The following is a 72,089-nucleotide window of genomic DNA, read 5'->3' as shown; positions in this document are numbered from 1 at the left end:
ACACACATCATCATTTCCAACAACACGAGCACATCTGATGGACGCCCTTGCAGTGTAGACCTGAGCTTCTTCTGTCCAACTATTTGGAACGGGGACAATGGACACAGTTGAAGATACTGAATCAGCTACTCGGATTTCCAAGATGACAATGGAGGGGTCTCGGAATCCTTCCAGGTGTTGGCCATTCGAGGATATCGGTCACCCTGGACATCACCTGCAGCAGCGCACGACTCTAGTTCGGCCATCTCATCTGGTGTGAGCTTCACAGACAGCGATCCCACATTCTGGTTGAAATTCTCAATTTTTGTTGTGCCAGGTATGGGGCAAACATCGCTTCCTTGATGGTGAACCCAAGCCAATGCAAGCTGTGATGGTGTGCATCCTTTTCTTGTCGCCACTGCATTGACACGCTCAAATATCTGGGCGTTCTTCTCAATATTCTCTGGTTGAAATCTAGGGAAAATCTGGAAAACAACGACGTTCTCATTAAAAAATGGCAATTTATCATTTCTTCGAATATATGGATGACTCCATTATATACAGCAAATGGATAAGCCTAATCCAAAAAGGTCTATACGATCAATACAAAGGGCAAAATCCATATCAAGGATGAGTCCCACATGTAGCAATGAAGATTCAGGCCATGTTTTTTTCTCGAGAATAATTCAGGCCATGTTTGGGATGCAGGGATTTTGCAGGGTTGCTCCTCCAAAACTTTTATAAAATATCTTAAGTCCTAGGAAATTTTAGAACAAAAGGATAATGATGAAAATTAACTTGCTACACAAACAAAGTTCCATAGTAGCAATCATAGGAACTCACCTTCCGGGAGTCCTGCTCTGATAGTGAGTCAATCAGTTTTGCCCCACTAGACAAGAACCCTCTGCCTAAAGGACTGTAAGCCACGATTCCAATTCCAAGTTCCCTGAAATCATCACCGCGAAGAGATAATTCAGAAAATAAACCTTCCTACTTTCTGACTGGAAAAATGTTGTGTTCGTAAAATACCTGCAAGCAGGAATTATATCTTCTTCCACATCTCTAGACCATATTGACCACTCCAGCTGAACTGCGGTGATGGGATGAACTGCATGAGCTCTTCTAATTGTTGATCCAGATGCTTCGGATAATCCGATGTACTTTATCTTTCCTTCTCCAACTAGCTTCTTAAGTTCACCAATCTAGCAGTGCAAAAGTAAACTAAGTAATCTAAAAAAATGAGAAGTTTTCAGTTTCCAAGGTGCAGTGCAGATTCTAGAAAAAACACTATGAACAAGAATTCATTTGCAAATACAGTAACATGCAGTAGTTTAAAAGTGCCAAAGTCCGAAGGGAGTGTTCAAAAATCCAAATAATGTGTCAGATTTACAACTACAAGATATAAGTTGCCACAAGGCGATTTTTTGGATGCAAAGTAGAAAACAGACCAAACAACCCTCACTGAACTGTTCTTTTAACAACGAGATAGTTTGATAGTACAGAATCAATGGTTAATATAAAGGGCAGCTCTGCACATAGAGATAATCATTCTTGATACAAACCGGCATCCCTCTATTTCTCCAACAATCCGAAGTCATCACACATCAAGCACCAAGCACTCTCACAGAAGAGTGGCCACTCACTGTGACTTCGATGGGCACCCTGGTGTCGATGCGGTGCTGGTAGTAGAGGTCGATGCAGTCGACGCCCAGCCGCTTGAGGCTGCCCTCGCAAGCCGCCCGCACGTACGCCGGGTCCCCGTGTACCTCCCGCTTGCCGTCGGACGAGATGCCGAACTTGGTGGCCAGCTGAACCTTCTCCCTCACCCCGCCTTGCAGCGCCTGCTCACATCACAGGCATTACATCGAGCACCTCGGTGCGTATTCAAAGAAACCGACCAAGATTCGATATTTCGCTCGTATTGACCTTGCCGAGGAGGAGCTCGTTGGTGTGCGGACCGTAGAAGTCAGAGGTATCGAAAAAGGTGACGCCGGAGGCGATGGCGTGGTGGACGAGCGCGATCATGTCTGGCTCGGGCTTGGGCGGGCCGTAGAAGGCGGACATGCCCATGCAGCCGAGGCCCTGCGCGGAGACCTCCAGCCCCTGCGAGCCCAGCTTCATACGGGGAACAGACACCGGAGCGGCAGTCATGGCCACGGGCCGCGGCAAGACGCTCGCCGCTGTTGTTGGGTGGTGACCGAGCTGGTGGTGTGGCCTCTCGGAGAGTGCAAGCCTTATGGAGTCCGAGTGCTGAGAGCGCAGTGGGGTGAGACGTCACTGCATATGTTACTAGATTGCGTCAGAGCTTACGACGGTAGCAGAAGAATGCATGTCGTCTTCTTTTTTTACTTCGGACAATGATGCGCATATCTCTCCTACTTTAAAAATTTAGTAATCCATATATCATCAGCTTTTTTTCTACCCGCATCCATCGCATCGTCCGTTTGCCTCCATCCGCACTCACGTGACATTCGTACAATCGCGCGTCCTCCCATCTGTAAGCATCGTCAACACCCATCCAACGGAGCTCGATCCACGCCACCACAACACCTCCTCCTTGCTGCTGCAAATCTCACCGCATCTCGGTGCCCGCATCGCCCGTGTTGTTTCCTCCTCAACCTCCTCAACGCCCTTCGTTGCAACGGGATCCGCCCCTCGCTAGGTCGCCGTGCCGCCATCAGGGGCTGCCTTAGGCCGACGTAGGGATCTACCTTGGACCATCGCCTGTGTTCGTGGACCTCCTCGGTGTCGCCCTCTTTGTTGCCCTGCTATACCTCCGACGATCTCGCCCCGCCTTACGGCAGGAACGGCAGCGACTGGACGGATGTTGTGGATTTTGTCAACAACATTGGCCAGGGTAGCTTTTCCAATATCTGCATACCACCGCGGGTCCACAAACTCCACCTCCATAGCTGCTTGGATTCTGAGATTAACATGTGCCTAGCCCCTCTTGCCCTAATTACTTCAGTGTGATTAATTAAGTAATTTCTGCTTGAGTTTAAGGCAGATTGTTGGGGACACATTAGGATGATATGAACTTGCATGTTGATTGTTGGGGACGGATCGAGTACCTGATGACTCTATTTTGATTGGCTCCTGGTTTTTGGAAGGGAACAGGATGCCGGCGCCTATCTATTTGGTTTATTTCATTTTGCTCCATGAGCTTGGTTTCTTGTTTGGTTGAGGTTTTTCTCAGATGCATTGATTGTTTAGCAGATACACCAGTAGCATTTAAATGGTTGCTTAGATTTTGAAAACCAATGCATATTGGTGACAAAGATTTTGTCAAAATGGTAGAACATACTGAAGCAGCATTGTTTTATCAGAAATGAACAAGCACCTTTGATCTTTTTTTGACAAAAAAAAATCACATTTGATCTTTTTTATAGGAAAACAAAATTCACATTTGATTAAGTGAAACACTCTGCATGTTATACTCACTCGAAATTCCATCTTCTAATTACGAATGCAGGAGCTGGGCAAACCGATTGGTCAAATGATTTGTTCTGTGATGTCCTTTCAGCAACGTCGACACCACTCTCCAACTGACTGTATTCTATTCTCTATGCGTATACGTCAGGAATCTCTACTCCCTCTCTACCTTTCTCACGCAGAGATGCACCACTCTTCCTTGCATCCAAAGATCCATGGCCCTGATATGAATTTTGTTAGAAATAAAGCACGACAGGATCAAATACGAGACACGATTTTTACGTGAAAAACCACTGACGCCAATCGGCGATCTTCACTATATCAGGGATGTGTATAATGCAGGGGATTTCAATGAGCGTCTTAGCTCTCCTTGCAGCTTACAAGATATATTTATAGGGGTGGACACATACGACTCTAGTCTAATACGGACTGTTTCGGAATATGGGTCGAAGGCGTCCCTTGTCTGGCCCAACAAGAATTCGGATCACAATCCAACAAACTCCACCTTGAGACGAATTCCATCTTGTAACAAATAAAGAATCATCAATAAACTCCCTTCAATAATAAATATCACCGACGCCAAAAGTCTCTAGAACTCAAACTGTAACACCAACTAAACTTGAGCATAGCTCAAATTTAGTAGCAGGAACTGGCTTTGTCATCATATCAGCAAGATTATCATGAGTGCTTATCTTGCATATTTTAATATCACCTTGAGCAATGACATCTCGAATATAATGATACCTCACATCAATGTGCTTTGTTCTTTCATGAAACATCTGATCCTTTGTAAGGCAAATAGCACTCTGACTATCACAGAATATATTAATGCAAGAATTATTTCCACAAAGCTCAGTGTACAAACCTCTTAGCCAAACAGCTTCTTTGCATGCTTCAGAAATAGCCATATATTCAGCTTCAGTAGTTGATAAAGCAACAGTAGCCTGCAAACATGCTTTCCAACTAACAGCACAATCACCAACGGTGAAAACATAACCTGTGAGAGATCTCCTCTTATCCAAATCACCAGCATAATCTGAGTCAACATAACCAACAAGTCCATCTCCAGATTTTCCAAACTGCAAATAAGCATTAGAACTACCACGTAGATATCTGAAAATCCACTGAACAGTTTTCCAATGCTCTTTGCCAGGATTAGCCATGAATCTACTAACAACACTCAGTGCATGAGATAAATCAGGACGAGAGCAGACCATGGCATACATAAGTGAACCAACTGCACTAGAATATGGAACTCTAAACATGTACTCAATATCATACTCTGACTCAGGACATAAAGCTGAAGATAATTTGAAATGAGTAGCTAATGGAGTACTCACTGGTTTTGCATCATGCATATTAAAACGACGAAGGACCTTCTCAATATAACCTTGCTGACTAAGATATAACTTGCCAGCTTTCCTGTCTCTAATGATCTCCATGCCAAGAATTTTCTTTGCTGCACCTAAATCCTTCATCTCAAATTCATTACTCAACTGTGATTTCAATTTGGCTATTTCTGATTTATCCTTTGCAGCAATCAACATATCATCGACATAGAGAAGCAAATAAATAGCTGAACTATTAACAGTCTTCAAATAGACACAGCTATCATAATTAGAACGCTTAAAACCATTAGAGAGCATAAATGAGTCAAACCTCTTGTACCACTGTCTAGGAGACTGCTTCAAACCATAAAGAGATTTCTTTAATTTACAGACAAAGTCTTCTTTTCCAGGAATAACAAAACCTTCAGGTTGATCCATATAAATATCTTCATCTAACTCGCCATGTAAGAATGCAGTTTTAACATCTAATTGCTCAAGTTCATAATCACGCATAGCAACAATACTGAGTAAAGTGCGAATAGAACTATGCTTCACAACAGGGGAGAAGACGTCATTATAATCAATACCTGGAATCTGGCTATAGCATTTAGCAACCAATCTTGCTTTATACCTTGCTGCTTCATTAGGAGAAATACCCTCCTTTCTTTTGAAAATCCATTTGCAACGAACAGGCTTCTTCTCTTTTGGTAATTTGACTAAATCCCAAGTACCATTCTTTTCAAGTGACTCCATCTCATCTTGCATTGCAGTCATCCAATTATTGCAATCAGCAGAAGTAATAGCCTCATTGTAATTAGAAGGTTCTGCATTACCTTCAACTTCTTCTGCACAACTCAGAGCATAAGCAGCAATATTACACTCCTCAATTAACCTCTTGGGTGGATTAATTTGCCTTCTAGGCCTATCAACTGCAATAGAATGTTGTGTAGGCTGCACAATGGATGAAGGAGGTGGAGCACTAGATGCATCATGATGAATAAATAAATTTTCAGCAATAGATGTATCTTGGACAACGGTATCTGGTGTACTTTCTGCATTAATAAAATGCTCCACCTGCACGTTAGAACTCTGCTGACTCTGAACAGGAGCATTTGGCAACATAGCAGATTCATTAAAGACAACATTCCTGCTAATCACCACCTTTTGTGTTGCAGGATTCCACAATTTATAACCTTTAACACCAGATTTATAACCCAGAAAGATGCATTTAACAGCTCTAGGCTCCAATTTACCATTATCAACATGAGCATAAGCAGGACAACCAAAAACTCTCAATTCTGAATAATTAGCTGGAGAACCAGACCATACCTCAATTGGAGTTTTCTTATCAATAGCAATATTGGGTGATCGATTAATAAAATAGCAAGCAGTGGAAGCGGCTTCAGCCCAAAAACGTCTATGCATACCTGCATTAGACAACATGCAACGGGCCCTCGAGATGATAGTTCTGTTCATACGCTCAGCTACACCGTTTTGTTGTGGAGTACCAGGAACAGTGTAGTGTCTCACAATACCTTCAGACTTACAATATGAATCAAACTCATCAGAACAGAATTCCATCCCATTATCAGTGCGAAGCTTCTTTACCTTCTTTTCAGTTTGCCTTTCAACCATAACCTTCCACTCTTTAAATGCTTTAAATGCTTCTGATTTATGCTTCAAGAAATAAGGCCAAACTCTTCTCGAGTAATCATCAATAATAGTTAACATATAACGAGAACCACCTAGTGAAGACCTACGAGATGGTCCCCATAAATCAGAATGCACATAATCAAGAATACCTTCTGTTGTATGAACTGAAGTGTTGAATTTCACCCTCTTATGCTTGCCAAAAATACAATGCTCACAAAATTTCAGCTTGCCAATACTATGTCCATCAAGAAGACCTCTCTTTCTCAATTCTGCCAAACCAAGTTCACTCATATGCCCAAGACGCATATGCCAAAGATTAGTAGCATCAGAATCTGATAATGAATGTGAACTTACAGCGGCATCACCTGTGATTGTAGTGCCTCGGAGATGATATAAATTGGCAGATTTCAAATCACCTTTCATTACAATAAGAGAACCTTTTTTCACCTTCAAAATACCATCTCCACCTGACCAATCATACCCTTTATTATCAAGAGTACTCAAAGAAACAAGGTTCCTTTTCATACCTGGAACGTGCCTCACATCTGTCAAGGTTCTAACAATGCCATCATGCATCTTTATCATAATTGATCCAATTCCAACAATTGGATATGGGTTGTCATCACCCATCCTAACAGAACCAGCATTTTGAACAGAATTATAAGTGGTGAACCAATCTCTATGTATGCATATATGAAAAGACGCAGCAGAGTCAATAATCCATTCATCACCACTACTAGCACATCCAGCAAAAGCAACGAGAGTCTCTCCATCAGAACTATTATCGGAAGCAGCAACAGATGCTTTACCTTCTTCATTAGATTTACCTTTTCTCTTTTCTTTATTCTTCAACTTGTAACATTCAGATATATCATGATTATTTTTTTTGCAATACCTGCAGAATTTTTCTTTTCCTCTGGACTTTGAACGACCCCTGTAACCGTTCGAACTTTTATCTCTTTGGCTATTATGCGAATTCTTCTCCTTTGTCCTGCCACGCACAATCAGACCTTCTCCATTGGAAGTAGAGCCATCAGTAGACACCATCTGTTTCATCTTTTTCTTGGCATGCAAGGCCTCATAAACTTCTTTCAAAGTTAGTGTATCATGACTGTATAATATGATATCTCTGAAGTTTGCAAAAGAAGTAGGTAATGAGCACAAAAGAATAAGACTCAAATCCTCATCATCATATTTTACCTCCATAGACTGTAGGTCAGCAACGATCTCCTTAAAGACCGAAAGATGATTCAACACAGAACCACCCTCCTGTAATTTGTGCGTGAACAACTTCATCTTCATATGCATTTTACTGGTCAGATCCTTAGACATGCAGATCGATTCCAGCTTTAGCCATAAAGCAGCAGCGGTTTTCTCCTGCAAAACCTCCTGCAAAATATTGTTTGATAAATGAAGATGAATTTGTGACAAAGGCTTACGATCCTTTCTCTTTTCTTCATCGGACCAAGACTTTTGATCTTTGTTTCCAAAACTATCAAGCGTATCATCCAGATCAGTGTGCGCAAGTGTGCGCAAGAATAGCTCGCATCTTTACTTGCCATAGAGAAAATCTTGTATCATGATCTAGCAGCGGAATATCATATTTCATAGAAGCCATGGTGAAGAATAATCAGCACAAAATAATCTGCAGCGCTTCTGGTACAGCCTGTGTGTAGCAAGCAATAAACTGAACAAGTCCTGGTACGCTTCGTGTACGCTTAGCAATGAAGCCAAAACCAATCTCCTGGTAGAAATTCTGGTGTGCACGAAGCAGGAACCAATTGGAAAGAGAATCTCCTTGGGAATTGATGTGTAGTTTTGCTTTTCTTCTCCACAGGCAACGGGACACGCACCTTTTTCTTCACGTGAGAGAGCACAGGATCAGCTTCCTTCTCTCCACGTGAGAGAGCGTGGGCCCTGGCTGATGATGATCTGGTTTTGTGACAGATCTGTGGCACGCTGCACGAAGTACGGCGTAGCTCCCAAAGCTTGAGTGCAGAAAATCCGGTGATATGCAGTAGGGGAGGAGGAGACCGGCCTAGACGAAGTCGTATGGCGCGATAGAGACCGGCAACGGCTGGATCCTGGCGGCTCACGAACGAGCGCACGCAACGGAGCCGCAGAAGAACCGAGCGAGGAGTGCGGCGTGAAATCTGCAGGACCTGGTGGTGCGCTACGACGACAGATCTCGACGCAGCGACGAAGAGCGGCGGATTCAGCGAGACGAAGGCGATGTAGATCGGACCGAGACGATGAACCCGAAGGAGACGAAAACCGATCTATTTTTCTTGTGCTCGTGTGTTTTTTGATCCGGCTCTGGTATCACTTGTTAGAAATAAAGCACGACAGGATCAAATACGAGACACGATTTTTACGTGAAAAATTCTTTCGGGAAAAAACCACGGACGCCAATCGGCGATCTTCACTATATCAGGGATGTGTATAATGCAGGGGATTTCAATGAGCGTCTTAGCTCTCCTTGCAGCTTATAAGATATATTTATAGGGGTGAACACATACGACTCTAGTCTAATACGGATTGTTCCGGAATATGGACCGAATGCGTCCCTTGTCTGGCCCAACAAGAATTCGGATCACAATCCAACAAATTTATTTTATTTCATCAGGTGTTTTAGGAATAAATCAATTGACGTTTCAGTTACAAGTGAGCCAGCGTGCAAATCAAAATCATGACAGGCATTTCCAATTAGCATATAGGTAAACTATGATATGGACCAATTTATTTCTTACAGTTCTCGGTTGCAGCGCAGTTCTTCATCCTAGAGGCCTAGATTTAGGTACTGATTTTTTTAAGTATGAGAGATTTAGGTTCTAGCAGCGCACTTTCGATCTTTTCCGTTTGCTTTTGTTATATATATAAAGTATACCTGAAAAATTAGTGTAAAGAAGAATACAAGATTAAGCTATAGTGCCCTGCTCAGTTTTTGCAGGTTCAAGTTGCATGCAATTTGGTGATGCATTAGTTCTTTGGTGGAAGAAAGAAGTACCTCGGACTTTCTCAACCAAAAAAAAAAGAAATCAATTGAACCATGTTTTCTAATTAAGGTACTTTTTCCCTAAGCTAACCATTTTTACGTGTTAACTAGCTGATGCGGCTGTTAAAGTTACATTGTCCATAACTCCTACTTTGACATCAAAGTTTCAGTCTTGGTAATGGGTGGAGAGAGCTCATTAGTGATGGATGACCTCAAAGCTCGTCACTAATTATAGAGTCATTAGTGACGGGTAGAGAGAGCACACTCATTAGTGACGGGTTACCTAAAGGCCCATCACTAATGAGTCAGTCATTACTGATGGGTAGAGATGACACGTTTATTAGTGACAGGTAATAAAGACACCCATCACTAATGAGTCACTCATTAGTGATGAGCTTTTAGGTAACCTGTCACTAATGACTAGTCGGATCCTGACTCGTACCTGATAGGGTAAAAAATTCATAATTTTTTATACTAACTCAGATGGGAAAATACTTTATATGAAGATTACAGCTCTTGACAAGATCTATAACTTTGTAGTTGATCACTTTTTTATTTGAAGTCATATAGATGCACAAATACATATATAAAAGACTGTCGAAGAAACCACACATAAGACCACAAACTAAAGTGTTGGATCTAGTGTAAAACTAGTATAAATCATTGGAAAAGACACGAATAGGGTCACAAAGTTAAAAATTGCAAATTTAAATATTTTTATCGTGAGTTGGTAACTCGAATTGATAAAACATATGTGCAGTACTAACTTTCAGATGTAGCACTATATCTCCAAACATTTCTAGGCAGGGTTTGTCAATTTTCGACGAAAAACTTTAGAGGTCCCCAATGAAAAACTTTAGAGGTCCTATCATAGGTCTTCTAAGCTTTTTTTGGGTCAAGAAAGGTACAGATCTTGTCTAAAGACTTATATTTTTTTCAGATACGCCTCCTCGTTAGCTTCGAGAGTAGAGGTCAAACGTCGAAATCGGACTCCGTATACAAAACTTATGGTTGTTTTACTGAACACTGCATGAGTTGGACACAAATTTTTTCATACGGAGTCAAATGGAGACAAACTTTATATGAACATTATAGAACTTGGTGAGATATACAACTTTGTAGTTGACAAAATTTTCATTCAAGATCATTTAGATGTTCAAATATCCATTCAAACGTTCAATCAGAAGATGTCAAAAAAATTGATTTTGCTATTATACTCAACAACGAATGAGATGTGAGATGGTTAGAGAGGTCACATGCGCAGAGCTCACTTCTGAAGTCGTGAGTTCGAGTCTTAGAATCGTGTGACTTATGAATGATCGGGTGCGATCGGATGAGCAGTGACTTATCGGGTGTCTGGTCGCATGTCAAAAAAAGTTTTAGACCAAAATTATTTCCCTTATTTTTTGTTTTTTAAAACACATATTAGTGACGGGTCAAAACCAGACCTGTCATTAATGCAAAGTCATCAATGACGGGTCAGATCTAGACCCATCACTAATGTTTGTCACAGGTCAGGTTCAGACCCGTCACAATGTGTAGTCATTAGTGACGGATCGAATCCAGACCTGTTACTAATGTGTATCATTAGTGACAGGTCTAATCTTGTCACTGATAAGTCCATATTAATAACGTGTTAAGAGGGACGGATAAAATACACATCACTAATGAGGATTATCACTCATCACTTGTGGATTTTTCAGTAGTGAGACTTGAGACATATGAATCATATAAATAATGAAAGAAAGATTTATGATAAATTATTGATGGGAAGTAATTAACGGTACAATTTATCTATGAAGATGACACTGATTATACTATGAGAATACATCCAAATGTATGGGTGATGGGCAGCTGGTAAGAGAAAACGGTATAAAAGTGAAAAACGATCGGAAATGATCAGAAATTGCTCAAACCAATTCTAGTTTTCTCCTCAAAATCGGAATAGAAAATGATAAGGTTGGAAAATATTGGAAAATGCCAGAAACGGATGTGAATTACCGTTTTACAGTTTAGACGGAAACATCTCTAATCGAACGAGAATTTTCGTTACCATTTTCACTCCTATATGCAGCCCCATGCATCGAGGTGCTAAGGGAAGAAGAGAGAGGGTACAGCCTTCTCCGAAAGATCATATATTGACGCAAGAACTATTTACGATCTAACTCTGCGAAGCTGTACTCTCTCTCTTCTCCCGTTAGCCTTGATGGTCTCCCTTTCTCTCAATATGCAATGCTACTGTGTTTCTTGAGCTCATGATGTTCTTGGATGGCCTCCCCCGCTTTATATAGTACTCTAGGTCGCAGTAGCAAAGCGACACGAGAAGCAGCTACTCACCAAAAGCATGTCGAAGCTGAGTGTAGCTAGACTGGTAGCTGCTAACTTAGGCCATACTATTTTTAGCCTCTCGCTCAACTGCAGCCGTCCAACATGGCCGGCCTGCTTTATCCAGCGTCTGCAGACGCCGCCGATTGATCAAAGTTTACAGTACGTTGCGCCGTAGAATTTTGACCCTGCCACCCCCTCCACTCCACTCGTGCAGATGAGACCTAACCGACCATTGCGTCCAGATGCATGAGCCGCTTTTGCCTCTTGCGGCTGTAGGACCCATCATCCACCTATAATTCCAATTCAATTCCATTAGGCACCAGGACCAAGCTAGAACTTAAGTGATGGTGGTGCTAAATATATAATTCAAAATAACATTGGTCATAAGTTTCAGCTTATCCTAAGGTATATATGATCAAAATAAAACAATTACTACTAAAATTTTGATTTACATGAATGTCCCTGCACCACCCTACCTCTACCTACTTTTGCTCCAGATTAGGTAGGTTCCATCTCTGTTAATGATATCTAGAGTGGTTTCAACAGTACAACAGAATCAGTCATCTGGGTTGTCCTATTAGTGTCGGTTAGTATATAACCAGAACTGATGAAGTATCGGTGCCGGTTCATAACTTTCCGCGCTCGATCTACAATCGAGCCGGGTTGAACCGGAGTATCAGTGCTGGCTCATGGAACAAACCGGCACTGATACTTCAGTGTTGGCTGGTAACCATGAACCGGTACTGATACTGAATATCAGTGCCAATTCGTATTACGGGCCGACACTAATAACTCTACAGTCTATAAAAGGCGTCTTCTTCTCCCCCTAACACCGACGCCCCTTTCCACCACCTCACTGTCACGCCATCACCTCTGACCTTCTCCTTCATGACCAAGCCCGTGGTGAGCTTCCTCGAGTCGCTCTCTTCCTTTAGCGTGCGTCACTTTCACGTTTGTCTAGTGTCGGTGCGGGTCTCCGCGTTGGCTGAGCCGCCACTACCCGTGTGTGTTCACCGCCGGCCGAGCTGCAGCTAGGCCTGTCGGCCATTAGGCATGCCATTGAGACCGCATGCTCGTGTAGATGCTTTAGGTGTTCTCGGTAGGGCCGTTTTTGTCATCGCTCACCGTTTGCGTGTTTCTCCCCACCTGTCGAGCCACCGTCACCTTTGTTAACCACCGTTGGCGGCCTTCCAGTCATCATCGTTGATCACCTATACCTCAGGCTACTTTGAGGGAGTGCACTGGTGCCGATGGTGTTGCTCGCTGGTCAAGCCGTTCGTCAAGCACTGTGCACCTCCGGTTCGTAAAGCACTGTGCACCTCCGTTCGTCAAGCACTGTGCACCTCCAGGCGCGGGTCGATTTTGACCCGGATAAGCGCAGTCTGGCCCCACAGTTAGTGAAGATGGTTAGCCAGCCTCTGGTGAAAAAGGAATTATGGCCTTTTTAATAATCAATTAATTAAGAAATTGCCAAACAGAAATATTGTTTAACCATTAAATTGGCTAAAATTTGCAAAATACATAAGAAATTAAATATAGCTCCAAAAAAAGTGAAACCAATTTTTTTAGCTTTGTTTTATCATTCTCTACATAGAAAAAAATACTAGGAGCCAATATATGTACTGAAATCCATTTAATTATTTAAATATGTTTATGCTCAGGTAATTCAGAATTAATTATTGGTAAGTCCAAAATTGGTGAAACCAATTTTGTTAATCTCATTAGTTTATGCCCTGTTCATTAAAAAATACTCACCATCATGTGAAATATAATTAATTTACTTTTTAGTACTAAGCTTCATTGTAAGCTTAATTAATCCTAAGATTTATTAAATGATTAATAATAATCAAAATTAAGGAAAAATCTTTGATGCTTTCAAACTCATGCCATAATGCATTGCATCTCCACTGTCGTCATGCATTGTGGGGCATCTTTCCTTGCATGTCATCATACTCATTGCGATGCATTGTTATTTGTATTTAGCAAATGACGTTTCAGGGAAATGATGAAATGAATATCTTTTGTACTGTTTAATCAACTGAAAGATTATAAAATGTCTAGAAAAATAATTAGAGCTCAAAAAAGGTGAAACTAATTTTTTTTGTGTTCACATTGATGTAATATACATGTTAAAAATATATGCACTCCTGAAAAGTGTACTGGAATTCTTTTATTCCATTAATCGTGCTGTAAATTATTAATTCCATAACTAATTGAGGAAAAATCCAAAAAAGATTAAAATCACCTCTAAATAAATCAACACATTGGATATGAATATTGTGATGTAGGGATGGTAAATTCACTCGCTAGTCGCAAGCAGACGTGGCAGTATTTAGAAGGTGTTTCGCAAGGGTTTCAAGCCTGGCTATATCTACTGGACCGAGCACAGTGAACATGAGGAGGTTATGCATGAACAGCAGCCCATAGTCGAGGAAGACAGAGGCAACCATATGATGGCTGATGAATACATTAATATGTCGGCGTTAGAAGATACTTTTATCGGCAACGATGATGATGACCTAGACGAAATGTTGCGCAATGCAAAGGGAGACTACGCCAGTGATAGGCAACACGAAAAGTTCTAGTACATGATAGAGGACTATAAAACACTGGTGTTCTTGGGCTGTAAGAAAGAGTATAATAAGCTGCATGTTGTGCGGACGTTGCTGCAAATGAATTCTAGCATTGGGTTGGTCTGATAAGGGCTTTAACGAGTTGTTACGATTCTTGAGGTACTTGCTTCCAGAGGGCAACGAGTTGCCTAAAAACATGTACCACGCCAAGCATATAATATGCTCATTGGGGTTAGAAATGGACAAAATACATGCACGACGAAATGACTACATGTTATTTCGCAATGGGGATGCAAACTTGAAAGTGTGTCATGTTTGCGGTGCATCACAGTACAAGCGCAACGTTGACGATATCGATAGCGATGATGTAGGGGAGAAGAGTAAGGATAAAAGACCCCCCCCCCCCCCGGTAAGATGGTTTGGTATTTCCCTATAATCTCCCGTCTCAAGTGACTGTTTGCCAACAAAGCGAATGTCGAGTTGATGCGATGACATGCCGAAGGGCGCAAGAAAGATGGAATGCTTAGACACCCTGCTGATGAAATGTAATGGAGGAACTTCGATACAAAATACAGGGAATTCAAAGCTAAAATGAGGAATATAAGGTTCAGGTTGAGTACGGATGGAATGAATCCTTTCGGTAACATGAGCAATAGTCATAGCACTTGGCTCGCAACTCTTTGTATCTACAACCTTCCATCATGTATATGTATGAAGAGGACGTTTCTTATGATGCCTTTGCTGATCGGTGGGTCGAGCCAACCTGGCAACGTTATCGATGTGTATCTCTAACCATTGCTTGAAGATATCCTTGTACTATGGAAAGATGGTGTACAGGTGTGGGATAAATACAAATGCGAACATTTCACCATACGTGCAATTATGTTCGTAACGATCCAAGACTGATATGCTCCTGCTAACCTATCGGGAAAGACTTTAAAAGGCTACAATGGATGTGTATGGTGCTTAGATGAAACATGAGGGTTGTGGCTAAAGAACTATAAGAAAATGATCTACATGGGTCACCGTAGGTTTTTGCGTCCGGATCACCAGTCCGCAGGAATAAAAGAGATTTTGATGGGACAGTGGAGACTCGTCGAGCTCCAAAGATTCACACTAGGGAGCATGTATATAAGATGGTTAAGAATCTTAGAGTTGTCCTTGGAAAGAGGAAAATTAGTATAAAATTTTCAACTCGAAAACTCGCTCCTATGTTTAAGAAGAGATCAATTTTTTGGAACCTATCTTATTTGAAGCACTTGATGATCTGACACGTAATCGACATCATGCATGTGGAAAAGAATGTGTTCGATAGCTTGATTGGTATCTTACTAGACATACCTGACAAAACAAAAGATACACTCAATGCACAGTTGGACCTAGAAGATATGAAGCTAAGGAAAATTATGCATCCTAAAATCCTAGGCAACGGGGAAAATGAACTTCCCATGGCTTGCTACACCTTGAGCAAGGAAGAGAAGATCAGCTTATGTAGTTGCTTCCATGGAATCAAAGTTCTGAACGGTTACTCCTCCAACGTAAAAATATTAGTGAACATGAAAACTTTGAAGTTAGTTGGAATGAAGTCACATCATTGTCACATGATGATGATACAATTGCTTACTGTTGCAATTAGAGGTATTCTGCCAGATAAGGTTCGAGACCCAAGCAAACTAAAAAGCTGCAGGAAGACGTGGTCCATGCTATATGCCAATTTGAGAGTATTTTCCCTCCATCAATTTTTGACATAATGCCACATCTCATTGTTCACATCGTGCATGAGATAAAGTACCTAGGCCTCATATTTCTGCATCAGATGTATCCTTGAATAAATATGTTCATAACTGAGGTCGACTGGAAGGTTGCATGGCCCAAGGCTGGGGAACGGAGGAGGTTGTTGAGTTCACCGTCAACTACATGGATCTGAAAGTAATTGGTAAGCTTATATCTCACCATGAGGGAATGCTAAAGGGGAAAGGAACGCTAGGTCATAGTACAGTCCGTTCCAATAATTATGTTTCATTCACCCAAGCATATTTTGTAGTTTTGCAACAATCAATTGTAGCAGACCCGTATATCAATATGCACGTGCAAATGCTATGGTCCACAAATCCAACAAAGTCAGAGGATTGGGTCGCAAGAGAGCACAGAGATAATTTCAGCAGTTGGTTATGTAAACACATGATGGATAAAAATACAGATGATGCACTATTGGAAATACTAGCTAATGGGCCATCAACTATGATTCATACATACAAACATATGACATAACGGCTATACATTTTATACAAGAGCACTAACCAATATAGTGGTGTTCGTATTGATGCATACGACCACGGTGGCAACAGGGAGACCTACTATGAATTCATAGTGGAGATTTGGGAGCTTCAATATAGAGAATAGTTTAAGATCCCCCCTGTTCTGGTGCCAATGGGTCAGACTCCCAGGTGGAGTGAATCCGACAAGTACAGTATGCCTACCGTCAACCTCAAACTCGTCGAATACAGAGAACAATCATTCGTGCTTGCCAAAGATGTTACTCAAGTCTTCTATGTAAAGAGCACGGACCCAGTTAACAAGGAGGAACGCCATGTGGTTCTACAAGGAAAAAGAAAAATTGTCAGTGTTAAGGATGTCATCGATGAGGAAGACTACAATCAATTCGATGACATGCCTCCTTTTGGAGAGAATGTTGACCTACCTCTCATTGACGATACTAAGGAACCTAACTACTAAAGGGATCGGTGATGCCCTAAGAAAGGGGGTGAATTAGGACACTTAGACTATTTCGGCTCCAAAAACTACACAAGATAAACCTATATCAAATTCTATCTAGATGTGCTCTAGGTTTATCTAGTGTGTCTACTCTACCGATGAAAACACTTGCAACCTATCTAATAAGGTAAATTGCAAGAATACAAATGTGGAAACGTAAATAAGGTAGAGAGAGCAAACTCAGCACAAGGATTTTTTTTCCTGTGGTATCGATGGTATGAATGCCACCCCTAATCCACGTTGGAGCTCCACAAAGGATATGATTCCGGTCGGCACCCGATCACGACTCTTGAGCCACCAAGTCGCAAAGACAAGGCCTCTACCCAGATGAGCTTGAGCCACGAAGTCAAGGGTCTCCACGTCCTCGGATAATCACCTTGTCGCCGCTCCACACCAAGTCGGAGGGTCAACAAACTTGTCGGTGAGTCACCAAGACTCTAAGGTGCCAGCGTACCACTTGGTACAAGGTTGGATCACTCCTTGATCCACTATCTAGGCAGCAATCACCTAGCAACACTCTCTATAGGCCTACAAGCACTAATCACTCTCTAATGGTGTGCTTAATCACCTTGAATGATCACTTTTAGCACTTTGGTGGTTTGGATGTCTTCTCTAGTGTACATGGACTTCTCTGGACTCCAGTACCTTCAAATGGCTAAGTGGGTGGGTATTTATAGCCTCAAACTAGCGCACTAGCCATTAACCCAACAATTCTAAAAAGTTTTTAACAACGGATGATCCGGTGAGAACAATAGTACTAACACCGGATCATCCGATGAGTACACTCTCACAAACTAGTCGTTGGAACCCCACTCAAACCTCTGTGAACATCAAACAATCCGGTGTATACTTCATCTTCATCACCAGACTATCCGGTGAGTTATCCTGAGCCATCCAAATATTTCCTTATTCTCTATGTAAATTGCTTCGGTGTATTCATCTGGTGCACATCACTCCATCACCGGACTATCCGTTGAGTTGTCTTCAGCCAACCGAGCCAATGCAACCCTCTCTGGAAATAATGCGCTGGTGTTTCACAGCCTTCATCATTGGACCATCCATTGGGTTGAACTTCGTTCTGCTTCTTTGCACTGTTCATTGTCTGTGTATTGTCCGGTGTTCATTCCATTCACACCGAATCATTTGATGGGTTGAACCTTTGATCTTTAGCGGTTGCATCCTTCTCTAATAATAATGCTCCGGTGCATTCATCCTTCTCAACACCGGACCATCCAGTGGATTGAGCATTCTCTTCTTTTCTCTAGAAATGCTCCGATGCAACTCCCACTGATCACCGGACTATCCGGTAAGACTTAGCTTTCATTCTTCAGCACAGCACCTTCTCTGGAAGCATTGCTCCACTGAGCACTCTACTCAAACACCAGACCTTCCGGTGAGGTCTTCAGACCTCTCTCCCATTTGACAAATATACTCCGATGAGTTCAACACCCAAAGCACCAGAATATACTCCCATTTTACAAGCCTAAATATATAACAAATAAGTTTCTGGAAAAAAATAATGATTAAGTAATACCCAAATTATAGATCTAATATAAACCCTAATATTAAGTAAATTATAGACCTAGATATACAACAAAATATTTTTTTCAAAAAAAGTAAAACAATATCAGTGCCGACTGTGGTCTACAACTGGCACTAATAGTCCAAGTATCAATGTCGGTTGTGGTCTACAACCAGCTTTGATACTATTATTAGTGTCGATTACATAACACAACCGCCACTAATACTCTATCCCTATATATGACGGACTTAACCGTAACCTCTACATTCCTCCTTTGCGCGCCCGCCGATTCCTACTATCTCCCTAACGCCGTTGTTCCTAAAGCCCCGTCATCCCCGTCGCCGACGCCGCATCCCCACTATCCCTGTCCCTATCGCTAATGCCACCTCCCCGTCGTCCCCATCCACATCACCGACTCCGCCTCCCCACTGTCCCCATCGCCAACATCACCTCCCCACCATCCTCGTCCCCGTCTCACTAGCAGCTTCAACCTGACCACCCATCTCACCCTATTCCTAGAGAGGGACGTCGTCATCATCAGTGCCCAGGTTGTCCACCACGTTGTGCATCTGATCAACATTTGTAATGCTATTGCTTGGATGGGTATGAGAGATAGTATTCTGCGATCTTAATAGGCGATGTAAATAGCTAAATAGTTAAACGTGAACACATCTTTATATGTACTAACATGGAGATAGATCATTGACTTTAAATATAATACTAATAATCCAAATGTATTTAATTGTCCTACTTATAATGCTTTACATTTTTGGAAAGGTGTTATGTGGGCAGCCCAAGCTATAAAGGTTGGATATAGTTGGCATATAGGTAATGGTAGGAAAGTAAGGTTTTGGGAGGACAATTGAATAGGTGTTGCTAGTCTAGCTACAGTTTTTTTTGGGAATTTTATATACTTGAGAATGAGGAAACTAGATCAGTAGCTGATGTGTGGGATGGTAGTACTTTAAAATGTACTTTTAGGAGATATTTATTGATAGTCTTACGAATAAGTGGGATAAGATATGCCAGATAGCATCTACAGTAGTTTTTTCTGATGAGGACTCCAAAAATTCTCAAATATGGATTGAAGTTTTGCTATGCCATGTAGATCCTGTGCACATGATTGAATCCGAGCTGGTCATTGACGAATTGTGTGATCAAGGCAAGCATCTCTGCATACTTAAACTATTATACTTATGTGTCTTTCAAATTGGAGAGCTATATGGAATTGTGTGATTCTTTCATTCTCAATCCTTGTTAATTATTATCATATCCTTGTTAACTGAAAAAACTGTTGTTTTCCTATAAGATTCAGACAAAACATGCTTCTTTTGGATGGTTGTAGAACAATGATTGATGGATGGGCGTGGACCATCGAAAAGATCGATGATATAGTTGTATACCTAAGAAAGAGCAGCCTTCAGAAGTTGGCCGTTCAATTGTCCGAGTTGCTAGATCGTCAAGATGTTGGCCGCCTTGAGCCCGAGTGAATCTGATGCATAATTTGAACGTATAATGCTTGTATGGACCTGGTGAATATGTGTTTTGTACTCTGTTAGGATATGTTTAATTAAATACTTTGCTTTCATGCTCCCATTTCTGTTCCTTATATGAATTGGTTGTGACATTGTTATGTAGCTATCGTAAACATGCTACATGACATGGATGTCAATTAATTGCTGTTCATTTCTCTTTTCATTGCTAATTCAGCAGTGTTTTCTCCGGTCTATTAATTAAATAACAAAAGAAACTGTTGCAATGCTGTTTCAGAAGTAATGTTTTGTTATCCCTTAATGTGACTAAACATAACCTTTTAGTTTTGCTTCATCTATTTCGGTGGTGGACCATTTTGTCTGTGTTTTGTCAAAAGTAGGTGATGTAGACTTAAGATACGAGCACTTATGGTGAACGTAACTTGTTGTTGATTCATGAACAATGGGTACAATACATATATTTAGAGGCATGATGAACATGTTATAGAAGATTTGGACATGTTGCCTTTTCTGCTAGTTGCTATTTCTTGATTTACCCGCTAGCTATCATATATGCTAATGTCGATATTGTAGCAAATTTTAATAGATGGAATTTTTATGTAGAAATGGTACGTACAAAATAAAGTCACTACCCATGGACGTGCCCCCCAATACAAGACCCCTCCTCTGGCCAGGATCTAGTCTCGGATGATGCTCAGGAGCGAAGCCCAAGTGCATACCTCAACATGAATCAACCTCATGTTGATGCTACACAGGGTCTGATCACTAATGATGTGCTCTCATCTCCAACCACTAATGCTGTGTCGGATGGTCAGTTGTCCAAAGGACCGAGGCATGGTTGAGGACCCAACAAGATGCCTAAGGGAAGTTTTGTCATCACGAAGGTCGATTCAGCTAGGGAGCCCACAAAACCTCTACACGTACTCGGGCCGTTCAAGACAGCATGCGGGTATCTCGTAAGGGACCACATCATAATCACTTACATAACTTGGAGATGCAAACAAGGTGACAAGTGGGCGGTTCCCGATAGCATGAAGGATTTCATGTGAGGCAAGTTTTCGCAGAAGTTTGAGTACCCTAAAGGATGAAATATGGCCACATCGAAGCATCAGGCACTAGTCACCAGGCACTAGCCCCGACGGATAAGGTTGTGGGCGGTGCAGGGGGCGTAGTCCCATCCCGTAGCATTAAAGGCTATGGAGTAAGACACTACATGCTGGTGCAGCGCCACACGATAGATGGCATGTTGTTAGCCATCCGACAAGGCAAGTGGACGGAGATGGCACAGAGAGGCAAGTGGACGGGGACAGCACAAAAGGCAAGTGGACGGGAACAGCGCAGAGGCAAGTGGATGGGGACATTGTGGAGAGGCAAGCCGACGGGGATGGTGCAGAAGGGCATCGTTCTGTCCCATCGCATTAAATGCAAAGAGATAAGGCTCTACGGGCTAAGCAATGACGACACGTGGTAGCACGATATACAAAGCCATCAGAGAAAGTTGGCATGTCTGGTACTCCGTAATGATGAGTTGAGTTAGATATTAGAATGAGCAGAGATCATCTGTGCAGGGTCCTCTTGTAAGTTCTCCCTCTCTCTACTATATAAAGGGATGAGGACCTTGTCTGTAACGAAGATAGATCAATTCTGGCAAACTGCTAGAACACCGTTGTAACCAAGTGAGATCTACTATAACACAAAACATAGGACGTATGGTTGTTATCCTTCGGGAGACCCAAACCTGTATAAACCCTGGTGTCCCCGAATCCTTCATCTACACACAGACACACTCAGTCCCTGAAATGCCATTCACGCACTCACTATCTGACATACTCTGGAATCATTGTCAGGGATTTACCCTCGACATTTGGCTCGCCAGGTAGGGGGGGCGTGTTTTTGTTGTTTTAGAAAGTTTGAAAAAACTTGATCAGGCTACCCATGGCCGAATCCATGGCAACCGTTGAGTCCCGTTCTGAGGACCTCGGCCACCGTGACATATTCGTCATAGGGTACCATCTGGACGAACCAGGTGTACTCCAGGCCTGGGACACCGAACTATAATCAGGGAGCTCAGAGACCCAACACGAGGTCTGCATGGCGGCCCATTCCACAGAAGGCACTGGAGGGCCCCACACCTCAAACACCGGTGGTGAACCCCCGGCTTTTCGCCCACAGGGAAACCAGCCTGGTGCCGAATAGGCAAGAGCTTCAAGACAGCCCCAGCATTCCCAGCACCATCCCGAGGAGCCCCTGCACAGGGCGTTTTCTATGGTGGCTTCTTCACCTAGGCCATCACGCCGCCCCAACACTGGGGGCTCCCCACCTCACGACCTATCATTGCTCCACGCCCAGCGTCTCGACTACGAGACCATGACGCCAACACAGAACCTCCAGACCCTACGGGTTCTCCTCAGCCACCCACCGATGCCTATACCAGAAGGCTCACCGGTGGCACCATGGACACGTGATCTCACCCTCCTGGTTGAGACCACCCGGCACCAGACCACGTTGACATGCATCGCGCATGTCACAAGGTTCGGTGAGGGTCGTGGTCGGCATGGGTCACAGCCGGGCCCGCGACGAAATAGGTCTCATGCTCCCTAACGATGGGGAGTACCTGTGGGCCACCACCAAGTCGGGGTGGCCAACCCTCCGGTCTACACGACTCCCTGCGCCAATGTGACCTTCGTGGCATAATCCAGAGCCAGGTGGCCACTAGAAAGGAGGAGAACAGGGCCCGACGGGTGCTAGAAAAGGGCAAACAACCCTACCGTACGCCTTCCCCCTGCAGGGAGGCATCGGACGGCTCCACCCCATCGCCAAGGACCAGAGACCGCCGTCTCTCCCCCAGGATACGCACCGCTGCCAAGCAATGAGCAGCACCCCATTACGGGATGGGGTGTAACGCCCTGTCCACTAGGCTACGGGAGGTGTGATGGTCGGACACATTCCAGACGGTCCTAGCCGAAAAGTATGACGACTCGACCAACCCGAAAGAGTTCCTACAGATCTACACCACCATGGTGCAGGCCGCCGGAGGACATGGGAAGGTTATGGCCAACTACTTCCCTATGCCCTGACCAGTTCCACCCGGTCTTGGTTGATGAATCTCCCCCGTGGGTCGGTTCACTCCTGGGAAGACCTGTGCGACCAGTTCATCACCAACTTCCAGGGAACCTACGCCCAACCAAGGGTCGAGGACGACCTGTATCAGGTTTGATAGCAACAAGGCGAGTCGCTATGAGACTACATCCAGCGCTTCACTAAGTGCTGGAACACCATTCCAAGGATCACGGGAGAATCCGTGGTCATAGCATTCAAGAGGGGGGTCGAGGACCAAAAAATGGTTGAGAAGCTAGCCACCCAGGTGACTCAAAACACCACTGAGCTCTTCGAGCTCGCGAATAAATGCGCATAGGCCACCGAGGCTCGGGAGCGGCAGATCAACTCCAGGTCGCGCCCGGCAACCGACCTGCCCGCCTATTCCAAAGGAGCCGACCGGAAAGACAAGAAGAGCAAGCAAAATGCTGGACCCCCTGAGGTCTTGGCAGTCGAACAAGCCAGCCTTACATGCCGATGCATCAAAAAGAAGGATGGGAAAAAAAGGTCGGGGCTACTGCCCGATCCACCACACGGACGCCCACGACCTAACCGAATGCAAGGTCGTACGAGGTATCATCGACCAGGAGCTCGGAGAGCACAAACACAAACGTGACGACATTGATGAAGACCAGGCTGCCCCAGACCAGTCAGCGCAGCGGTACCAACAGGCCAACCACATGGTCCATCGCATCTTCGGAGGGGCCGCGACATATTCCTCTAATAGGAAAAACAATTCGGTGGTCCAGGAAGTGTGGGTAATCGCATCAGACCCGAGCCCGCGCCTCAAGTGGTCGGAGGTCCTGGTCACCTTAAGCCAGGCCGACCATCCGGTATGCGTGAGACGCCCTGGTTGCTACCCCATCGTGGTTGAACCAACGGTACAGAACATCCGGCTAGGCTGCGTGCTCATCGACGGTGGGAGCTCGATCAACCTTCTCTTTACCAATGAACTGGACGCCCTGCAAATTTTGAGAAGCTCATTAAAGCCATCCCCACCTTTCTTCGGAATCACCTCGGGCTCCTCGGCCCAACCGCTAGGACGAATTGAGCTACCGGTCACCTTCGGCTCGCCGAACAACTTCAAGACCGAAAGGATCCTCTTTGATGTGGCCAACTTCGGGACTGCGTATAACGCGATCCTCGGGCGACCGATAATGGCCTAGTTCATGGCCGTTGCTCACTACGTGTACCAGGCAATCAAGATTCCTGGGCCAAAAGGGGCCATCACCAATGCTGGCAATGCCAAGATGGCCCTGCACTGCGGCAAGAGGAGCCTCAACATGGTCGAGCTAACTATCGGGTCGCAGCCCAAGACCGCCGAACCCAGCGGATGGCTAATAAAAGTCCAGGTCGTCGCCAGCCCAGACGATCGACTCAAAGCAGTAAGCCTAGATGACACCAACCTAACTAAGACAGCCCAGATGGGGCCTCAGTGGACCCTAAATAGGAACTCGCGCTCATCACCTTCCTCCGGGCGAATGCGGATGTCTTTTCATGGGGTCCATCTGATATGCCCGAAGTCCCCAGGGATGTGATCGAGCACAAGCTATCTGTACGGCCGGACGCATGACCAGTCAGGAAGAAGGCGCGTCGATTCGCTATCGACCGGAAGAAAACACTTCGACAGGAGATCGACAAGCTCCTAGAGGCAGGCTTCATCCGGGAGGTACAATACCCAAAATGGCTGGCTAACCCAGTCATGGTCCGGAAGCACAATGGTAAGTGGAGGATGTGCGTCGACTTCACCAACCTAAACAAGGCATGCTCGAAAGATCTTTTTCCCTTTCCCTGAATCGACCAGCTAGTTGACTTAACTGCCGACAACGACTTATTATGCTTCTTAGATGCCCAGTCGGGGTACCATCAAATTAGCATGTATAGGAGGGATGAAGAAAAAATGGCTTTTGTTACACCCTTCGGGGTCTTTTGTTATGTAAAAATGTCTTTTGGCCTGAAAAGCGTTGGCGCCACTTACCAATAGTGCATTCAACTCATTCTTCGACCACATCTCAGGAGAAACATCGAGGCATACGTGGACGAGGTGATCGTCAAGAGTCAGATCAAGACGGACCTGGTCGCCAATCTCCAAGAAACATTTGATAATCTCCGGAAGTACCACATCAAGCTGAACCCGGAGAAGTGTATGTTCGGGGTTCCGTCTGGAAAGCTACTAGGGTTCCTCGTATCTCATCAGGGGATTGAGGCAAACCCTGACAAGATCAGAGCCATCGACCTATTGCGGTCGCCGACCAGGTTAAAGGAAGTTCAGATACTAACGGGATGCATTACTACTCTGAGCAGGTTCATCTCAAGGCTGGAGGAAAAGGGACTGCCACTATTCAAACTCCTGAAGAAAAATGACCACTTCCTGTGGACACCGAAGGCGGAAACAGCATTCCAAGAACTCAAAAGGTACCTCACCACCCCTCCCGTACTAACCGGGGCCTCGGCCCAAGGAGGAGCTCTTGCTCTATGTTGCCGCAACACCACAAGTCGCAAGCGCGGTCCTGATCGCCGAGAGAGAGGGCCACCAGCGACCTGTATACTACATCAGCGACGTCTTACACGATGCCAAGGCTCAGTACCCACAGGCTTAGAAACTGTTGTACGTCATCATGATAGCCTCTCACAAGCTCAGACACTACTTCCAGTCTCACAAGATCAAGGTAATCTCCTAATTCCCAATTAAGGAAATTCTCCATAATAGAGATGCAACAGGGAGAACAACAAAGTGGGCAATAGAGCTCAGGGGATTCGACCTCCAGTTCATCCCCTAGACTTCTATCAAGTCCCAGGCGGTGGCCGATTTCGTAGCCGAATGGTCGTCCTTCGAGCCCGAGCAGGTGCAGCGATCAGAGACGGACGAGCACTAGACCATGCATTTCAACGGGTTGTTAACGCTAAAGGGAGCCGGAGCTGGGGTGGTTCTAACCTCACCCACTGGTGACATCCTCAGGTACATCGTTCAATTGTATTTTCTAGCCACTAATAACACTGCTGAATATGAGGGCCTCTTGTCCGGAATGCGAGCAGCCTCCACACTTGGGATTAAATGACTGTTAGCGATAGGGGACTCGCTACTAGTTGTAAACTAGGTGAAAAAGGAGTTTCAGTGCTCTGACCCAACAATAGCGGCATACCTCGCCGAAGTGAGAAAACTAGAGCAACGCTTCATCGGCTTTGAGGTCAAGCACGTCCCTCGCAAGGACAACTTCCTAGCCGATGAGCTAGCCCATCTAGATTCTTCTCGAGAATCTATCCTCGTCGAAATCTTTGAAGAAAGACTCTCACGACCATCCACCGCGGTCTCGGGCTAAGGTGAAGGGGATGCTCCCCTTGAAAATGGAGCACCCGAGGCAACACCTTTGGAGGCAACGCCTCCATCGGTGCCGTCGACCTCGGGCAACCATCATGTGGTCGCCCTGCTCAGTTTGGGTATGACCTGGATGGATTAGATCTTGGACCACCTTCAGAACCGAGCAGTCCCCGATGATGATGCATCAGCGGAAAAGGTCTCGCGATAAGCCCGCAGATACTCCATGGTAGAGGGACGCCTCTACCACCGAGGGAGCAACTACCTCTTACTTAAATGCATCACTCAAGAAGAGGGGAGCACAGTGCTCTCTAATATCCACGGAGGCATATGTGGTAGCCACACTTCATACCGCACTTTGGTGGGAAAAGCGTTTCGGTAGGGATTTTATTGGCCCACTGCCCTCCAGAATGCCTGCGAGCTGGTGAAACGGTGCAAGTCATGTCAGTACCACCACCAAAATACCAACCTACCAGCCCACACACTGCAAATCATACCACTCTCTTGTCCTTTCGTTGTCTAGCGACCATTCCCTAAAGCCCTAGGCGGTTTTGATTTCGTGCTCATGGCAATCGACAAGTTCACTAAGTGGATCGAGGCTGAACCCATCAGGAAAATCACTGCCGTAGCAGCGATTAAGCTCATACAAGGGCTGGTAGTGCGGTTTGGTAGTCCAAACCGCATAATCATAGACAACGGAACTCAATTCGCCAATAGTGCTTTCCAAGACTACTGCGAGGAAATCGGGACCAAGGTTTGCTATGCATCTGTGGCTCACCCCCAAAGCAACAAACAAGTCGAGAGGGCAAATGGGATGATACTGCAAGGGATCAAAACCCGGGTCTTTGACCGGCTTAAAAGCTATTCAAGACATTGGGTGGATGAACTCCCCACAGTACTTTGGTCGCTGCGGACAACTCCCAGCCAGGCCACGGCCGAAACCCCTTTCTTGTCAGTCTTTGGCGTGCAAGCCATGCTCCCCTTTAAAATCGCCCTCCAGTCACCCTGAGTCAACAACTACTCGGACGATGACCAAGTGGCATGATGAGAGCACGACATAAACCAGATCAAAGAGTTCCGTGATCATGCTCTGATTCGAGCCGCCCAATATTAGCAAAGCCTCATACACTACCACGACCAAAGGGTACGACAACGAACACTGGTCGTAGATGACCTCGTCCTTAGGCAAATTCAGAAGAAGGCTAGTCGGAATAAACTCTCTCCCAAATTGGAGGGACCCTACAAAGTGATCGATGTCACTCAACCTAGTGCAATCAAGTTAGCCATGGAGGACGGTCGTGAATTACACAACTCTTGAAAAATTGCCATGTTGCACAAGATCTATGTGTAGGGTCGCTCGAAAATGACCTATTTTCTCTATTTTGTAGGACCTTTCGGACGAGCGTGGAATACGACATGTAAGTGCTCAAGTTAAGAAAACTAGGCTCCCTATTTTGGAAGATCTCCCGACCAGTAACGGACTCCACGCAAATTAGTCCTCCGACCACAGCGCGCGACCACGCTTGACAGCCACTACCGAACCTGGTAACCAGGGAGACAAACAACAAAGCGGCCACAGACTCCCGAACAGGGTGAAGCCCCATCCCATATGCTCATGCGATAACAGGGGTATGGGCGGTCGAAAATATGATCGACCAGGCCACAAGTCCTCACTCGGGCCGAGCGCTGGCCGCCACCGACAGAGTTGTCGAGCTATGGCCGTTCTACCTGCCAAAAACCTCACCAGCGAGCAGGATGGGACAAGCTAAGCCAATTCTCCGCATCGACATCGGGAAAGTTTTCCCAAAAAACTCCAAGCAGTGGTCTAGGCCAATCCATCCAAGAAACCGCGGAACTCCGTTTTTATCCTCCGACCATCGGCAAGGGTCAGGGAGGGGGCCGGAACAAAGACGGACACTGTATGACCCTGGCAATTTCCATTCGTGAGGAGGATAGGTTACAAGCCGACTAGTTACACCCACTCGGGCTAGCTAACCTGATACTTACCTACCCTATCCTCCCGAACTCTAGTGACTAGCGCGAGGTTGGCATATAAAGCCCGTTGGACACTCACCTCTATTTGCCCCTGAACGAGTCAAGGAACCTCTTATACTTCTCCCTCGGATGGCAGCTCACCACTCCGGGGATTGGACGGCGACCAGCGTAAGGTCCAGGATGCGCGGCCGACGTGAAGGCCCTGCTGGAGCTGTTGACTGGCTCTAGCACGCCCCGAAGACCTCCCTTCCGCTTCTCCAACTCTTCCTCTTCATCGATCTCCTTCTCGAGAAGGCTGCAATCAATCCCCTCCTTGTCATCAGAAATATCGATGACATCAACCGGGGGATCCGCCCGAGCAGGAGAGTGGGATGGCCCTACAGAGGACAACTTTCTGTAGAATGATGTAAGCATGCTGCTCGCGGGCGCCATTAGGGCAAGTATCGGCTTCAATCTTGCGATCACGACTGCAACAGAAGCCTCGTCCGGAAGCACCACGGCAGGCGGATCCTGGGTGAAAGTAAATCCCCCTCTACCAGATCATCCAAATCATCAACATCTCTGGTGAGAAGGGAGGGGAGCATGCCATGACCTCTGGTTCTGTCTACACGACGGAGCCAAGCGCGAGACGGGATAAAGAAACTGGACTCTGGGCACAAAAGGGCTTGATGGAAAGAAAGAATTCAAAAGGAGGACTCGAAGGACCCTCAAACACCCATTCCTTTAAAAAGACTACAGCGGCATCCCAACCAACACAGCATTCAAACCGCTGGAAACCCGAGGGGGCACGCAGAAAGAGCCAAGAGTCCTTCAGGTCCAACGGCGATAAATGTGCCTCCCCCTTTCTTCTCTCCCAGGGCACTGAAACCTCCCCCCATGATGCGGAACACAAAAGTTGAACTATGAGGATGGACGACGTCAAAAACCACTCATGGGGTGAACTACGTTTTGCCTGGGACTCAAGTGGTAGGATCAGGCCGAACTGCGATCACGAGGGAGCTTGGGAGCTACTATCGGTGTATCAAGTAAAGGGGTACCCCGGCTAACAGGCCCCACGAAGGGTGCAAAGAGCCAGGGAACATCTCCTAAACGCTAATCGGTCGATGAGCTACCCCGACCAGTTCAAGGCCTCCAGCAACTAATCTCGCTACGCCTTCACACAAACCCACGACCAGCCCCCATGGTCGCCGGACTGGATTGGACACTCGCCCAAACACCTCTCTTCACCAGGCACCGGCCCCGATGGATAAGGTTGTGGGCAATGCAGCGGCCGTTGTCCCATCCCGTAGAATTAAAGGCTATGGAGTGAGACTCTACAGGCCAGCATAGCGCCGCACGACAGATGTGATATTGTCAGCCATCCGGTAGGGCAAGTGAACGGAGATGGCACAGAGAAGCAAGTGGACGGGGATGGCACAGAAAGCAAGTGGAAAGGAACGACGCAGAGGCAAGTGGACGAGGACGGCGCGGAGAGGCAAGCAGACGGGGATGGTGCAGAAGGGCATCGTTCCGTCCCATCGCATTAAATGCAGCAAGATAAGGCTCTACGGGCTAAGCAAAGACAGCGAGCAAGTTGGCATGCCTGGTACTCCGTAATGATGAGTTCAGTTAGATATGAGAATGAGCAGGGATCATCTGTGTAGGGTCCGCTTGTAAGTTCTCCCTCTTCCTACTATATAAAGGGATGAGGACCTCGTCTGTAACCAAGATAGATCAATTCTGGCAAACTACTAGAATACCGTTGTAACCAAGTGAGATCTACTATAACACAAAACACAAGATGTAGGGTTGTTATCCTCTGGGAGACCCGAACCTATATAACCCTGGTGTCCCCGAATCCTTCATCTACACACAGACACACTCAGTCCCTGAAACGCCGTTCACGCACCCACTGTCCGACATACCTCGGAATCACTGTCAGGAATTTACCCTCGATATAAACTTTGAATTGATTGAATCGAAGTCTAGTTACGATCAATAATCACATATGTACAGGGTGTACATGCGCTACGTCAAGAGGAAAGGATGTCACTTTCCATTCCGAAAGGAAAGGAAGATTGTAACAGACTTTCCTTTTAGGCTTCAGACCCAGGGCAATAATTTATGTGGCTACTATGTACATGACTTCATGTATGGATGCACCAAAAACAATTATACTACCATTACTAAAGCTGAGGTAAGTGATATGCATATTGATGATTAATTTTTAGTTCCTACTCATGTTCAAATAGATTAATTTCTTCAATTCTGGTAATTACAGGACCTCGAGCTGGAAACAGGTATTCTCATGCCGTAGAGAATCAATGCAATTTAGGAACAACTCTGTGGGTTCATCAATGACCAAGTTATTCCAGAGTCCAGGTGGTACCATATTTTCAAGTGGTGTTGTTCGCAAGCCATCCCTTCAATTACCCCGTGGAGTTTGTTACCTGATTCTTCTCAAGGCAAAAAGCGTTGTTCAGGGTCTTCGGTCAACAAGAACAATTGAATAACATCACTTCTTACCCTTTTGTTGCATACTTCTGTTAATTATGAATTTTTTTGTGCAAATTTATATTAGTTATGATCTCTAATCAATGACATGTGATATAACAAGGTCACGTATGCATGAATGAGATGAGATGTGAATGAATTATGTATGTATGTAATATTATATGTGCTGAGAAAATTATATGTTCATGTGAAACTTGAATGCGTGTTTATCTTGCTGTATGTGATATTATTTGTGCTGTTGTCGGCAACAGCTAGATTATGTACAGGGGGAGGGATCATCAGTGTCGGCTCATAATAAAAAACTGGCACTGATATAAAGACTATCAGTGCCGGTTTGTTCCAAAAACCAACACTAATAATTGAGTATAAATGTCGATTACTTATTATGAACCGACACTGATAGTCTAAGTATTAGTGTCAGTTTTTTTCATGAGCTAGCACTGATACTTATTATCAGTGTCAGTTAATAAACTAGTACTGATAGTCCGTGACTACCAGTGTCGGTTCAAAAACCACTATTGATGATATTTTTTAGCTAATACTGATTACTATTTTTATAGTAGTAGATCTCTGTTAATGATATCTAGAGTATACATTACACGCACATACTTCTAATGGCAAAGTGAGTGGCCCTGGTCCCACGTTCCACATGCAAACACTACATATGTTTCTTTCACCCACATTACACATTGACATCCTACCGATAGATAAGCATGTGATTTTTCAAAATATGCATATCTTTCACTTACGATGGCGGCAGCACAATATGTACTATCCATTTTCATATTACCAGTATTTCATGAAAATGAATGGTATTCTCTTTTGCAACAAAATCATGAATAGTACTATAATAATTTGTTTTCGTCTCTGCTCGAGGTATGTTTCTATAGGGCTCTTCTGATTCCTCGCCTCCTTCATGAAAATGAATAGTATTCACTTTTGCAACAAAAACATGACAATATATAGTATTCTCTTTTGCAACAAAATCATGAATAGTACTGTAATTTGTTTTCATCTCTACTCGAGTTTTGTTTCTGTAGAGCTCTTCTGATTCCTCACCTCCATTAACCTCCTGTAAGAAAAAAGCCCCCCGGTCTTCCTTTGAGAATCATTGATACAGCTCGTTGCTACTTCGCCAAGAAATATCAAGACTTCCAGGTTATCATACATTTTATTCATCTTACATCTTACATGTACTTCATACAGCTACCTATATACACTTGCATCTTACAAGTACTTCATACATTTTATTCATCTTACATCTTACATGTACTTCATACATTTTATGCTACCTGCATACACTTGCTGTCAAGTTCCCGGGGGCTTCTGCGATTATTAAGGCAGGGTGCTACTGAACCCTAAACCCTGAACTTCTCTTTTTAGATGGAATTAGACTTCAATTAAACTAGAACTAGAATGCCAGCCAAATTGCTACAACCTGATCATGTAAGAAATCCTGCGCTCTACCCACCAAGATGATAGGTGATTGCAACACCAAACCTGCACCGAAAGCATCTAAGCCCCTCAATTTTTTATAGTTACCATTAAAGCTAAGATGCCCTAAGTTCAGAACTATTAAACTGTAACTGTTAAACTGTAAACTATTACTAGGTCCTCTTGAATTAAACCAAGAAACAGTGCCATCCAACTGCCTGATGTATGGGATATGAAAGGCTTACCGCTTACATTGTGGGCACGAATGAGAATGGGAAATAAAACAAACCGTGAATCCTCGCCTGCAGAAACTTAAAAAGTGTACAGTGACCAGATACAATTTACAAGCTCCCTGAACTGGAGCTCATGCAATGATTGTTTCACCAGCCGCAGTTACACGATACAGATATGCTTCAGCAGCATGAACAATTCGACGACCGAAATTTTATTCAGTATCTTTCAACAAAGAACATATATCTGAACCATCGTTATGACAATCCTTCAACATTTGCCCAATCATATACACTCTACACCAGACCTTCCAAAACTATAAGCGGCCACCTTGGGACACGCCCATGGTATCATCCACCAAAAGGACACAGGAACATATTGATAAGAATGAACTTGTACAGAAGAATTAGCTTTACCATGGACAGTTTCAACAAAGAAGATAAATGGATCCACCCACCTCATCAATTGGAGTTTGTAGGTCTTCGTCATCAGTAAAATCATCTTCTAAATCTTCTAGATGGAAAACTCTTACCTGAATCACCGAACGCCGGGAGCAAACAAAAGGTGAGCACACGGTGCAAGCAAACCATGAGGAATATACCCAAAATAACAATGTGGCATATTTGCCATAAGGCCTTTCAAGTTCTTCCTGCAAGAAAATCTGCTTAGAGGATTCTGAGAGGTTCTATTCGAATTCAGTGCAAACAAGGCACACGAGGTGCACACCTAGGTCCAAACTCCAAATATGATGAACAAGAGGCAAAAACTGCTCAAGCTGCCCAAGATGTGGAACACAGTAATGTTCACACTTTTAGCAAGGCTCCCAGGAGCACCTCTCTCAAATGCAACATAGTGTACGAGTTAAAAACTAAACAAACAAAAGGTAAATAGGCCAATGAACCAAGCAAGCCCAAATAAAGCTAGTGAATCTTTAATAACCACTCATATGTACACTAACACTAGTACTTCAGGAATCTTTGGTAAAGTGTCAGAATTTTTTTTATTATCTTGATTGTGCAATATATGTCACAAAAAATGTAATAAGTGACATAAAGATAACCAGCAATCCTATTCATATATATAGTGAACAGTAGTTGTCAGTTGTTACTGTCCTTGATATAATATTAGTGATACAACTTCTTTTAAGTTATTGTAAACAAATTACTACAATTCAGTTATAGGTCACTACTTCAATTCTGCACCGTATGTTTCTGGCACTAAATTTTTTTTCATCAATGAAAAGTGAAGCATGTTTTTCTTCTATTCCTTGATTGGTTCTTTATATCAACTTACCCATGATAAATCTTTTGGAGGATATCAACTATGGTGCGCATCTAAGTGAAAAAGAAAGCAAGAAGCCAAAAGGCATTGCAATGAAATCCTATGCCAAGATCACAACACAAACCTCTGCAAATCTCTGAGGATTGAAATTAGTTACTCCTTCGACATCTTCATCATCAAGACCCATCTCCTTGTCAGACTCAACTTCCTCTTCCTCTTCTTCATCAGCATCAAAGCCATCCAAATCATCAGCGGCAGCATCATTTTGCCTCTTAGATTCTGCTTATTAATGCAAAATATCAAGATTTAGTGTAAGGAATTTAGTGTAAACACTTGAACACTGCAATGCCACAGCAAAAACACTGCCAAAAAAGCAAGGTAGAAGCAAGATTAGCAGGGGGTAATAATCTAAGGAGAGTGAGCACATGTTACTTTTCGAAGGATTGGCGGATCATCACACATTAAACAAGAGACAAAACTGCACCTGCAATTTGATCCTTGCAAGCAACAAGCATCTCTAGTGTTGATTTGAAAATTCGTTCTAGAGCTTTTCCTGGAATGTGACTAGCCGGAAGGCCAATAAGTGAAGTCAATCCTAAACAGCAGACTTTCTTAGCGTACTCTCTGTAAATAAAGCAAAACACCGTTTTTGAGTTACTACAGTACATAAATACAAAAGGTGTAACCTTGCAAATATTACAAGAGCCAGTAAAACTTATCTCTTGAAGTTAGCCCACTGTCCGCTCTTTTTTACTTGTTGTAACATTATGTCACGGTTCCATCTATGACATCATCAAGGACATGGAGGAGGAGGCAGAGCAAGACTGAAGATACTGACGAAACAAGCGCCAAGACTAGTGGAGCTGAGAACTGGAGTGGCAAGAGGACTCGGAGGCCCAGCTCACGTTTCGTCGGCCCAGGCTGGGACAATCGCTGAAGGGGAGGCCCAGCGAAGCAAGCAACCAGATCACGGCAGCGGGAGGTTCTTCTTGGGGTACAAGTAGATGGGGAAGGGAGGAGGGAGAGCAGACGGGAATGATCGGACTGGTCGGCGACGAGTCTCCGAGCTCGAAGAACACATTCTAGTTACTTTCAGTTGTATCTAGATACATTAGACACTCATATATAGCAATACATACTGTCTACTATCCAGTGTGTAACATTCTGGTATCAGATTCGATCGATTCTGGCGCATCATAATCACCAAACTCGGCTGCAGATCACCATGAAGACTGATGAGCAGTTCTCTGAGATTATTGCTATGCTCAAGAAGAACAACGAAGGAATCGTGGAAAACCAAAAGGGGATCTCAGAAGTCCGGAGTACCATGGAAGCATTGAAGATTATCCAAGGCGAACTGGAGGATTGGAAGCCTGGCGTCGACAAAAAGGTCACAGAGCTTCAATCTTCCATTTCTAGTCTTCGTTCCCAGTTGGATCATCTGGTGTTGAGCGCTGCTTCTTCACTTCCATCTTCATCAGCACTGCCCTCTTCGGAACCAGTGTTGACGCCGGTCACCGCTCATCTGGTGGCGCCCGCATCTGAGGCGGCGTCTGGGCCTCATGGCCACCGTGTTGTTCATGATCACTGGGGGTTCGGTACTGGGGTTTTCAACACCTCTCTACCACCTCCGGTCACAGGTGTGTCTCAATTTCACACCCCACACACTGGTTCTTACAGATTTGGGCATCCCATTACATCACAAGTAGCTTCCCTGTCACCCAGCTTAGGTGCCTTGTTGCCTCAACTAAATTTTCCCCAATTTGATGGTTCTAATCCTAAGATGTGGCAAAAGTGTCGTGAAACTTTTTTTGAGTTATATGGTTTAGAAGATCATCTCTGGGTAAAGGTGGCCACAATGCATTTTGTCGGTTCTGCAGCCTTTTGGCTTCAATCCATGGACAAAACTTTGAAACATTGTAGCTGGTCAGAGTTGTGTCATGCTATTGGTATTAGATTTGAGAGAGATCAGCATAATCACCTCATTAGGCAGTTCTTTCACATTAGACAAACTGGATCTGTTCTGGATTATATTAGTCAATTTGATGAGCTCCTTCACCAGTTACTTGCTCATGATCCCTCTCTCACTAGTGCTGTTATCACCAATCGTTTTATAGATGGTCTTAATCCTGAAATCAAAGCAGTTGTGTTGATTCAGCGTCCTCCAGACATAGATACTGCTTGTTCTCTTGCTATTTTGCAGGAAGAGGTGATTCTGGGCACTGTTCCTTCTGAATTCAAGAAATCTGACAGTGGTTCATTTATCAATCACCACAACAAGTCACATGTTCTTAACCTGGGAACTTTCACTAAGCCTTCCAATTTAATGCTACCTGAGGACAAGAAAATGCAAGCCTCAACTCATCAGAAAGCTCTAGAAGATAAATTGGTTGCCTTAAGAGATTATAGAAAGGCTAAAGGCTTGTGTTATAAATGTGGTGCCAAATGGGGTCACCAACATGTTTGCTCCTCTATTGTCCCTCTCCATGTGGTTGAAGAGCTTTGGCAGCTCCTTCCTGCAGCAGATACTAGTATTGGACACTCTCCTGATTCTCATGTTTCTGATACCGAAGAAGATCTTATGTTATTATCTGCTACAGCTGTTAATGGCACCACTGGGGGTAAGACTATTAAGTGGCAAGGATATCTTGGTCAGCACAAAGTGATTATGTTAGTAGATTCTGGTAGTTCTCATACTTTCATCAGTGAACAATTAGCTACTTCCATTCCTGGTTGGCATCAATTATCTCACCCTATCAATGTCAAAGTAGTTGATGGTGGTATATTGTCTTGTACCCATGAAATTCCAGATTGTTCTTGGTGGATTCAGGGAGTCTCTTTTCAAACTACCTTTAAGATTCTGCCATTAACTTGTTATGATATAATACTGGGGATGGATTGGCTTGAATTACACAGTCCAATGGAAATTAATTGGGTGGACAAGTGGATTTCCTTCTTTTATGACAAAGTCAGAATCAAGTTGCAGGGTCTCACAACCCATCATGCTGCACTTTCCTTTATTGATTTATCTCATTTGGCCATGCTGGAGCAGAATGATGAAATATGGTGCATTGTTCAGTTATCTATGGATAAAAATACCACTGCCTCTGCCAACTCTCCTTTACCTGATGCTGTTCAAGCAATTTTGACTCAATATGCTGATGTCTTTTCTGAGCCCAGCGGCTTACCACCTCCAAGAGCAATCGATCACACTATTCCTTTGATCAAAGGTGCACAACCTTTCAGAATTAGACCTTATCGGTATACACCAGCTCAGAAAGATGAAATTGAGAAGCAAATTGCGGAACTTCTCAAAAATGGTATGATACAAAAGAGCTCTAGTCCTTTCGCTTCTTCTGTTCTTCTGGTTAAGAAAAAGACTGGAGAATGGCGTTTATGTGTTGATTATAGAAAATTGAATGCTCTAACTGTTAAGAATAGATTTCCTTTGCCCATCATAGAAGAACTGTTTGAAGAACTACATGCTGCCTGTTGGTTTTCTACATTGGATTTGTGCTCTGGTTTTCACCAAATTTTAGTCTCTCCTCCTGATAGACATAAGACAGCATTTCATACTCATCATGGACATTTTGAGTATAAAGTTATGCCTTATGGTGTGACTGGAGGTCCTGGCACTTTCCAAGAAGTCATGAATACTGTTTTGGCTTCTCTTCTTCGAAAATGTGTTGTGGTATTTATAGATGACATACTTATCTATAGCAAAACTTGGGAAGAGCATATTCAGCATTTGACAATGGTATTTGATATTCTCAGACAACACAAGTTTCAAGTTAAATTATCCAAATGCTCTTTTGCTCAGCAAAAATTGCATTACTTAGGCCATATTATTAGTGCCCAAGGAGTAGCCACTGATCCTAGCAAAGTTGATGTTGTCCAAAACTGGCCTGTTCCTCAAAATGTCAAGGAAGTCAGAAGTTTCCTAGGGCTAGCAGGCTATTACAGAAGATTTGTCAAAAAATTTGGGCTTCTGAGTAAACCAAGGAGCACAGTTTGTTTGGACCTCTGAGACTGCTGATGCCTTTCAAGTCCTCAAATCTGCTCTCATTCATACTCCTATTTTAGCCATGCCAGATTTCAGCAAACAATTTGTCATTGAAACAGATGCTTCAGATAATGGAGTGGGTGCAGTTCTCCAACAAGATGGACACCCAATTGCTTATGTAAGTTAAGCTTTAGGTCCTAAAACTAAAGGGTTGTCCACTTATGAAAAAGAATATTTAGCAATTTTGCTAGCTGTTGACCATTGGCGTTCTTATTTGCAACATGGAGAATTTATTATTCGGACTGATCAGAAAAGTCTTATTCACTTGGAGGATCAGAGATTAACCACTCCATGGCAACGTAAAGCCTTAACCAAGTTGCTAGGCTTGCATTTCAAGATTGTTTATAAAAAAGGTCCTGAAAACTATGCTACTGATGCTCTCTCTAGAGTCACTCACACAGCCTCTGATGCCCTTCTTTCAATTTCTGTGGTGCAACCAACATGGCTTACGGAAGCTGTTGGCAGTTACTCTCAGGACACCAAAGCTCAGCAGCTCCTTACTACATTGGCCATCACTAATCCATCTGGTAACTTTCAGCTCACTAATGGCATTATCAGATACAAAGGCAAGTTGTGGGTGGGAGCTGACACTACTTTGCAAGGCAAGATTATTGCAGCATTTCATACCACTCCCATTGGTGGACACTCTGGTTTTGTAGTTACTTACAAGAAAATTCAACAACTCTTTTATTGGGCTCACATGAAACACATGATCAAGAATTTTGTTGCAAACTGCACTGTATGCCAGCAAGCTAAAGTGGAAAGAAGTTCTTATCCTGGATTACTCCAACCCTTGCGAATACCTGATCAGGCTTGGAAGATGATCACTATGGACTCTATTGAAGGTCTCCCAAAGTCATCATCTTATAATTGTATTATGGTCATAGTTGATAAATTCTCCAAGTATTCTCATTTCATCAAATTAGCTCATCCTTTTACTACTATGATAGTAGCTTTGGCTTTTATGGACAATGTGTATAAACTTCATGGCATGCCTTTGGCTATTGTGTCAGATAGGGATAAGATCTTCACAAGTTTGCTTTGGCAGGAGCTGTTCAAGTTATCTGGCACTGAATTACGTATGAGCACCTCATATCATCCTCAAACGGATGGACAAACAGAGAGGGTAAACCAGTGTTTAGAAACATTTCTGAGATGTTTTGTGCATGCTTGCCCCACCAAATGGTCTAAGTGGATTTCATTGGCAGAATTTTGGTATAATACTTCATACCATTCAGCACTGGGCAAGACCCCATTTGAAGTCCTTTATGGGCATGAACCAAGACATTTTGGGATTAATCAACTTGACTCTTGTGTTATACCTGATTTGCAAGAATGGCTTCAGAATCGTCAAGTCATGCTCCAGCTTATACAGCAACATCTTCAGCGTGCAGTGAACCGAATGAAGCAACAGGCTGACAAAAAGAGGTCGGACAGATCTTTTGCAGTTGGTGATTTGGTCTATCTCAAATTACAACCATATGTTCAATCCTCAATTGCACCCAGAGCTCACCACAAACTTTCCTTTCGGTACTTTGGTCCTTATGCAATTGAAGCAAAAATTGGTGCTGTGGCTTACAAGCTCTCCTTGCCGGCTGACAGCTCAGTGCATCCAGTTTTTCACATTTCACAACTGAAGAAGGTTGTAAGTGCTTCCACTATTGTTCATTCCACTTTACCATCTTCTCAATCCCTGCAGATTCCTCAGAGGATTCTAGATCGTCGTCTTTATCAGCACAAAGATGATCTGATCCCCCAAGTTCTGATAGAGTGGTCAGCTTTTCCATCATCTCTTGCTACTTGGGAGAATGAACAAGCCTTGCACCAACAGTTTCCAGCAGCACCAGCTTGGGGACAAGCTGGTTCTCAAGGGGAGGAGAATGTCACGGTTCCATCTATGACATCATCAAGGACATGGAGGAGGAGGCAGAGCAAGACTGAAGATACTGACGAAACAAGCGCCAAGACTAGTGGAGCTGAGAACTTGATTGGCAAGAGGACTCGGAGGCCCAGCTCACGTTTCGTCGGCCCAGGCTGGGACAATCGCTGAAGGGGAGGCCCAGCGAAGCAAGCAACCAGATCACGGCAGCGGGAGGTTCTTCTTGGGGTACAAGTAGATGGGGAAGGGGAGGAGAGAGAGCAGACGGGAATGATCGGACTGGTCAAAGGCGAGTCTCCGAGCTCGAAGAACACATTCTAGTTACTTTCAGTTGTATCCAGATACATTAGACACTCATATATAGCAATACATACTGTCTACTATCCAGTGTGTAACACATTACAAACCAAAGATTGAAAATTTCTGTTGCAACTCCAAGCATATGCAACTTTTCAAGTGCTAGCGAAGGATTGTAGTATAGCGCATTAGCTATCTGCAATTGGCATGAACAATAATTAGATGTATGTGATGGTTAAACAATGGGAGCTGCATGTTACACTGTTAGAACATACATGAATTCTGATTATCACTTCACTGATGAGATTGACTCAGCACAAGAATCATCAGATATTCCACTGATTCACAGATACAGACATCAGAAGGAACACAAGAACTAACCTAGGACATGAGTTTTCATCATGCATTATGAAAGACAAGATAAGCCCATTTATGACACTGGTATCCATGCTTATATTGTTTACTGCAAGATAGATATTCCACTGTAGTCATAAGAAACCATCTTTGGTTTATCTTGACAAAAGAAGATATCGAATATCTAACTATAGGGTATATGCGTATTAGAAATATATCATATATAAACAGGGTATGTATAACACATATTAAGAAGTTTTAGATATCACGGAACCTAATCAGTAGTACCTGATACACCTAGAATCGCGGAAGTACATATCAGGAAGGTTTGGATTAGTTACCTAACTCGATGCGGTTAGTACTCAAAACAGATCTATCTACTTGGACGTCAAGGAAAGCAACTCTCTATCGACTACGACTGGATATGAGTCAATACTCCCACCCCTATATAAGGCTGGGGGGAAGAAGAAGAGGGGGGGAGGAGACACGAGAATTACACACAAGGAAAACATAGGAAGAGAGAACTTAAGGCAAGCATCATGACCCTAGCAGAGAAGGTACTTAGCGACCTTAGCTTTAGGTTAAATCAGATCTGATATACTCTCTGTAATAGATTTAGCCCCATTGCTTGTACTCGATATCATCAATATACGGCAGCAACACCCCCATAGGACATAGGGTATTACTCCAATCGGAGGCCCGAACATGTATACATCGATTGTCCCGTCTCGTGATTAATCCCTGCACTCGAAGGTACCCAGTCTATTTACGGACACATTATCAAGAACTAATCTTCGACATAAGACCCTTTTTTTTAATACGGGGAAACCCTATCTCCCAGGTAAGATGTCAGTTGAGCAGAACATGAATCTAAAGAACCGATCATAATATGTGAAGTGAAATCATCAAGTGGAACAGCTAGATTTTAATTTCAATGTCCTAAACAACAAAACAACTCCATCTTACATTACTGACAGTTTACCGATATCTCGAGTGATGCAAGAACTGCAAGATGAGTAGCAATAAAAAGATCTAGGGCAATTGCTCTCATGGCACTTGTTTTTCTGCAGTTCGCAAATATAACACTCATTTTTTTTCCTGCTTGGCTAAATAGCAACAAATACTTCCCAGGTTTACACCATCTAACCCCAGGCAAGCCGAGGTAGATACCCCGGGAAGGCCGGTTGAAACTTGGGAGGAGCTCCTAACACCTGGAAGGAACTATCCCTATCTGTCTTTATATCGAGCACTGTTGGCAGCAACGATGTCCAGAGAGTGCATGGCGAGCTAGCAGCCAATCAGCGGGTGCTGAGGCTTGGTACCGGACAGAAGCATGAAGCGGCACAACAGAGCACAGTAAGAGGGCAGGCAATTGTGTCCCAATCAATCTCCAACAACCAGCAACACTAGTGCACCCAGCAGCCTGCAGGCCTGGTTTAACTCTTCTTTTTCTTTCTGTTGCCTTGATAAACATATAGCGGAGAATTGGTCTCTTGCTCTATACACTTCAATTATGATATCAATGCTCTTACTATTTTTTATTAGAACAATGAACTTAACTTATAAGCATTATAAAACCTGTGACAATGTATGGCTAGTACGAAGTCAGCAATGTCTGATGCAAATAAAGTTGCAAGGAATGATTGGTTCTGTTTCAGGTTCACGTTAATTTTTTCCCTGGCATTGCCACTGCAATTCTGAGTATGGAGAATGAACTCAGAGGTTCTGGACCTTGTGATGAGGGTAATTGCCACTCCAGATCAACTGAGGAAAACTGTGAATTTGGAGGTGTTGATTTCAAGGGGCAGAAAAGCTCTGTTCAGGCCTTCAGGAGGTCCTTGGTTCTGTGTAATGAAAGGAATGCGAAGGAGGTGGGAGGTTTGGCATTGCTTGGGGTTGAAGAAAGTGGAAGCATCCTCAGAAAATACATTTGCAACAGCCAGGAAACGCCCAATATTAATGAGACAGAGGCAGAGTTCTGGATGGAGCTGAGGAGATACTCGGCTATTTGGGTGACCTTGAAATTTTGAGTGGTGTATTTCCCAAAATGCAGGCGAGTATGAAATTTTGAGTGGTGAGCTCAGCAAATCGCAGAACAGGAGCTACCAGAGCAATTTTCCAAAAAAAAATATCTATTTATGTACACAGTAAGTCAGCAACTCATACCGGAAAGCTAAAAACATTGAAAGAAAGTAATACAAAAGTGTGTCAACAACTTACTAGAACAAATGGAGAAGGACAAGAGTTCTGTTTCTTACCACTTGTAGAAGAGAGACATTTCAGATATGGCTTCTCTGCTCGACGCAGCCGATCAGTCAAAAGCCTGAGATACGGCTCAACCCAATGATCAATTTGACTTTTGCAGTTTTGGAAAAACACTTCAATGAGCTTACGTGCAGGCACAATATCAGAATCTTCCATGTTTCGGTCTGTCATAATCTAAAAGTATTGCTATTCAACCATAAGAACCAAAGGCACTTGAAATTTACTAGAACTTTAATTAGACTACGAATCTAGTGCAAACTCACAGATGATAGTGCTTTCCATAGGTTATGTTGATAGTTAGGGTCTTTACATGTAAGAAAATTATCAGTGCCACGGGAAATGTAGTTGTCTAATGGGACAAGAATATCTGCAGGGCAACAAGAACATTTAAAATTGAACCGCAAAAAGATGACAAAAATACTGCATAAAGTGATTGCTTCTGAAAGTATCAAGTTCTTAACCATCATTCCAAAAAACCAGTAGGACATTAGTTACATCTATTGGCCAACACCAGGCAGTGTGCTACAAACAAAGCAATTAATTTACCACTGACAAATAACAGCACACAAGAGTATTGCACCTATTACGTAAAACGTAGCAACAGAAGGCAAAATGATTCATATTATGATATTATCCAAAAAAAAGGGACCTTGTACAAACTAACCCGTAGCAAAAGGATGCTAAATTACCACATTGGCCATCATAATTTCAATTTAATCATTTGCAATTAATTAGCAGCTTTTGGCTTATTCTCATCTTTAATAGTTCAAGATAGTTTCAGTTGCTCAAAAATATGTCAAGAAGAATATTTCTATTCAATATTTAATGTGATACCTTAATAGTTTGAATATTGTAACTCGAAGCATAGAAACAATATAGTTTCCAAAAAGACAGGAACATACTCAAATTAACCTTACGGCCTATATGTAGGACACAGGATATGGAATACTAGCTGTTGTTACCAAGCAGAAAACCAAACCGCCCAACACTAAACAAAATGGTGAAAATTTCAAGTGGGGCTTCTTAGAGCTCACTAAATGAGCATAACATAATTGCGCAAATAGTCAAAATGGAATTAGGCAAAGATCCAGCACAAACCAAATAGAACTTGCAAACATGAAGGAAAATGGCAAAATGATCGCACAACAAGTAATAATAATTAATTGGTTCAGATATTTTTTTAACCAATGAACAATTTCCCGGTTACCAATCATGTGTACAGACAACAGTCAAATGGAGACCTCACAACACAAGCAGAAATATGAATAATGTTAAACAAATTTACATCGTAAACTAAACTTAACATCTTGCCATTCAAAACTAGACTTACTCTCAAAGAATTCGGTGGCCCAATCATTAAGAGCCTCCATTATCAATGACCATAAGCTCCACATGTCCAATGAAATTGACGGTGAGTAAAAGGTCACATAGGAGACTATTTCCAGAACTTCTTCATAGACATCTGCGAAATAAACTCAAATGTATAAGGGGAGAAAAGCAGGAAAGATATCCAAAAACTGATTCAATCAAAACTGGTATTAGCGCAAATATTTTATATCCTTTTAACTTCTGAAAATCAATCCAGCCTTACGTCTCTCCAAGTTTAAGGGGCTAGATTTAAATTTATTAGCAAACGATACAAATGGAACACTATATATTATTGCAAGTGTAAATATCTCCATAAATATGATCAGAAAATACAATACCTTGACCATCTGAAGTCAACATCTTGTGCAATATAGGCAACAAAGTGGGTTCTATTTGGATATAAAGATGAGGAAGACTGCTAACGGACTCAAGGATTGTGCTTATGGCACGTAAGCAACCAACAGCAGCTAAAGCACCAGTATCATCGGCTTCCTCATCAGCTTCCGAACTAGCCATGCATCTCCAGAAGGCAGCAGCCTACCAAAATAGTAAGCATAAAGCTTTAAGGAAGTTAGCAGCGTATAACCATATGTTACATATAGGGGCAACGTACCAAACTCTGGCATAATCCAAGTGCATATGGTGCCATCTCTTCACCAAATCTATCAACAATTGTCTCAAGGGTGAAGACAAGGTCCTCATTCTTAACTTCGCTCGTAAGCTTAAAAAACCAGTGTTACCTGGACACCCGTGTCTAAACTTATTTGCCAAATCGGATACTCCGAATCTGATTCGGATTCCGACACCTGTATCGGATTTCAAGTTGTATTTCGCATGTTTAAATTTTCTTTGCCGAATCGGACACCCGAGTCCGAGTCGGATTCCGACACCCATGTCTGTGTCCAGGTAACACTGTAAAAAAACTCTGCAATATAAACAAGCAAACCAATATTAAACCACTACTGGAAACAAGTTTTAGGAAAGTGCTTGCTGTAAATACCATCAAGAAGTTGAGGAAGTATTGGTCGGATCTCATCAAGATCTGCAGAACAAAAACTAATTGTAGCTAATGAACTGCACTAAACCAATAATTGAGTATGTTGCTACAAAGTCAAATAAAGCTTGCATGAGCATGCTTCAACGAAAGAACGGAGGGCAAAGACTGAATCAACTCGGACAGGAAGTTCAGCACCACGCATACCAGATATAACACAATGCATAGCTTTGCGAAAATTGCCCTGGTCTGAGAACGTGATGTGTGCATACTGTCCAACAACCCATACGACATGTAAGTTCTCAAATTTAAAAAACTAGACTCCCCATTTTGCAGGATTTCCCAACCAGCAACGAGCTCCCGACAAATTGATTTTCCAACCATAGCACGTGACCACACTTGACAGCCACTACGGAACCTGGCGATCAGGGCGCCAAACAACAAGGCAGCCAGAGACCCAGAACAATGCAAAGCTACATCCCGTATGCACGCGTGATGGCCGGGGTACGAGCGGCCAAAAATAACGACCACAAGGCCACAAATCCTCACTCGGACCAAGCGATGGTCGCCACCGACGGACTTATCGAGCTATGATCTATTATACGCCCCAAGAAACTGAATAGCTAGCGGGACGGGTCATCATAGCCAACTCATCGCATCAACACTAGGAAGGTTTTCCGAAAACTCCAAACAATGGTCCGAGCCAATCAGTCTGAAAAACCGCAGGACTCCTATTTGGTCCTCCGGTCATCGGCGAGGCCCTAGGAGGGGGCCGGAACAAAGATGTATATCGTAAAACCCCCAGTATTTTTCATTCATAAAGAGGATAGGTTATTAGCTGACTAGTTACATCCGATCGGGCTAAATATCCTGGTAAATGCCTGCCCTATCCTTCCTGGCTCAAGTGACTAGCGCGAAGTTGATAGAAAGAGTACACTGGACTTTCGCCTCTATATGCCTCTGAACAAGTCAAGGAACCTCTTATACTCCTCCCTGGAATGACAGCTCACCACTCCGGGGATCAGACGATGACCTGCATAAGGGCCACGAAAGGTGGCTGGCGCAAAAGCCCTGCTGGAGCTGATGATCGGCCCCAGCCCACCTTGAAGACCTCCCCTCCACTTCATCTCCAACTCTTCCTCTTCATCGATCTCCTTCTCTAGAAGGTCCTAGTCGATCTCCTCCTCATCATTGGAAATATCGATGACCTCGGTCAAGGGGTCTGCCCAGGCAGGAGAAGATGGACTAGTAAAAGGCGGCCTTCTTTGGAAGGGTGCAAGCTTGATGGTTGCGGGCTCCAATCTTGCGAGCACCCACTTCAACCTCGCAAGCGCACTCGCAACAAATACAGCCTCCGGAAGCACTAGGGCAAGTGGATCTAGAGCCGGAGGCGACCTCACCTCCGCCAAGTCATCCAAGATCATCAACCCCTCTGGCGATGAAGGAAGGGAGTACGCCATGGCCTCAGGGCCTGCCTATGCTACGGAGCAGAATGCGAGATGGGATAGAGACGAATGGACTCTAGGCATTAAAGGCCTAAAGGTAAGAAGGAAGGTGAGGGGGTGGATCGAAAGGCCATCAAACACTTGTCCTTTAAAAGATCTTAGCGGCGCCCCAACCAGCGCGACATTCAAACCGCTCGAAACTCGAGGGGCGCACAGAAGGAACCAAGAGTCCTTCAGGTCCAGTGGCAATCTATCTCTCTCTCTCTCTCTCTCTCTCTCTCTCTCTCTCTCTCTCTCTCTCTCTCTCTCTCTCTCTCTCTCTCTCTCTCTCGTACCCTCTTTTCTCTCGCAGGACACTTAAACCTCCCCACGTGACGCGAAGTTCAGAGTTGAACTTTGAGGACTGACGACGTTAACAACCACTCCCTGGGCGAACTATGTTTGCCCGGAACCCAAGTGGCGTGACCAGGGCGGACAACAGTCACAAGGAGGCAAGAGTCTATGTATCCCCGTACACGTGTCTTTTAGCCGCTCGACACCAAGTCGGAGGGTCAACAAGATTAAGCCACCAAGACCCAAGATGCCACGAGTCACCAAGACTCCAAGCCACCAACGTACCACTCGGTACAAGCTAGGATCACTCCTTGATCTCTTATTTAAGCTGCAGCACTTAGCTACAACTCACTCTAGGCCTATAAGCACTAAATACTCTCTAATTTTGTGCTTAATCGCCTTGGATAATCACTTTAAGTATTTTGGTGGCTTGGATGTCTTCTCAGGTGTATATGAACTTCTCTAGACTCCAACTGCACACCACACCTTGAAATGACTGAGTGGAGGGGTATTTATAGTCTCGAACCCGCGCATTAGCTGTTAACCCAACGGCTTTGAAAAGTTGTAAACACCAGATGATCCAGTGAGACTAGTAGTACTAACACCAGATCATCTAGTGAGTACACTCTCACAAACTAGCCGTTGGAACCCCACTCAAATCACTGTGAACACCGGACACTCTGGTGTATACTGCCACATCATCACCGATCATTCCAGTAAGTATACCTTAGCCATCTAAGCCAACATATTCTCTGTGTAAATTGCTCAGGTGCCTTCTCCAGTGCTTATCAATTCATCACCGGACTATCTGGTGAGCAATCCTCAGCCATCCAAGCGAAATGCAACCCTCTCTGGAAAATATGCTTCGGTGTACACATGACTTCATCACCAGACCATCCGATGGCTTGAACTTTGCCTGCCTCTTTGTATTGTTCACTGTTCGGTGTATTTATTCGTTGTACTCTTGCTTCATCACCAGATTATCTGATGCCTTCAAAATCATCTGCCCAGAACCAAATACCCCTGTGTGTATTGCTTGTTGAACACCGGATCATCCGGTCAATTGATCTTCAACTTTAACTCTTGAAACTGCCTCTGCTGGAATTGCTCCGATGCTTCTGCCCATTTGACACCGAACCATCCGGTGAGGGCAAAATTGCCTCTGTCTGTATGCATTGTTCATTGTCCGATGTGTGCAACACATTCAACACCAGATCATCCGGTGAGAACAAAACTCCTGGGACTTCTCCAATTCAACCAAATTTTGTCCCTGCTTCGGTGGCTTCTTTATGTATTACATCTATGAGACCTACTAACATATATTCTTGATAAACATGTTAGTCACATTGACTATGTTGTCATTAATCACCAAAATCACAAACATAGCATGATATGCCATTTTCCCTACAATTTGATATCTTCTCAAGTGTGTATGAGCTTCCTCTAGACTCCAGCAGCATGCCACACCTTCCAATGACTGAGTGGAGGGTAATTTATAGCCTCAAATCCGCCAACTAGCCGTAGCCCTAATGGCTCAAAAAAGCTGTTAACACCAGATAATTTGGTGAGAATAATAGTACTAACACCAGATCATCTGGTGAGTACAAACTCAAAAACTAGCCATTGGAACTCCACTTAATGCCTCTATGAACACCGGACACTCAGGTATGCCTTCAAATCCATCACCGGACCTTCCAATGAGTTATCTTGAGCCATCCGAGTCTTTGCAGCCTATCTGTGTAAAATGCTCTAGTGCATTCATCCAGTATTCATTTCATTTACGCCGGACCATCCGGTGAGTGTCGGTGTATTGAGTAAAGGGGTACCCCGACTAATGGGCCCCGTCGAGGACTTAATGACTAGAAGTATATATTTCCTAAAAACTAGTCGATCGTGCGATTAGGATATGGCTCCAGCGACCAGTATAACACCTACGCAACCAGTCCCCCTACGCCATCATATAAACCTGCAACCAACCCCACATGTCGCGGGGACAAATTTGACACAACCTGTCCAAAGCACCTTTATTGATATCCACTTAAGTGTTTTCCTTCCCCAGGTGCCAGCTCCAGTGGACGAAGTCATGGACGACGCAGAGGGGTATTGTCTCGTCCCATAGCATTAAATGCTACAGGGCGGAATGTTGCAGACCAGCACGGTGACGCACAACAGATGGGATGTCATCAAAAGCCCGACTAGACAAGTGGACAGGGACAGCGTAGAAGGGCATTGTCCCGTCCCGTAGTATTGAATGCTACAGAGGCGAACTTTGCAGGCTAGCATGGCAACACGCAGCGACAGGATATACGGAGCCTTCAGAGCAAGTGGGCACGCCTTGTCCTCCATAATGATGGTTTGCGTTAGATATTAGGATGAGCAGAGGTTTCTATTTGGACCCATATGTAAGTTCTCCTCCTCCCTACTATATAAAGGGATGAGGACTCTGTTTGAGAGAGAGATCAATTCTGGCAACCAGCTAGAACATTATCTGTAATCAACTGAGATCCTCCATAACACACATGAAGTAGGGCTATTATCTTTCGGGAGGCCCAGACTTGTATAAGTCCATGTGTCCCCGAGTTCACTGTCTACACACACATCCAGTTCCTGAAACACCGTTCATGCACCCACTGTCCAGCATACCCTGGAATCATTGTCAGGGATTAACCCTCGACAATAAGTTAAACCATCTCATTTCTTCCCTTGAAATACTCCAGCGCAATTATCTCTGTGATCACCAGACTATCTTGTGAGTTGATCTTTATTCTTCCGCAATTGTAGTCACCTCTACAAGAAATGCTACAGTGCTATACTCCAGTGTGCACAAACCAAGCATCGGACCTTCTTGTGGGTTGATCTTTAGTCTTCTGCACTCGCATTCTTCTCTACAAGAAATACTCCGGTGTTACCCTGTGCAGATCACCGGACCATCCGGTGAGGTCACCAGCCTTCTCACCCTTTGCCAGAAATACTCTAATGAGTTCAACACACAGAGTACCGGACTATCCGGTAGGCTTCAACCTCTATGCTACGGTGAGTGCAAACTACTCTGTACCAGATCTTTCAATGAGGTCAATTCTCTTGGATTCTCCAATTCAATCAAACTTTATCCTGGCTACGGTGGCTTCTTCATGTATTACATCCATGAAACCTACTAACATATGTTCTTGACAAACATGTTAGTCCCAATTACTATATTATTATTAATCACCAAAATCGCAATCATTGCCTAATAGAGCCATTTCCGTTACAATTGTATCTAAAACTCATTTAAGTACGAATTAGTCCTCAAACTCATTGGGTCCTAAGAGGTTAGCAAAACCCACCATATAGAGCAAACTCTTCAAAAAGTGGTGCATATGAAATAGATACCAATTGAAGTAAATGAATACTCTATGCATTTTTTAGCAATTAAAAGCTTTTAAGAGATGCTTACTCTATATGTTGGATCAAATAAATCAAATATGCTATAATTATTAACAATTAATTAAATAAGCATGTTCATCACTTCCAAGATCCAATAAAGATATAATTTAGATAAAAATTAACATACAAGCCATAAAGATATCAAATGAAAGATAAGATATCGTAAATAATATCCAAATTACATCTAAAATAAAATATCAACAATGATCATTCATGAAGTTCAACAAATAAATTATGTGTATAGATTGAGCATATAAAGAAATGAGTTGCATACATCCTCAAAAGTTTATCTCAAGCAAGTATATTGAAAAAGATACAAACATTGAGATAGCAAGCTTTGATAAACTTATTTCCTTGCCTTTTAGAGTTAAAGGAAATCTTTCACAAAGAAAGAAGTCACTAGAAGCAAAAATTGAAAGAAATATGATCAACAAGGATTACTACTTGTATCTCTACCAATTATAAGAACAATAATATATGGAGATATCGCAAGTTGGTATTTGCAAATAGCATAGATCAATTTTGTTTCAAAGAAGCATAAGAAGAAAGGTTTAGAAATTTAGCACCATGCTTGAAATGCATTTTTCACAAAATCAACTATCACAAGTAAACAAACAAAAACCATAGTTTATTTGATCCGAATGAGAAGGTGATTCAAATAAGATCTTGAGATAAAATGGATCACTACAGAAGTACCACGTATCTCAAGTTTCAATTTAAAACCAAATATAGATCAATTAATAGATATTTGTGAAATGAGATTGACATACCACATACCAAATTGTTGAGCCATTGGGGCAACAACTAGTCCGTGGGGTTAAGGCTATAAATACCCCTCTACTCGGTCATTTGAAGGTGTGACTGTCCAGGGGAAGCTCATAGACATTTGTGAAGATATCCAAGCCACCAAAGTGCTTAAAGTTATCATCCATGGTAATTAAGCATAAGATTAGAGAGTGATTAGTGCTAATAGGCCTAGAGAGAGTTGTTGCTAGGTGTTACTACCTAGATAATGGATTAAAGAGTGATCCTACCATGTACCAAGTGGTACGTCAGCACCTTAGAGTCTTGGTGACTTGATGGCATATTGGGCCTTGGTGACTCAAGCTCGTTGACCCTCCGACTTAGTGTGGAGTGGCGGTAAGAAGCTTATATGAGGATGTGGAGAACCTTGTCTTGATAACTCAAGCTTCGAAGTTAAGACGACGGCAAGTGACAGAAGAGAAGTTAGCGATGAGACCTTGCCTTGGTGGTTTGGTGACTCATCCGACTTGAGGCCTTGCCTTGGTGGCTTGGTGGTTCAAGAGCCATGATCAAAAGAGTCTTGACAACAGGGAGCATATCATTAATAGAGATCTAACGTATACTATGGGTGATATTTATGCCATCGATACTATAGGATAAAAATCTCTTGTGTCGAATTTGCTCTCTCTATCTTATTTACGTTTTTGCATTTACATATTGTAGTTTACCTTCCTAGAGTAGGTTGTAGACCTTTTGAACGGTAGAGTAGACACACTAGATAAATCTAGAGCACATTTTAGATACAAAAATGATGTAGGTCTATCTTGTGAAGTTTTTGGAGCCGAGTAGTTTTAAGTGTCCTAATTCACCTCTCCTCTTAGGACATCACCGATTCTTTTACTCTACCAGCTTTTGGGAAAAGAAGCACACTGGATGGTCTGGTACGTATGAGATGGTGTACACCAGACCTTCCGGTAGTCACAGAAAAAGTGGGTGATTGGGTAACGGCTAGATTTAAACTTCTAGCCTATAGATACCCCGCCCCCCACCTTCATCTCACTTCTATCTCTTGCGAACCCAGAAGAGCCTATACACTATATATGTCATCAAGCAAGAGAGTGCACTAGAGTGAGTTGCAAAGTTCGTAATTGAAGATTAAGGATATCATTAGTGCAGAGAATGTAGCAAGTGTGTATCTAGTTGTACTTTAGGTTTGACCTTGGTCAAGTGAAGCTATTGGCTTGTTACTCTTGATGGTTGGCAATACCTAGCCGAGTTTTGGTAATTACAAGTGTCTTGGTGATCTCTTGGAGTTCTTGTGGGAGCCCTAAGAATAGCAATATACTTGGTTTGATACCCGCTAATCTGGAGATGGAGAAGTGGCAATCATGAGCGAGCACTTGAGTCTTGCTAGCTCAAGGGGGAACGATATCCTTAATGGATGCTCCAACAAGGACTAGGGGGAGTGCCAACTCCTCGATACCTTGGAAAAAATTGGTGTCTTCCTGTCAATTTTCTTACTTTCTCGCATTCACTTTGAGCATTTACATTCTTGCAAGACTTCAATTCCGCAATCTACTTTGTTTTCTAGGTTGCTTGTTTACTTGTCTTCCTCTAGCTTGTTCGTGTAGGTGCATTATCTTTCATCTAGGATAAAGTTGCTATTTGTTATAGAATTTGGTACAAGTATTTTTAAATAGAGCCCAATTCATCCCCTCTTGGACCATTAAAACTTTTCACAATGGTACTAGCAGCCACACGCTTAAACCTAATTTCCTTATTGTCAGAAATACCGACTTAAAAATTTGATCACTTGATGTTCCATTTGTAACTTCTAATCCCCTTGAGCAAATGCAGCAAATAAATACATATAGGATATCTATTAAAGCATTCCTACACCTTTGATATTATGGCTTTGGGCGTAATTTTCTTCTAACTAGGTCAAAAACGTATAAATAAAATATTGTGTAGATTAAAACTCGCCAGATAGCAGCATTATTTTGGTAATTTCTCCTAAACCGCTTATCCAAAACAAATAAAATCAGCGCATTGGACATATATCAATAAGACCTACAGCTTTAATTTTAATCTTATGGCAAAAAATCAGCACCGATTAATACCATATTTAAAAATAATACCACTGAACTATACTGATCATGAATTTTGGCAGCAAATTCCTCCATCCAAACTCATCTACAAGCATCTAAAGACTACTAGAAATTACCCTTGTAGTGATACATAACGAATTTGTGGAGGATTTGATGGAATTTCACAGAACCCTACCTTTTGTTTTCTTCTCTTTCTCTTTCCTCTTCCTTCTCTTCTTCCCTCTCCCCTGCTCCTTACCTTCTCTTCCCCCTAGCCACACGTAGAGCAGCAGCAGCTAATAGAGGGCACGACACAACAGGCAACAATAGCCACCAGCTTGGTCACACAGGGGCAACAACTCGATAACAACTAATGAGGAAACCTGGTGAAAGGGACCGTGACGTCCTAAGAGGGGGCTAAATCAGGACACCTAAAATTGACCGGCTCCAAAAACCTAATAAGATAAAATTATATCAATTTCTATCTAAAAGTGCTATAGGTTTATCTAGTTTATCTACTCTAATGCTCAGAACGGTTTGCAACCTATAACCAATACTAGCAAACTACTCTAGGAAGATGAACACGCAAAGGTAAATTGCAACTATGTAAATGCAGAAATGTAAAAAAAGTAGAAGGAGCAAACTCAGCATAAAGGATTTTTACCCCATGATATCGATGGTATAAACGTCACTCCTAGTCCACGTTGAAGTAGCCACTTAGGCTATTGCTCCCGGTTGGCACCCGTTCACAACCCTTGAGCCACATAAGCCTCAAGTAGGTTGAGCCACTAAGCCACAAAGGCAAGGCTCACCACAAGCCTCTCTTCCAGTCACTTGTCATTGCCTTCACTTCGGAGCCTAAGCCTCCAAGGCAAGAGTCTTCGAGACCTCGTACAAGCTTATTGTCACCATTCCACACGATGTCGAAGGGTTGATAAGCTTGAGCCATAAAGGTTCACGGTGCCAGCGGGTCACTAAGACTCTAAGGTACCGGCGTACCATTTGGCACACAGTAGGATCACTCATTGATCTTATTTTTAGGCAGCAATTATCAAGCAACAACTCTCTCTAGGCCTAATAGTAGTAATCACTCTCTAATCTTGTGCTAATTGCCTTAGATGATCACTTTTAGCACTTTGGTATTTTGGATGTTTCCTCAAATGTATGTGAACTTCTCTGAACTCAAGCTCACACAAATGACTGAATGGGGGTACATATAGCCTCAACCACACGAACTAGTCGTTGCTCCAATGATCACATATTGTTGTACTCACTGAAAGGTCCGACATGTGCAATATTACAAGCGTCAGACTATCCGACGTGTACTCTATGAACTAGCCATTGAAACACCACTTTCTTTCTTGTGGACGCCGGAAGCTCCGGAGTGATGTTCTCTTTGAACGCCAAACATCCTACATGCATACGATATCAACCGAGCTATTTTACAGCCCCTCTGGAATAATAGTCTGACGTGAACTTGTTGTGAACGCTGGAGTTTCCAGCGTGTTTATTTTTGTGACCGCCAGATTATCCTATAGAACAATCTTTGTGTACGCCAGATTATCCTGCGTGTTCATTTTGAACAGTGTTGGGGGGAAATAGACCAGCCTGAGGATAATGGTTGGCGGTCGCTATCAAAGGTCCCACAAGTACCTTCAGCCTTCGGACTCAGCAGGAGGCTCCATCCCCGAAGGCTGCGAATTCCTTCGGGCCACCTCTCCGTCTCGTACGTGGCCTTCTGAAGGCTCGGAGCTATAGCAAGTGCCCTAGAGCCTGCGGCCTCCGAGCTCAATAGGAGGCCTTATCCCCGGGGGCTGCAAATACCTTTGAGCCGCCCCTTCGGTGCCCATGCGGCCTTCTGAAGGCGTGACCGGCCTTTGGAGATAACATCAGAGAAGAAAGGACACCCCCTTCTGCCGCCGATGTGACGCAAGGTGACGGGCGATAAATGTCGGTGCAAGTGGTGCTTATCCTGACACCCCAACACGATGCAAGTCATCTTGACACCCCCGGTAGAGCAGCGTCAGGCCGTAATTGGCAACCGGCTCACCCCTCAGGGGGCAAGCACCAAAATAGTTACCACAGTAGATATTTATCTTCTATGTAGTCTAAAAGGTAGTTATCCAAGATAAGGTCTAGTGATAACTTGTACACTAAGATACATACTGTCTTATAAATAGGGGGTCATGGTCACCTGGAATAGGAGGTCGAAAAAAAGAGCCCGCTCAAGACTCAGCCAGATCCTAGATATTTGTATATTGTGATAACTTGTACACTAAGCTACATATTGTCTTATAAATAGGGGGTCATGGTCACCTGGAACAGGAGGTTGAAAAAAAGAGCCCGCTCAAGACATCACGGAGAAGCATAATCACAAAGTTTTCCTGTGATACTTCCCCTAGCCCGGTCCATATTTTTACTATCAATACATTCATGGTGTTCTTTCCTCTCAAATTTCATCTCCAAGTTTGAGTCTCCTCCTTAGAAGAAACTCTCGTCGTACTTGCTGGGGCAAGACGATCTCTTGATCCAACAAACAGATTATCAATTTGTATTTTAGACATAACTTTTTGCTCTAAACTCTAATTTTGATGATCTTCGACTTTATAGAAAGCTTGTGAAGAGTTCTACATAATTGTACATAAATCCATCCCATTTTATCATATCAAAATTTATAGAACAAATCCAATTCATTTCTCTCTTTGTCCTGGCTTTGATGACTTATCTCTTGTTGCATCCATAAGACCTACTGAAGCATATACTTGACAAACATGTTAGAGTGATGTTCTCTGTGAACGCCGAAACATCCTACGTGCATACAATGTCAATAGAGTCATTTTGCAACCCATCTGAAAAATAGTACGACATGAACTTCTTGTGAACACCGGAGCTTATGATATGTTTATTTTTGTGAATGTTGGATTATCCTATGCAACAATCTTGTGTATGTCGGATTATCCAGCGCGTTCATTTTTAGCACACTATCACTTCGTATTTTGGACATAACTTTTCACTTTGAACTTCAAATTTGATGATCTTATACTCTATGTAAAGCTTGTGAAGAGTTCTATATGACTGTATAGAAATCCATCCCATTTGATTACATCAAAATTCATAGGACAAATCTAATTCTTTTCTCTCTTTGTCCTGACTTCGATGACTTCTCTCTTGTTGCATCCATGAGACCTACTAAAGTATATACTTGACAAATATGTTAGTTGCATTGGCTATTTTGACATTAATCACCAAAATCATATAAATTCCTTAAAAGGTCCATGTTTGCTACATATGGCTTCCCGGCTTTGGTGGCTTGGCCCCGATGATGACAGCGGGTGGGCTAGGGCAGTGGTGTAGGAGCATGCTAGGGCCACCCGCCTACCTGACAACCCTTACTTAAGGAGTGGTGGCCTAGCGGAGTCAGAGTCCTGCCTGACTTGATTGATACTCGTTTTTTTAGTTATTATACAACAATCTATATTTTTTGGGCTCACTATGGATTTATCTAGTGTCCAAATGAGACTTTTGAATAGTCAAACAGATTCGTTTTGATGAGCTTTATGCATCTACAGTCTCTGATCGTCCATCTGATTTATAGATAAAAACTCAAGCTTTTGCCCACACTTTTCACTTTTCCCCATCAACATTTTTTTTGCTAATATTTAGGGTATTATAGTTAAAAGTGGCCCGTTTCATTGTAGTCCGCAATTTGCGAGTTCTTTACTTGATTTATTTGTTTTATCCCCTCGTTTGCATGCGGATTGAGAAAGAAAATGAGTGAATTTTGGTGATTGGTCGTGGTGATCATGGGACCTACTTGTCCTATGGTTCATTGAGTACACTCAGGGTTTGAAATTTGTCGAAAACTTGTCAAATATCATGAAAACCGGTCAATTCAACCCGCACTAAATTTTGGATTCGAACGGTTTTTGAATTTAAATTCAAAAAAATCACAAAAAAATCGAAAATACTAAAGATAATTCTAAGACCTTCTGTGAAAAAAATCAAAAATAATATCTTTTACATTATATTTCATGGAGAGGAAGTTTGGAAAAAAGAAAAAGCATGCTTTAAAAAGCGTGCAACTCATTTAGTAGGGTTCACGTTAAGGACAATATTAACATACAAACACATATTTTGTGTGTGTATGGTGCACCTTAAGAGGATCTAAAATTAGTTTTACTTCATTTAAAGTTTTATTAATTTCTCCATGTTTTTACATAGTTCACAAGCATAAAGTGAACATGTTAAGGAATAGCTCTGTAATTAACTTTGTCATGTCTACCATTATTTTTATTACACAAAGAATTGTTTAAGTAAACTAATAAGAGTTGTTTCACTAATTTTGGGGGGAGTGATGAATTACTTATGAATGGATCTAGTTGCAACACATTTACTCAATCCTGCACGTTACAATAACTATTTCATTATTTCATGTATTTTTAAAAGATAGAGGATCATGTAAGAAGACTAAAAAGATTGGTTTCAGATTTTTTGATTAGCAAATAATTAACTATACATTTAACTAGGTTTAGCAAATAAATTTTGTCGCACAAAATATACAACTTTTTTATGAGTATAAATACTTTTATTCTTTAGATCATGTTACAAGAAAACCAACAATTTGTTTCACTTGATTTGAAGCTGAGATAAATTAGTTATCGATTTTATAAGGTTAAATTATTTTTTAATTTTTCTTGAACTTTACTGAAATTCGATAAAATCAAATAGTTTTTGATGAAAATTGAGCGGTTTTCATAGGAAATCAAGCGGTTTCGACCACAAATGAAATGCGAGAAATGTGGTTGGTTTTCGGTAGAATTCGGTCAGTTTTCGATTGAATTGACCTGATTTTGCCTTGGTCAAACCAGTTTAACCAATTTAGTTCGGTCGAATTCTCACCAAATTTTGACTGCATTTTTCGATATTCATGAATTTTGGAAATTTCGCTAAGACAGTTGTGGTCTATACGAAGACAAGCTGAAGTAGGGCTAAAATCCAAAATCAGACAACATATGTCACAGTATTTGTCGAAATAGACAACATATCGTTGTATTTATAATTTTAGCATCCGAATTCGGCATCTTATTTACTGAAAACTGACTTTTGATACATCGGACGCAGAAAAAATACGGGCCCGACTATATTCGGCATCTAATTTTAGCATCTGTATTCGGCATCTCATTTACCGAGAACTGACTTTTGACATACCGCACACAAAAAAAATGCGGGTCCGACCATATTCAGCATATGAAGTGCAGAATATGACACTATAGCCAGGTGCCGAATATGCCGAATATAGCCTATACCGGCATATGAGGTTCACGGCATAAAATGATAGAATCAAAGTGCCCGTAGCCGGTACAGACCATATGTGAGGAACCGTTCAAATAATATTCTAATTAATCACCAAGAGGATCATTATTCATAATCACAACCTCGATCATTAACCAGAATATCATCGCGGTAGTCTCGGTACGTGTTTTGTGCCCAAGATCGGAACACGTGCCTTCCATCATTTAGCATTACAACATAGCTTAAGAAAGTGCAAGTAATTAACATTTATATTGCAAGTCTTTAACATGCAACCATTTCCAACAATTTACATCAAAAGGTAACAATATCTACGCACCAGAAACATAAACCTATACAACAAAAGAGAGTGGAGCCACACGCCCTTAGGCTCCACCCCAAAAGCATGACCTCTGAGAGTAGGATGCACTACTCTTGCTCGCCACCCTGATTGGCAGGTATGAAGTAGCCAAACGTCGGCTCTTCCTCACCAGCAGCACCTAAAAATGCAAGCATGAGTACGAAGATACTTGTAAGACTTAAACCATATAGAGAACATATACATAGCTTGACTCCAAGGATTATGCATTGAGCCATTAGCAAGGAAAAGCCACATGGTTGAGTTAAACATAAGCGGTAAGCAACCTAGACATATAGGTGTGAGCAAATAACTTAACCAACAAAATATAATTCTACCCTTCCATAACCAACTAAACATGAATAACTGAAACCATAAGAACATATAAGTAACAAAGACCAACTCAACCATCTCCCACATATCCAACCATTAACCACAAGCGAAAACTCTACCACTCATGCAGATAGATAGAAGCATGCTCATGACCGAGAGTGCGGTATTTCAAAATATTTTTACACCCTGCAGGGGATACTCCTAGACCCACACAACTTGAGGACCATACGGCGTGCATGACCACACAGATCCATACAGGGGGTACTCATGTCAACCTTTCCCAATAAACCCCGATCATTTGAAACATGCATCGCTTGGTGCGGTGGTACTAGAGCTACTCCCGGAGCAAACTAGTACCACTACAAGCCCGCCCGCTCACACCGTCGATGTTCAGGTTCCAAGTGACCACAGCTACAAAGTTATTCGGCTCGCCTTACCATTAGATCGGCATATGGTGAGTACGTAAGTGCTAAAGCTGACTACACCGACAATCGGTGCTTAAACGACGCAAGCGGTCTACAGTGTTCAGTTTCCTCTTCCAACCTACACAGAGGAACTCCACATCCGGGTAGGATAAACACCTCCTAGCACCGCCAACATCTCGTCTTATACTCACCACTCATACAACCATCATCAACCCATATCCAATATTAGGATCATTGTGAAAGTAAATAACGCCTATGCTCACGAACGATGAAACAATTCACCGCTCGACTTCTACCGAATGACCTATACATTGCTAAGCATTTTGATTTAACTTGTAATCTAAACACCAACAACATACTCAAGGCAATAAAGAAAGGATCAACAATAATTCAAGGTAAAAGTAATGCATTCAACATAGGATCTACCCACTTGTACTCAATCTCGACTCGACACATGAAAACATACATAAGTATAGTTTATCAATTTTATACTTCATTCAATTGAACAGTGCAATATGCTTAGTTGCTTGCCTTGCTGCTCTGGTGGCTACCTATAATTACCCACACAACACTCGCAGAAATTCGGAAGATTGGAGTCACCTTCGACTACGGTCATCTCCCGCTCTGGCTCCTTGTTCACTAAAGAAGAGCGCATGCAATGATAGCATGAGTGAATACAACAAGGTATGCTACAATGCTTAACAACATGCTAGAAGGATAAAACATGCGAATCAATGCCATACTAAATGACCTAAACGAAATCTGGAAAATAACAACCACCCGGAGTATCTGGGTTGGTTCGGAATATCCGGGTCCAGACCCTTCGCGTGAACCTCCGGAAGAGGCGTTTGGTTACTGCCTTTTTATTGACTAGCTCAGAGTATCCAGGTTCCGGAGCCTCCGAGCCATCCTCCGGTGAAGGTACTCAATTAGCCACTATTCCAACTTAATCCAGAACCTCCGGGTTGGTCCGAACTATCTGGACTGTGCCGGACACTCCGGGTGAGGCTCCGGAAGAGGCTTTCTGTTAATCATTAACGCAATTACCCGGAGTCTCCGGGTTTACCCGAATTATCCGGGTGAGGCAGACTTAGGTTCTTCCACAACTTTTCCCTCGGTCGATTCGACTCACTTTACAAATCTGTGCTACACAAACATGTATATGACATATGCAAAGGATTCCAAACCCATTTTGCACCCTAAATCCTAACAAATTTTGAACACAATTCGACGGACGATTTTTGCTGAACCCAGAGTATCCGGGTGAGGCCAGAATATCCGGGTCAGCCCGAAGAAACTGTTCTCAAGTGCATTTTTGGTCGATTCGAGTTGCAATCTTCAACAAGCCTAAAGGGAACATGTTAGGGATAGTCCAAGGGTCCTGGAACTCACTCGTCAATTAGCAACACGACTATATAGCAAAAATTTATCCAAAACTCCATTTTTGCTCCAAAAAGCTCAAGAACTTCAAGAACTACTCAATTCTTCCATGAAAACGAAAATGAATTGGATAGATGAGTAACTCATGAGCTAGAGAATGCAATGGTACCACATGCATACATTGACCTTGCTCCTAGAGAGAGAAATCCAAGGGAGAGTTGAAAGTGCCTAGAGGGGGGGTGAATAGGCTTTTCTGAAAATTAAAACTAAAAATAGCGGATTAAACTACCGGATATTCCGGTGAAGTCTGGATACTCCGGTATGGTCCGGAGTATCCGGTCTAGTCCGGAGTCTCCGGCCTGACAGGAAATTTCAGAATAAATGTGAACTAAAGACAACAGCTAGAGTCTAAGAATTACACTAGGTCAACTAGATATCACAAGGCTAGAATAACACTCAATACTAGCAAGATTGACACTATAGCAATTTAAATGACAAATTACCAAATTCACACGATAAAGTAAATTTTGCAAATAAGAACACGTGAATATATCCCGGAGTTCGGCCACCTCACAAAGAAGTGCCTACGTCTCCGTTGAGGAGCTCACAAAGAGCCGGGTCTTCTCCAACCCTATCCTCTTCTAGCGACCACCAAGATCAAGCTAGAAATTCTTACTCAATATCAAGATGCTTACAAACTTCCCGAGGCACACCACAAGTTTTGGATGCTCTTCGGGCGACTCCTTTCATTCTAGAAGCCCAAAGCTTCAAGAGAGATGATCGCAGTAGATGCTCGATGAAGAACTCAATGCTCAAGTGGCTTGAACCCTCTCCAAACACACACTCTCAAATTTGTGCAAACTTTGCTCTAGAGATGATCGGAGGGGCTTTGAATGCTCTTAAAGTGCTCAAGAAGTCTCAAGAATACTAGCCACAGCAAGCACTAAATGCTATGGAGAGAGGGGGCATTTATAGCACTCTCTCACAGACTAACCGTTACTGTTTTTGTCAGAGCTTACCGGAGTATCCGGTGTACACCGGAGTCTCCGGTCCTAATTCCAAAAACGGCGTCAGAACGGTCACGAACATGTCAGAACTAGCCGTTACAGTTCTGTTTAATTACCGGAGTCTCCGGTGAACACTGGAGTCTCCGGTCCTGACAGATTTTCCAAAAAGACTAAGTCCGGAGACTAGCCGGATCCGCCGGCATCTCCAGGTACCGGAGTATCCGGTGAACACCGGAGACTCCGGTCTTTATTTTCTTTTATCAAAAAGATTAAATGCTAACCGAAAGTCTCTGCCGGAGTCTACCTCGGAGACTCCGGCTGCACACTAAACATTTTACCGGAGTATCCGGTGAACACCGGAGACTCCGGTCTTTTTTTCTTAAAAAGAATAAACCGTAACCGAGACTCTCTGCCGGAGGCTATCTCGGAGACTCTAACTGAACACTGAGTACGAGACTCCGGATTCTGAAGATTTTTCAGAAATAGTTTCGTGTCCGTAAGTGAATGTGTCTCTCAACTGGGTGGTTCTAAAGAATCTCTTGAGCATTGAGACACTAATCAAGCAATCAAATCCATCCATCTAAAAAATATGTCTATCCTAGACTCAATTTCAAAAGTAAAATGAATGTAAACCCTATCTTGTACCCTTCGTTGATTCTTCATTTGTTTCGGCGGGGGTCAAACGTCATTTACCTTCACAACTAATGTTTATACATGTTCAATACTCGAAAAGCATGTTAGTTCTTTAATCGTTTTGTCATCAATAAGCCAAAACCCACTTAGGGGGCCTAGATGCACTTTCAATCTCCCCCTTTTTGGTGATTGATGACAACCCGATTAAAGCATACACAAGGATATATGAAAAAGATTTTGAATTCTAGAAGATATGGTGAGCTCCCCCTAAATGTGTGCATTGGTTTAAACGGAGTTAAACATCAATGCACATATTTGAGAATTTAAATTCACAGGAGCTCCCCCTATATCCTAGAATCCGTGGGATACAAAATTTATGATAAGATATAGAGCACACAAAACTTAAGAAAGTACGACAATCATCACACTAACATAAAAGGTCTTACAAATTAAACGACACAAAGTTCATCGCAAACAAAAGTCCAATTGTCCAACGGCGATAGGAATTAAAAGGAGTCCAAAGCTAAGGAAACTAAGGAAATGGATAACTATCTCTCCCCCTTTGGCATCCAGCACCAAAAAGAGAGAGCCTACTCGCTGCTGCCATCTTCCTCATCATCTTCTTCCTCTTCTTCACTTCCTTCGGCGCCGTCAGAGGAATCATCTTGAGCTTGTTGTTGAGAACTCTCGGCAGCAGCTTGGGCTTCATCATACCATGCCTAAGGGTTCTCAACCTCAAATGGTGCACTCTCCGCTTCATCTGACTCAATAGGAGAGCAAGGTGGCTGGAGGTTCATGGATGAGTACATTTGTTTCTGACGATTCTCCATTTTCCTTAAGCGAGCACCTTGATCCTTGATTTGAGTGGTATTATGGGTGCAAATCTTGAAAATTGCTTTGAGAGCGCTCTTGATGAATGATGACTCTTGAGGAGGAGCACGTCTCGAGGCAAATGGTCTCGAGCTAGGAGGAGCACGAGGAGGTGATGGAGATATGGAGGGAGCTTGAATGTTCAAAGGCCTCATTCTGTAGGGTTCATACTTAATCTCCTTCACAAAAGTCTTCTTGGATACCTTTTCAATGATAAACATGAGATAAGGAGCATATCCACAACTTTTTATGGGCGACTTGGATGTAAAGACAATTTCTTCCCAAAGAAAGTAAGCCACGCTGAAAGGAGCATGATCATTAGATATGGCTGTAAGGAGATTTCTGGATATACTCTGAACTGTTGTTGCATCTTCGCTCTTGGGCGCCAAGGTGAGTCGGAATAGGGAGTTCAAACAACGATAGAAAGGCCTCATTCCCGTGAGCTTTCCGAACTCAACTCGTCCATGATTCAGATACATGAACCCAATTTCTTCCAATGTCAGATGATTCTCATTGTGAATTTGATCTTTGGAAGTATCTCTGGCATCAAGATGGAAATAGTGACCAAAGCCTCTGAAGCTAATCCTGTATTTGACTCCCTCTGTCATCCAGTGCATAATGAGATTTTCACATCCCTCAAACCACACTGTAGCATATAATTGTGCGATAACTTCCTCGCACCAATCATACCTGAAAGCCATAATATTTTTTACCTTCTTGCTCTCACAAGCTGCAATCACTTCAGTGAACACAGGGTCATTTTTCCTGGCCATATAATCCCAATCAATCCATTGCATGGGAGTAATAGGCTTTTTCTTGGCCAAGATTACTGTCTCATAGAAGTCTGCCTGAAAATCATTTCAGAAGTGATAATCTGCAATACTCTTCTCATAATCATACGGGTTGTTCAACCTTTCACTAACAACCCTGGAAACATGCTTCATGTAGTTCACTGTCTGCTTTGGAGTATCAATGACACAAGCAGTTCTCCGAGGTCTATGAAGTTTCAAGGGTCCAATGACTTCATCGACTTGTTCTTCTTCATCATTCTCGGACTCAAACGAGTGATCTTGAGCAACACCTTTGCCTCTTTCTTCCCTAGAGGGCATGCTTCCTTGTCCTCTTCCTGCTGTCACTTTAGCTGGTCCCTTTCCCCTTGCAAAATCTCGGCCTCGCATAGCTTGAGATTTGGTTCGGCAAACGGTCACAATATCCCTTTCATAATTTCCAGCATCTCCGCCTTCCTCAATGTGGATACCACCACCTGCGGCTACTTTGCGGACTCTTTCACCACTAGCATGACTGCTTCCACTATCTTCCGATCGGGCAGGAGCTCTTGTTTCTTGAGCACGAGGGTCACTTCTTTGTTTCTTTTTCCTCTCGAAAGTGTGACCCTTCTCAAAACGGTCTCCGGCCATTGCAAGAACACCTAGGAGATATGGAATGAACAAAGGATGTGAGGAACAAAAGTTTGGACAGAATATGCTGAAATTTCAGGCTGATACCGGAGTATCACCGGATACTCCGGTCAGCCCCGACAGAATTCCAAAAAGGTTAGGGTTTGGAAGATTTGGTCGACTAGAGATGAAACAAGTTTGGGAAAGTGTTCTAGAAGGTACTAGGAACTATTCTACCAAGGGAAAACAACTCTAGGCAAGGGCATTAAGAGATCGGGAAGATTGTTGAAAACGGTACCTTTGAGCTCAAATCCTCCAGGGATTTTGAAGAATAGGGATCTCCGGAGGTTCCGGCCTTCAATCCAAGTGAGAAAAGTAGCAAGACTTGAAGATCCTTGGGTTCTTCTCAAAAATCACCGGAGAGAAAGCTATTTGGAGTGAGGACAAGTGAATAGATGAGAATAGATAACTGTTTGGGCTGGGGAAATATATAGGATTCTGGAAACACCGGAGACTCCGGTGTAGACCAGAGACTCCGGTCCTGACACTTTTACCGGAGACTCCGATGGACACCAGAGACTCCGGTCCTGACGCATGTACCGGAGACTCCGGTGGGGACCGGACTTTCCGGTAACTGGAAACAGGACAGGAATCAGCTGAGGCTGTGAACAGTGTCAAGTCCGGATACTCCGGTGAACACCGGACATTCCGAGACCTGGAACTGTCACAGGAAGATTTAGAGCTGAAAAGTTGGGGAGGGGATTTTCTGGGAGAAAGATGTTGGACAAGAGGATTAATTTGCTAAATGTGATCAGCCAACAAGCATCATTACATAACTATGATCACAAATTGCAAATTATGATCGAGAGATCAAAAAGCCAAATAATTTTGAGAAAAACACTCAAAATGCAATTTTCGCAAACTCTTAACTAAGAAAGCTATAAATCTATAACAAGCAAGTGTATGCAACAGTTTAAGCCACGTTCCGAGAATCTAGGATATTTAATTCACTTCTTAACTCGCAAAACCTTTGCTCGTCTAGTGGTTTGGTGAGGATATCGGCTAATTGTTTTTCGGTTCTCACATGGCGAATATCAATATCCCCTTTTGTTGCATGATCTCTCAAGAAATGATGTCTAATGTCTATGTGCTTGGTTCTTGAGTGTTGTACGGGATTGTTGGCTATTTTGATGGCACTCTCATTATCACATAAAAGTGGAATTTTGGAAGTTTTGTGGCCATAGTCTCTTAGAGTTTACTTCATCCATAGGAGTTGAGCACAACACGCTCCCGTGGCAACATATTCGGCTTCGGCGGTGGATAGAGCTACGGAGTTTTGTTTCTTGGATGACCATGACACTAAGGACCTACCCAAGAATTGGTAAGTTCCCGAAGTACTTTTTCTATCCACTTTGCAACCGGCATAATCGGAGTCCGAATAGCCGATAAGGTCGAAGGATGACCCTTTTGGATACCATAACCTAAGGTATGGAGTATGAACTAAATATCGAAGAATCCTCTTAATGGCCATTAAATTGCATTCTTTGGGAGCGGCTTGAAATCTTGCACACATACACACACTAAGCATGATATCGAGCCTAGATGCACATAAGTAAAGCAAAGATCCTATCATGGAACGATATACCTTTTGATCCATGCTTTTGCCTTCTCCATTGAGATCAAGATGTCCATTAGCTTGCATGGGCGTCTTGATTGGTTTGGCATTCTCCATGTCAAATTTCTTGAGCATATCTTTGATGTACTTGGTTTGGCAAATGAAGGTTCCTTCTTTGAGTTGCTTGATTTGAAATCCGAGAAAGAACTTCAATTCTTCCATCATGGACATCTCAAACCTCCTTGCCATAATCCTACTAAAGTCTTCACAAAATTGTTAATTAGTAGAACCAAATATAATGTCATCGACATATATTTGGCAAACAAATAAATCATTATCAACATTCTTAGTAAAGAGAGTAGAGTCGGCTTTGCCTATTTCAAAGCCCTTTTTGACAAGAAAATTCCTAAGGCATTCATACCATGCTCTAGGAGCTTGTTTTAGCCCATAGAGCGCCTTATGGAGTTTAAAAATATGCTCGGGATGTTTGGGATCTTCAAAGCCGGGCGGTTGCTCCACATACACCAATTTGGAAATTGGTCCATTTAGAAATGCGCTCTTCACATCCATTTGATATAACTTGAAATCATGGTGAGTAGCATAGGCTAATAAAATACGAATTGACTCTAGCCTAGCTACGGGAGCGTATGTCTCACCAAAATCCAAACCTTCGATTTGAGTAAACCCTTGAGCAACCAAGCGAGCTTTGTTCCTTGTTACTATCCCATTTTCATCTTGTTTGTTGCGGAAGACCCATTTTGTCCCAATCACATTTTGTTTTGGCCTTTCCACCAAAGACCAAACTTCATTTCTTTTGGAGTTGTTCAATTCTTCTTGCATGGCCATTATCCAATCCGGATCATCAAGCGCTTCTTCTACCTTCAAGGGTTCCAAAGAGGAAACAAAAGAGTAAAATTCACAAAAATTTGCAATTGCGAGTAGTTACCCCCTTTTGTATATCACCAAGGATGTTGTCCACAGGGTGATCTCTTTGGATACTTTGATGAACACATGGATGTAGCACTTGTGATTGATGTTGGATGTCTTCCACTTCATCATTCAAAAAATTGTTTGGATCTTCACGGTCTTGATGTTGATCTTGTGGTCTCTTGTCGTCTTGATCTTGGGTTGATATTGATGGTTCAACTTGCATCGATGAAGATGGTTGATCTCCATCGATTTGAGCTTCTTGAGTCTTTTGTTGTTCTAAGGGCTTGATTTCGCCAATTGCCATCTTCTTGATTGCTTCGCTTGGTATTTCTTCGTCACCTAAAACATTAGTATCCACTTGCTCCACTTGGGAACCATTAGATTCATCAAATGTTACGTCTCTCGCAATTTCAACACACCCGGAGGTTTTGTTGAAAAAGCGGTAGGCGTAGGCATTTGATCCATAACCAAGCATAAATCCTTCATCTACCTTTGGAGCAAATTTTGAACTTCTAGCTTTCTTGTTTAAAATGAAGCATTTACTACCAAAGACCTTAAAGTAGGAAACATTGGGCTTGTTACCGGTTAGAAGCTCATATGAAGTCTTATTTAACAACTTGTGTAAATACAATCGGTTGATGGCAAGGCATGCGGTGTTGATTGCTTCCGCCCAAAATTGATCCGATACCTTGTATTCATCAAGCATTGTTCTTGTGGACTCAATTAGAATCCTATTCTTTCTCTCGACCACTCCATTTTGTTGAGGGGAGTAGGGAGCCGAAAACTCATGCTTGATTCCTTCTTCATCAAGAAACTCTTCAACTTGTATGTTCTTGAACTCGCTTCCATTGTCGCTTCTAACTCTCTTGATCTTTACTTCGAACTCATTTTGTGCTTTTCTCGCAAACTTCTTGAAAATAGCTTGAGTTTTGTTTTTATCATGCAAGAAGAATACCCAAGTAAAACGTGAAAAATCATCAACAATAACTAAACCATATTTGTTACCTCCGATACTTATGTAAGTGATTGGCCCAAATAAGTCCATGTGAAGGAGTTTCAATGGTCTTGTAGTGGTCATCACATTTTTCAAGGGATGAAATGCCCCAACTTGCTTTCCCGCTTGGCAAGCACTACAAATTCTATTTTTCTCAAAAGTCACATTTGTTAGTCCTAGGATGTGTTCGCCCTTTTGAAGTTTGGACAAATTCCTCATGCCAACATGAGCAAGTCGGCGATGCCAAAACCAACCCATGCTAGACTTAGCCATCAAGCAAGTTTTAGGCTTCACTCCATCCGTTGAAAAATCAACAAGATAGAGTTTACCCTTCAACTTGCCGGTGAAGACTATTGAGGCGTCTTCCCTTCTAGAGACAACCACACCCTCATTTGTAAAAAGACAATTATAACATATTTCACATAATTGAGATACGGATAATAAATTGTAATTAAGTGATTTTACTAACAAGACATTTGAAATAGAAGTATCATTTGAGATGGCGATTTTACCTAGGCCCATTACCTCTCCTTTTCCATTATCGCCAAAGATGATGTTTTCATGAGGTCCTCCATTTTCTTCAAAGGAGGATAACATACTCTTTTCTCCGGTCATGTGATTTGTACATCCGCTATCAATGACCCAACTTGATCCACCGGAGGAGTATGCCTACAAAACAAAGTTATGCATTTATTTTAGGTACCCAAATGTGTTTGGGTCCTTTAGCGTTAGTCACAAGCACTTTTGGCACCCACACATTCCTTTTTACAATTCTATCTCTTGTGCGGGGATCAACATAAAGAGCAACCACTTTACCACGGTGGTCTCTCTTTAGCATGTATGAGGCATAAAAGGAACATTGGGGAGCATGAGCCTTCGGTTGCCGTGTTTGAGTCATGTGATTAACTTGTTTGCCTCCTTTGACAAACTTGAGGCATTCCACTCCATTCAATAGCACACGATCATTTGGCTTGCTTGTGTATTGGTCAAATCCAAGACCTCTCTTTTGCTTATTGTCTTTGGCTTGAATAGTCTTGTAAAGTGCATCCTTTGACTTATAAGTTTTGATGCACCCATATTTGACCAAAGCATTTAGCCTCTCATTTTCCTTTTGTAATACTTGCAAGGATTCAATATTAGTTGTACAAGCATTAATATCAAGGTTAGAACAACGAGAACATCCATTGCTAGTAGATGCATTAGATAGTAAATTTGCTTCACTAGAGTTGGATGAGCCTCTCTTAAGAATATCAATTTGTGTTTCAAGAGTTCTATAATTTTCATCTAAACAAGATAATTTCTCTTGAAGCAAGAAATTGTTACTCTTAAGATCGGCAATTGAGGAATTGGCTAAATCACAATCTTTAGACAATTTCTCAACTTTTTCTTTCTCTTTAGCAAAGAGCTCCTCGAGTTCAAGGTTTCTCTCCTTTTCAAGGATGAGCAAGTCTTCTTGTCTCTCAAGGGTCTCTTCATGACTATCTATTGTATCCATTAGCTCCTTTATTTTAGCCATGACATTTTTATTCAAACCTTTGAACAAATTATCACAATCACTATCATACTCACTATCACTATCTAGGAGCTTGGATTGAGATTTTACCTTGCGGCTCTTAGCCATGAAGCATTTTGGGGAGTCGCCATCATCATCATCACTCATTAAGAGTGATTTTCTTGGTGTAGGCTCATGAATAGCAATGGTGGCGACTCCTTCATCATTGGAGTCCGAGTCGGAGTTAGAATCCCACTCTTCTCCAATGTGTGCTTGACCCGAATATTTCTTCTTGTACATCTTGTTCTTGTCCTTCTTGTATGGCTTGACTTTGTTGTCTTCTTTGTCCTTTCCCTTCTTCTTGTTTGGACAATCGGCTATAAAGTGATCAATTTCGCCACATTCATAGCATGCCCTTCTTGATGTTCTCTTCTTAGGCATGTCTCTCTTGTACTTTGAATAGCCTCCTTTTCTCATGAATTTCTTAAACCTTTTCACAGAGAAAGCCATTTCTTCATCTTCGGAGCTTTCATCTTCACTTGTGCTTGATTCTTGGACTTGCTTACTTTTGCTTGCCTTGAGTGCAATTTCTTTATGCCTTGAGGTTGAGCTTTGTTTAGCATGAATCTTCACTTCATTTGCTTCTTCTTCCATAAGCTCATGAGCAAGAATCCTTCCAAGCACATCGCTTGGTGTGAGCCTCTTGTAATCTCTTCTCTCTCGGAGGAGCGTCACCAAAGTGGGATTTCTAGGAGCAAATGCTCTAAGTAGTCTCTTCACCACTTTGCGATCATCAATGTCCTCGCTTCCAAGCCCTCTTAGCTTGTTCACAAGCACCATCATCCGATCATATATTGCTTGAGGAGTTTCATGATCCTCCATCACAAATCTTCCTAGCTTTCCCTCAAGCAACTCTATTTTGGATTCTCTCACACTTGTAGTCCCTTCATGAGCAACTTGAAGTGTGTCCCAAATTTCCTTAGCTTCCTCAAGTCCATCCACTTTATTGAATTCCTCCGGACTCAAGGCACTAGCAACACACTTGTAGCTTGAGCATTGCGATGCATATTTTGTTCTTCACTTGAGGTGAGCTCTTGGTCTTCCTCCGGCAACTCAAAACCTGTGCAAACAATCTTCCAAATACTTGGATGAAGAGAGATTAAGTGCATTTTCATTTTGTGCCTCCAAGCGGCATAATGTGTACCATCGAAGAATGGTGCACGTCCGGATGGCACGGAAATGTAATTGCTTGAAGAATTCAAACGATCATAATTGAAAGGAATCTCACTTCCCTTTCCTTTACCATTACCATCATCACTCCTTGATGGATCATCTTTGAAACCCCTCGGACTTCCGGATGTCGACATAATGATTCCCTCCAAGCGGTGAAGCTTTATAGGAGGTTAGGCTCTGATACCAATTGAAAGTGCCTAGAGGGGGGTGAATAGGCTTTTCTGAAAATTAAAACTAAAAACAGCGGATTAAACTACCGGATATTCCGGTGAAGTCTGGATACTCCGGTATGGTCCGGAGTATCCGGTCTAGTCCGGAGTCTCTGGCCTGACAGGAAATTTCAGAATAAATGTGAACTAAAGACAACAGCTAGAGTCTAAGAATTACACTAGGTCAACTAGATATCACAAGGCTAGAATAACACTTAATACTAGCAAGATTGACACTATAGCAATTTAAATGACAAATTACCAAATTCACACGATAAAGTAAATTTCGCAAATAAGAACGCGTGAATATATCCCGGAGTTTGGCCACCTCACAAAGAAGTGCCTACGTCTCCGTTGAGGAGCTCACAAAGAGCCGGGTCTTCTCCAACCCTATCCTTTTCTAGCGACCACCAAGATCAAGCTAGAAATTCTTACTCAATATCAAGATGCTTACAAACTTCCCGAGCACACCACAAGTTTTGGGTGCTCTTCAGGCGACTCCTTTCATTCTAGAAGCCCAAAGCTTCAAGAGAGATGATCGCAGTAGATGCTCGATGAAGAACTCAATGCTCAAGTGGCTTGAACCCTCTCCAAACACACACTCTCAAATTTGTGCAAACTTTGCTCTAGAGATGATCGGAGGGGCTTTGAATGCTCTTAAAGTGCTCAAGAAGTCTCAAGAATACTAGCCACAGCAAGCACTAAATGCTATGGAGAGAGGGGGCATTTATAGCACTCTCTCACA

The 72,089-nt window shown here is 42.8% G+C and overlaps 1 protein-coding gene and 1 pseudogene across 1 annotated transcript in view; both read right to left on the bottom strand.

The window, feature by feature from the left end:
• Positions 1 to 2,224, bottom strand: part of LOC133924023 (probable aldo-keto reductase 2) — a 2,363-nt gene extending 139 nt beyond the window's left edge. The window contains exons 1-5 of the mRNA XM_062369377.1: positions 1,906 to 2,224; positions 1,623 to 1,820; positions 1,009 to 1,181; positions 823 to 925; positions 1 to 464 (exon numbers count right to left, since the gene is read on the bottom strand). The exon at positions 1 to 464 is cut by the window's left edge and continues 139 nt beyond it. Of these exons, the coding sequence (XP_062225361.1) occupies positions 126 to 464; positions 823 to 925; positions 1,009 to 1,181; positions 1,623 to 1,820; positions 1,906 to 2,130 (1,038 nt within the window). The 5' untranslated portion in view covers positions 2,131 to 2,224 and the 3' untranslated portion in view covers positions 1 to 125. The remainder of the gene's footprint in view (positions 465 to 822; positions 926 to 1,008; positions 1,182 to 1,622; positions 1,821 to 1,905) is intronic.
• A 30,704-nt stretch (positions 2,225 to 32,928) lies between these two features.
• LOC133925414 (importin beta-like SAD2) lies at positions 32,929 to 64,892 on the bottom strand (annotated as a pseudogene).
• Between the last annotated feature and the right edge of the window lie 7,197 nt (positions 64,893 to 72,089).

Source organism: Phragmites australis, chromosome 7, assembly GCF_958298935.1.
Source record: "Phragmites australis chromosome 7, lpPhrAust1.1, whole genome shotgun sequence".
Taxonomy (NCBI): domain Eukaryota; kingdom Viridiplantae; phylum Streptophyta; class Magnoliopsida; order Poales; family Poaceae; genus Phragmites; species Phragmites australis.
The sequence above is the reverse complement of the archived record's forward strand: the minus strand, read 5'-3'. Positions and strand labels throughout refer to the sequence as shown.